Source organism: Pteropus medius, unplaced genomic scaffold, assembly GCF_902729225.1.
Source record: "Pteropus medius unplaced genomic scaffold, Ma_sr-lr_union100, whole genome shotgun sequence".
Lineage (NCBI taxonomy): Eukaryota > Metazoa > Chordata > Mammalia > Chiroptera > Pteropodidae > Pteropus > Pteropus medius.
In genome coordinates this window covers 21,909,898-21,981,756 of record NW_024342471.1, presented here as the reverse complement: position 1 = coordinate 21,981,756, position 71,859 = coordinate 21,909,898, and the positions used below count along the sequence as shown (strand labels likewise).

General features: G+C 44.1%; 2 protein-coding genes across 3 annotated transcripts; one reads left to right on the top strand and one right to left on the bottom strand.

Annotated features, from left to right (window-relative positions):
- Positions 1-23,667: 23,667 nt before the first annotated feature.
- PFDN4 (prefoldin subunit 4) lies at positions 23,668-31,414 on the bottom strand. 2 transcript variants are annotated; one of them, XM_039864659.1, is made up of 5 exons: positions 30,802-31,143; positions 30,345-30,398; positions 26,804-26,911; positions 25,887-26,027; positions 23,668-24,067 (listed from the first exon to the last, which is right to left on the bottom strand). In XM_039864659.1, exons 1-5 carry the CDS (start codon positions 31,126-31,128, stop codon positions 23,936-23,938), a joined length of 762 nt encoding a protein of 253 aa, XP_039720593.1. In that variant the 5' UTR covers positions 31,129-31,143; the 3' UTR covers positions 23,668-23,935. The 2 variants fall into 2 exon arrangements, with proteins under 2 accessions (XP_039720593.1, XP_039720594.1); XM_039864660.1 differs by lacking the exons at positions 30,345-30,398; positions 30,802-31,143 and adding an exon at positions 31,195-31,414.
- A 14,999-nt stretch (positions 31,415-46,413) lies between these two features.
- CYP24A1 (cytochrome P450 family 24 subfamily A member 1) lies at positions 46,414-63,164 on the top strand. The gene is made up of 12 exons (XM_039864657.1): positions 46,414-47,106; positions 47,313-47,503; positions 48,672-48,765; positions 50,625-50,721; positions 52,841-52,932; positions 53,572-53,683; positions 55,071-55,216; positions 58,196-58,362; positions 59,173-59,251; positions 59,680-59,874; positions 59,977-60,129; positions 61,726-63,164. Exons 1-11 carry the CDS (start codon positions 46,849-46,851, stop codon positions 60,085-60,087), a joined length of 1,542 nt encoding a protein of 513 aa, XP_039720591.1. The 5' UTR covers positions 46,414-46,848; the 3' UTR covers positions 60,088-60,129; positions 61,726-63,164.
- The last annotated feature ends 8,695 nt before the right edge of the window (positions 63,165-71,859 follow it).

Sequence of the window (71,859 nt, the reverse complement as noted above, 5' to 3'; positions counted from 1 at the left end):
TAAAAGGATGAATTCATCAATAGGACATAACAATCCTAAACATTTATATATCTAATAACAGAGTTTCTAAATACATAAATCAATGACTGATAGAATTGCCAGAAGTATAAATCCACAATTATAGCCAAAGACATCAATACCCTTCTCTTAATAACTGATAGAACAAGTAGACAGAAAATCAGTAAGGATATAGAAGATTTGAACACTATGAATCAACTTGATCTGATTGTTTATGAAATACTCTATCCAACAGAGAACATACTGAACATTTACTAAGACAGACCATATTCCAAGCTACAAAACGAACTTAAATTTAAAAGGGTTTAATTCATATAAATTATTTTTCTAACCATAATAGAATTAAAATAGAAATCAATATCAGAAAGATTTCTGGAAAAATCACGTAGTTAAAAACATACCCCCAATATAGCCCAACAGCGAAAGAAAAAAAAAAATCAAAAGGCCAATTAGAAAGTATTTGGAACTAAACAAAAATAAAACAAAAAGTAACATACAAAAAATACTTGTGAGATGCTGCCAGAGGAAAATGGATAACACTAAATACCTATATTTTGAAAAGAAGAAAAGTCTCAAATCAATAACAACGACATGGATGGGTCTCAAAGTAATGACGCCAAGTGAAAGAAGCCTGACGAAAAAGACTATACGCCGTATGATTCAACTTTTAGAAAATTCTAGAAAATACAAACTATAGTGACAGAAAGCAGATGAGTGGTTGCTGGGGGCCTGTGAGGAAGGCAACAGGCATGTCACAAAGGAGATAAAACTTTTGGGAGTGATAGGTCAGTGATCTTAACTGTGGCGAGAGCTTTCAATTAACCGCGCTACAATTGACCAAATTCTAAATTTTATGTATGTGCAAGTGTATTCCATGTGAATTATACTTAAGATATTTTTTAAAAACATACGAATTAGATTAATACCCTAGGGTGGTATCGATAGGTAGAGATAGAGGACCCAAGCAACAAAGGGAAAGAAAAAGATTAAAGTAACATAAAAAGATATGTAGGAAATGTTCACATGCATGAATTTATACGAAATGGTAAATACATAGCTATTAACGAAGAGAAACATTTTTAAATCCATTGTGTTCTAAAAGTGTCCAACCACGTTTCCAGCATCCCATACTCTCCTGAATGCTTGACAGCATAAGGGAAGTCAGCAAACCTCCAGTGCCTTTTATGAAGCAGGTGCCGTCACGTGCTTTGCACACACAGTTCTCCATTTTATCTCACAATAATCTTACGAGGTGAGTATTAATATTATCCCCATTTTTTTCAGATGAAGGCAGCTACTAACCTGTCCAGATTGTTCTCAGTCACCAACTTCCTACCTCCTTCTGCCATCTGTTCCATACTTACAGAGCATTGTCTATGTTTACAGATGCTAATCCCTAAAGGAGTTATACTGTAGGCCAAGATATAACAGGACCACCCCCGCCCCCAAGTAAACAGAACTCCATTTCTAGCAAAAAGAGTTAAAAAGTAATTTTTTTTTGGAAAAAAAAAAGTATTGGGGCCAAGATTAAAACAAGTATATAGCTGAATGGTCTATTCATTCACTGTGTTAACTATGAATCCGTTTTAAATCATGTATATAAAATAAAAGAGTCAATTTGAAATATTTCTTACTCTCTAACTGCAGAAAACAATGCATTCCAACTCTTCTCACATGAGAGCCATATTTTAAGTGATCCGACACCTTGCTACTCGAAATGTCACCCCAAGACCAATTTCAGAACCCCCCAGGAGCCCGTTAGAAATGCCGGCTCTAGGACCCGCTGAATCAGGTCTGTACTTTAATAAAATCCCCAGACGCTGTCTGTGCACATTTAAGTTTGCAAAACAGATCGAACAGAGTGACCCAGAGCAAATGATCTGTGTTTTGACCCAAATGAGTGATGCTCTCCCTGGAGGCGGGCTCTCAAGGCCCGAGTAACCAATCATACACTGTGAGTGAGATGACTTTTTTCTCCTTGATGCGGCAGGTAGATATTCATGTCCCCTCCAGAGTCACTACTCACTGTTCTGTGATATTGAGATGGCGTGTTTACAGTATCTACTAATTACAACTGTGAGCTCTTACTGAGAATCATGACTAAGGCTGGTTCGACGTCTCGTCTGCTTTCACACCGACTGTCAGGTGCCCTCTACCCCACCAGCACTGATTGCAAAAGCTCCAGACAGCAGTGAGGTTCCACCCTGTACCTGGGGAGCATTAAAACAATATCATTTTCCAGACCCCGTCCCAAAACAATCAATCAGACTCTCCAAGGGTAGGACCTAAACAGCTGTAGATGAAAGAAATGAAGTAATTCTGCTATGACCAGGCATGAAAGCCAGTTGTACTTAACATTGGCTGCACAAAAGAATCATGGGGGCAGGGAACACCCCAATGTCCAGGCCACACCCCACACTAAATCCATCAGATTCTCTGGAGGTGGGGCCTGAGTGTTTACCATTAAAAACCGGAATGAAACTCCCCAGAGGATTCTGATCGACTGCTAAAGTGAACAACAAAAGCTGTTTGTTGTTCAAAATGAAATATGAGAATGAGCTCTCTGAAATATGGAAGACTTGGGAAGGACTTAAAAGTAAGATGACACCCTTAGGTGAGGGGGATACAAAAAAAATTGCCTGATCTTTGGAAATATAAGACAGTTGTATGTGACCAGAAAAACCTCTGGAATCAACAAAGATTTTAATTCTTCTTGGGGCATCAGGAGAGTGTGGGTGATTTTGACCTTTTAATTTCCACCCTCCTTTTCCACTGACAATTTTAACCGTGAGCATGTACTACTGTGCTTTAATCATAAAAAAAAAAAAAAAAAAAAAGAAAGGTCGCCTTGAGCCGACTGGATTTTCTGGTTTTCTCTCCACACCCACCTGTCACCCAGGCTGAATCTTCCATGCCAAGTCCTGGGCTTCAGTTCTGCCTCCAAACAAAATCGATGTGATCCTCATAATTCTGCCACCTCCTCCTGTTCCTGCCTTGACATCTTCGGACACTTGGCAATTAACCTCACACCACCACCCCTTAATTCCCACACGAAATATTGGCAATCATCACCTCCCTGGTTGAGACCTCCAGCGTGGCCTCTGAGGTTGGGATGTTCCATAAACAGCCTCAGACCAGCGTCTAAGAGTTGACCTTTTGAAATCTGGACCATATGTGCCAGTGAGGAATATTTTTACCCACGATGTTTTCTCTGTTTTCAATGGCAACAGTCAGTGGGTTTGCTTTGACCTAGCTTTCTGACTGGGTTATTAGCAGTCTTTTCTCCGGGGGGGGGATGATGCCAGTAGCACCTAAGAGTACGATCTTCAAAGCACCTACGTGTTGTACACTTAGTGCATTTGTTCATTCATTCATTCACTCACTTATTTCTACACCTTCATGGAACATATTCTCTGGAGCTAGCATTTGCTAAGTGCACCAAATTAAGAAATATGATATCTGTTTTCAAAGAGTTTACCAACGAATAAAGAATTCAGACAACCAAACCAATGATTATACTAAAGGGTGATTCACAATGAGAGGAGAAAATGTAAGATAAGCTCCATCAATTACTGGCTATGTGGCTCTGGGAAGTCTACTTTATGTGCCTTGGTTTTTGGGGGGTTTTTTGTTTGTTTGTTTGTTTGTTTGTTTTTGTCAATAGAACTATTAAAAAGCACCTGCCATTAATGAGAACTGAAAGAGTTATCATTTGTAAAGTGCTGTGAATGGTGTTTGGTATATACGTTTGCTCAAGAAAGTAAATAAATATAAAAACTGCTATGAACAGAACAGGAAATACAGAAATAAATCCACATAATTTTTGACAATGGTGAAAAGGTAATTCAATGAAAAAAATCATCTTTTTAACTCATGCTGTTGGAACTGTTAGTCGCTTGACACACAAGGAGGACCTTGACTTCTACTTCACTTTGTATACAAAACTTACCTCAAAGTTCATCGTAGATCTAAATGTAAAATCTAAAATTACAAAACTTCTAGAGGAGAACTTAGGAAAAAAATCTTTATGACCTTGTTACAGGCCATCGTTTCTTCTAGAAGACACAAAAATACAAATCATAAGAGAAAAAACTGACAAACCAGACTTCATCGAAAGTAAACGTTCTTGCCTTTGAAAGATTATTAAGAGAAGGAAAGAAGAGCCACAGCTGGGAGAAAACGTCTGCAACACACACGGAGAACAGGGAGAGACTTCAGACAGACGCAGACCACGCCGGGCCGGTAGGTGGCAGTTTGAACAAGCAAGGGACTTACAAGCAAGGGACGTCTGCCTTGGGCGCCTCGGGAGAGTCTGCATCTGCCGCCAAAATCTTACAAGTTTACGCAGAGACCTTAACGGGATTCAGCCACGTAGTCTACAAGTCTTCGAGAACATTTTCCCTCAAGGTCACATCCGTGAAAATGGCTCTGGGCTCAGGAACAGTGGGCGGGGCGTACATTCCAAGGACGGGGGGAGGGGCGGAGCCTCCCATTGCCCAGGCCCGCTTGCGAGTCAAGTGGCGGTCACCTTCTGTGGACCGAGGACCTCCTCCTGCAACGTGAGCAGATATAGATGGCAAATAAGCACATCAAAAATGCTCAATATCGTTAGTCATCAGGGAAACTCGAATTAAACCTATCTTGCCATCCCATATGTGCCTATTAAAATGGCTTTAAAAAAACAACAACAACAACAACAACACGGCAGTCTACGGCCATGCCACCCTGAACGAGCCCGATCCCGTCTGATCTCGGAAGCTAAGCGGGGTCGGGCCTGGTTAATACTTGGATGGGATAGAAGGCTTGCATTTCATTAAAAACTAGATCACCAGGTGCTCTAGGCGTAAAATATAAAAATAAGGGATTGTAAGCTGACAAGGTCCTTGTAATCTGTGAGGTCAACCAAGGGTTGCCTCACCCTTAAAACAAAACAAACCAAACAAAACCTCCCCGCCCCGCTCCCCCAGGCAGTGACGATTTAATGGTCAAGGATGGGAAGCCAGTGGAAGTCACGCATCGCATCGCTAGTGAGAAGGCAAAATAGAATAGCACGAGCTGTTTTAGAAAACAGTTTGAAGAACTTATGAAGTTAAATATCACGTGACCCAGCAACCTTACTCCTAGTATTTACTCAAGAAAAATGAAAATTTATGTCTGCACGAAACCCTGCATGCGTTTTAGAGCAACTTTACTCCTAATTTCCAAAAGCTGTAAGCAGCCCAAAGATGCAGGAGTTGGTGGATGGATAACGAAGCTGTGGACCTTCCGTATAATGGAATAAAAAGAGAGAGAGAGAGAAAAAAAAGACCAAGAAGACCAAGAACAACAAAGGAAAACATCTAATATTGAACAACGTGGATAAATCTCAAAAGCGTTATGCTGAATGAAAGAAGCTAGTCACAAAACGCCACCTACTACTTACTATATGATTTCATTTATATGACACTCTGGAAAAAGCAAAAGTCCAGGGACAGAAGCCACATCAGAAGCTGGCGGCATCGGGAGAGCAAACGGCCGGCTGCAAATGGCACAGGGGATCTTTAGAGGTGATGCATTCTTTATTGCGATTGTGACTAAGCAACTGTATACACTTGTCAAAACTCTTAGAACTTACTGTATGTAAATTACACCTCAGTAGACCAGAAGGAAAATACTTATAAAAACAATAATATGTGCGTCTTGTAAAAAATTAAAACACATGGTTAATAGTAAAACATTCACTGGTAACAGTATGTGTGTTTAGTTTGGTTTTACAATGATTATGCCACTGTATACATTTGTCGAAATAAACGGAATTACGTTTAAAAGGGTGAATTTTGCTGTATGTAATTATACCGCAATAAACTTGACTTTAAAAAAATAAAAGAAGGCCCTACTGAGAACTTAAAAAAAAAAAAAAAAACCACCTCTGGAGATTTAGCAAGTGGATAGAAAACTTGCATTTCATTAAAAACTAGATAACAGCTTATGGTCAAAAACTTACAGTTTAAACCCTATCTGGCTATCCACGGAGCCACAGAAAATTTATATATATATTTTTTTTTTACTTTGAAATGTATCATACAGCTTTTTAAGAAACATAGTTTGGCCTAATTGTGTCATCCCTATGCCAGTATCAGCATTCACTGAGCAAGGCTGAATAGCCAAGTATGAAAGAGAAAGTTAGTAAAATCAGCCAATATTTTACCAGGATTAAAAAAAGGAAAAACAAAGCTACCTAAGGGTGTCAGAGAGCCTTCCAGAAGAGATTGTGCTTGAGCTGGGTTTTGAAAGATAAGTAGAAGTTTATCTTTTATGTATTTTTATTAGGTGGAAATTCTTGGCATATGATTTGCAGTTCACAAAACAAAAGACATATTGAGTGCCCACTCTGGGCACAGTTTCTCAGCCTCACTGCAGACATCTGGGGCTGGGTAATTCTCCATTGGGGGCCGGGGACACATCCTGTGCATCATAAGATGTTTAGCAGCATCCCTGGCCTCTACCCACTAGATGCCAGTAGCAACCCACTCCCAAGTTATGACAACCAAAATGTCTCCAGATATTGTCACATGTTCCCTTGGGACCAAAATCAACACTATCACGCCCTGAATCACTGCACTAGGACACTGGGGACAAAATGATGAGTGAGACTCCCTGACTAAAGAAACTGACATTCTCACTGAAGGAAGGGGAAAAAAGGTGAATAGGAATTACTGTGAGCTGGTTAGTATCAGTTTGAGTGTGTGTACATTCTACATAAGGCCTGCATGGCATGGCGGTAAGGTATGCAAGATTGAAAGATCTAAAAGCGGGCTTCCGGGGTTCAAATCTGAGGTCTACCACTTAGAAAATATGTGATTTGGGGGAGCATGTCACTTAATCTACGTATGCTCCAGTTTCCCTGTTTGTAGAATATGGGCAGAAAACAGAACTTACGTCAGAGGTTTGTGAAAGCATTAAATAATTAAAGATTGAAAAGCACAGTGTCTGAGACATGCTAAACACCCAATAAATAAACTCAATGAACATTAATCATTGTTAATTTCTCCCAAGTTAAGGTTTAAAGCTCCTTGAAAGTCTGTAACAAGTTGTTTAATGTGCCTTAAGTATAGTAGATGCTTCATAAATATTTGAGGGACAAAGATAGAGACTACATAAATAAAAAAATAATTAGCTGGTTATAAGTCCCTCTCATCTCTAAAATAAGCCTATGAGAGCTGCCTAACAGAAGGATGGTGAGAATGAAATCTTTGAAAATTACTCAGCACAGTGCCTCATACTAATAAGTGCACAATACATCTTAGTTGTTGTTGTTGTTATTTTTGTTATTACTGGTATTTTACAATCAGTCCTCAAAGAGATCTTAACCAAGTAAGTTTCTTCTGGAACAGATTTGTAGATTCTGAAATTTTCTTCGTAGACCTTATCTTTCAAAAATGTACCAGAAAGATCCTCCTATGGTTCCTGGGGAGCTGGGGAGCTTGTGACATAATTAATTTAAGCTGAGAGGGAAGAAAAAGAGGTGACACCGATGGCGACTGTTTTGGTGTGGAGCTAAAACACTCAGCCACTTGGACCATCGGTTTGTTTATGTCCTGGCTTCATTGGACACCATGGAGATGAAGATGGGGAAAAAATATCTGGCCACAAACATGTGGAACTGTGGACTCCGTGTGGAGAGCTGTCACTCAACCCAAGCATACTCCTGACATGTCCAAAGGTCCTGGGTTCCCTTATCTGAGGGTGGGGATGGAGGCAGGTGCACAGGGAAGAAGAGAAGAAGGAACCATCCACAGTGGAGGGTAACAGTGAGGGAAGCCAGCATCTTCGTATGTTGTAATTTTGGGGTTTGAGTTGGAGATGTGAAAGTCTCAGGAAAAGTTAGAGAAAACTTCCTTCTGGGAAAACTCTCCCTTCGGTCTTTCCCTTCAGTTGCATTCACACTTCCTGTTATAGACCGGATGTTTGCATCTTCCCAGAATTCATGTGGTGGAGCCCTAACCTGCAGTGTGATGGTAGGTAGAGATGCGACCTTGGGGAAGTAATTCAGGTTAGACGAGGTCCTTAGTGCCCTTCCAAGGAGAGTCACAGCAAGAAGGGAGCCATGTGCAAGCCAGGAAGAGAGCTGTCATCCAAAACCAACCATGCTGGCATAGTGATCTGGGACAGCCAACCTCCAGAATTGTGAGGAGATAAATTTTTTGTTATTTAAGCCACTCTATCTATAGTATTTTATTATGGCAGCCCTAGCCATCTGAGAACACTATTCTCTAGATCTCAGCCCAAAGGGCTAATTCTTAAAGATTCTTTTCTTAACCCAACAGATTAGAAAAGGGTCTTCAGCCATATGCTCTTGTTGAAGTCTGACCTTTTCCTTCACAGTTATACATGATTTGTGGAAATGTTCCATGAATATCTATTCCCCACCCCCATCCCCGCCTCCACTGATCTGAAAGCTCCATGAGGATGGGACCTGGACTGTTTAGGATCAATCCTTTAAACCTAGCACCAGCGCAATAGAGTAATATGGCATATATTTGGTTGGGAGACATGACAGGGAAAAAGACTAAATACATTATACCACTAGATGTCCAGCCTTACTCGTCCCTTTTCAACTGCTGTATCGGATGCTATTTCCACATTAAATATCATGCTCTGGGTCATATCCACAATCCTCTGTCTTATTTCTATAGCCTTTGCCTCGACCCGTTTCATCCTTTTTTGCACTTTCCATGTCACCGATGACATTAGAATTCAAACTCCCACTTCGGTCCTCACGTCAGTCTTTATATCTGATTCACGCAATTGTCTTCCTCAGTACTACTCAGAATTGGGCTCTGCATGGCGAACTGTGCTTCAACCCAAGCATCCTAAGGTTTATGCTTCTAGGAACAGGGCTTCGAAACACATTAAGCAAGTTGAAAGGAGAAACAGACAAAGCCACAATTACAGTCGGAGATTACAACACCCCTCCCACAACAACTGATAGAATAAGTAGGCCGAAAATCAGTAAAGAGATAGATGATTTGAGTCCATTATCAACCAACTTGCCCCAGTTGACAATATAGAACCCTCCACCCAAGAATAGCAGGATACACATTCTTTTCAAGGGCACGTGGAAGTCAAGAGTAAAAGAAAAACATCAAGAGGTCCAAGCTTGAGCCAGCCACCTGCATTTGTGGTTTTTACAGTCCAAATAAACTCACTTCGAATCCCTCTGTGGTTAGTCAAGCAGTGATTAATTAAGCAGTGATTAACTTTAGTAAAATAAATAGCAGATAATGAAGGCGATAATGAAGATTTTAAAAAGAGATAAAGATACTGATGATGAGGAACTGAGCCAGCAAGTTCATTATCAATTCCAAAGGAGGCAGAGAAACCCACTAATTATAATTACAAATAACTTTTTCATTTTCTCCGAATTAATGTATTCTTTAAGAAGTCATTGCATTCCTACCTACCCAGTTAGACAAATGACACTGTGAAACACCTTATACCCCTTTCAAGGTTTCGAATGCTTAAGAAAACTCGATGTAAACAACTAAAAAGAAGATGGTACATGTGTGCCTGTAATTCTTGGCTCATCTTATTTATTCACAGCTCTGTGTTTCTTGTTTATTTTACAGATGGGCTCAGCCAAATGGCACGCATGCAGACTCTGCGTGTGTATGTGTTTATCTGAATTTGAATGAATTCTGTTCCTTAAATGGTGATAACCATTAGGGGCAAATAACACATAGAGATAATTAATTAAATCTCAGAAATAGACATTTGGGTGCAGATTGCTTTTCATATATCTTTTCCTCTCTCTCCTTTTCAATTTCCTCTCGTCAGCTCACCTTTGCCCTCTAAAGATACCATCAATTATTGTCTTTTGCCTTAAATCAATGTCTCACAAAAAAAGGAAAATTGGTTTCTTTTATGGACACCAAATCAATTACATTAGGCTGTAAAATACAAAGTGTTCACATTCTGTTTAAATGTGTTGTTTAAGTGATTCTGTTATAGTTGAATGTTGAACGGCTAGAAAATATAATAAAACACGAATGTATTTTGTGAGTGAGCTTGAGTCAATGACTTCTCGATGTACAACTAAAAACATTGGATTTTTTTCCTTCCTCGTGGTCAGCTCTCTTTCTTAGACAATATTCTTCCTAACGTCAGAGACATCTTAAAGAAAGTGGAGGTTTAAACACTTTAAGAGCGTCGCGATTTCTGTCACCTCCTGAGCTTTCTGTTCATTTCCTTGATTGTTTTTGAATGTGCCTGATGAACACTGATGATATAAAAACCATAAATACTCAACTTTGGCTTATTTTTCCCCCTCTTTCTACTTCTGTATATGCCTCGTTATATCCACATTTTCCAGCATAGTCTGCTACCGCCTTCTTTTTTTTTTTAATTCATATTTTAGTTAGAAATGACTTTTCACTTCCTAAGCTCTTTTTGACATTTTAAGCTCTGTTAAGGGTTCTCCTTCAACTTTAATGCATTTCATTAGGAGTATAAAATAAAGCAATCTCTCCATCCTTTATGAATAATTAGTGACTTAGAAATAAGCCTTGAGGTTAGTGAAAAACTCACCGTAAAGTAGAAATCATCAAAATACACCAATGCATATACTTTGATGCACTTTAAAGAAAGCATCATAGACTAATAATATGGTATCTCAAAGGAACAGCTCAGACTAACAGGAAAATTACTTTTCAGGAAACAACGTAGTTATGATATTTATAGCAACCTTTATAAAGGTTTGTAGCATCATAAGAAATAGAGGAAATTTAATTTCATTATTTCTATGTGCCTTATAAGTAACCTCAGTCAAAAGGATAGAGCAGAAATGCACACGCGTGCGCGCACGCACACACACACACACATACGCACGCACATACACAATCTTTAGAAAGAGGAACACATTTTCCTCTTATTCCTAAGCGTAAAGACAAATGAATGACTTTCTAGCTGCTCTTACTCCTTTTCCAAGAAAAGTCAGACTTTGAATAGAATCAAAACCACGTTAACATGCCAGGTAAAAAAAAAAAAAAATAGAGTCACCAGGTATCAGTGTATAGACATAGCATTTTTCTTCTCTATGTCTATAAAACCAAATAGTGTTTTCTTAACTACAGCCTTTGTAAATTCATTCGGATGTTTCCAAGTGGCTTCTTTTCTATTTTTCTTCAAGATGCTCTATTTGTACAAAGCTAGGAAGTAGATCCTGTGAAAACGAAAGTAGATGAATCCAGTTTTGTGTTTCTCTTTTCTACTCGCAACGTATAACCAGAAGTCACCAAATATTTGCAAAAGTAGTCAATTCCTGTTTTATAGGTATATAAAGAAGCACTTGCTAGAATAACATGTTGTAAATGTAAAATTGTATAAGTATGCTGGCCGTTGAAAATAATGATCGGAAGAAAATACACAGGACAAAAGTATCAAAATGATGCAAGGTTCATTTATTTCCTCCTCTCTCTCGCATGGATTGACTGTTGAATGTGTACACATTTCAAGGTTTCATCATTCTCTCGTGAGCATTCACCATGTGCTCCCTGACACCAATCCCCAATTCTTTGGAGTCCCCCCAATCCCTGCTCTCAGTTCCTGGGTCTCCACCTACGACTTGAGATTAGGGCACATGACCCAGATCTAACCAATCAAACCACAGTATCTCCCGGATATGGGTCAGGGTGGGCACGTGACCCAAGCCAGGCTTCTCAGAATGAATCTCATTTTTTTATGAGTGCTGTCAAAAAGGTTTTCATTCTCTCGTGCAGCTTAAACCTGGAAAGCTATGAAGGGGAAGCCACCAAATTCGTTTCTCCATGAGGACAGGGAGCATGGATTGGAGATGCTGCCTGTAGTCTCAGAATAAAACCAGCCCAGAAAGTGGCATCAGGAATAAATCCACGTGACACTCTGAGAGCCCCGAACCCAGACTGCCTGAAGCCAATTCTGCCTCTGAATACTCAGTTATTATGCACCAATAAGTTTCCTTTTTGGCTTAAATCAGAGGAGAAATTTTTGGCTGGTCATTTGTTTGGGTTTTTGTTTTGTTTTCTTTTTTTTTTTTTTTAAGAGCACATTCACTAGAAAGTATCTAAATACCTTCAGGTCCAAACAATTTTTTTTTTAATATTAGCTTATTTTTACTTGAATGATATGCTAAAACATTTTAGTGCTTTGGGTCAGCTTTCATCAAAACCTCATAAAATCTTTGTTATATACAGGTCAGCTGCTGCCAGCCGATGCAACAGTGAAAATTTATCTTTTGTAATCATTATCATCATCCTCATCATAGCAACCACATGTTGAGCACTCACTACATATCAGGTACTGTGCTAAGCACTTTATATATGTTATCCCATCATCCTTCATTTTTCTAGAAACAGGAGAACAAAATTGTTAAAATACAGACTTTATGGCCCAGACAGCCCAGATTTCAGGTTGCCATTTTTGTCTGTCAATTTCTACCAGAGTGACCTTGTTTAAAATCTCTGTGCTTCAGTTTCCATGTCTGTAAAAATGAGAGTGATGCTACCGCCTTCACGATAAAGTTGTGAAGATTAAGCGAGCGAATATCCACAAAGTGCTCACAGCACGGTGCTTGGCACACAACAGGCACTACTTCGGTTAACTCTTCTCATTTCTTACAATCGTCCAATCGTGTTATGTTCATTTTTCTGGCAAAGAAATTGGTCTTTCTTGGTCTTTACAGAAATCTTGTTGTATCCCACCAAGATGGCCATTCTAAAATTTGGTCCCATTACTGAAGCACAATTCTCACAATTCTGTGAGAATAAGGACTTTGCCACTCCCATCTTTGTACCCTGGACACTGCCTGAAACAGTGTCCTCACAGTAATTATCAATAAAATGTGGACACAGTAACTGAAAACATATACACACAAAGGATATAAGGGCAGCCGACTAGACAAAGAACAGTGGCCTGAGTCGAGACATTGTAATAGGGATCTACTGCTGTATAACGAACTCCCCCAAAACTCGGCAGCTATGAAGAGCACCCAGAGATGACCTCCCAGGTCCTGCAGGTCTGGGACAGTTTACAGCACTGGATGCCTCTGGCTCACAAACTCTCACAAGGCTGCAACCAAGGTGCCGACAAGGGACCTTGTCTCATCTGAAGGATGCGATTCTAGGCCCACTTGTGTTAGCAGGAGTCTGTCCCTCCAGGGCTGTTGGACTGAGGGCCTCAGTTTCTGAGTGGTTGTTGGTGGGTGGCCTCCCTCTGTTCTTTGTCACAGGCCCCCTCCACCTGGCTTTGCCAGAACAACTGTGTGAGAAGAGCCAGAGATAGAGATAGAGAGATAGAGACAGAGACAGAGACAGAGACAGAGAATCAACGAGGAAGAAGGCGAGCGAGATAATACTCAGTCTTCTGTAACCTGCACAGAAGTGACACCTCATCACTTCAGCTGTACTCTATCATGAGAAGCATCTTGCTGGGTCCAATCCACATTTAAAGGCGGAGGATCACACAAGGGCATAAAGAGCAGGAGGCGGGGTCACGGGGAGTCGGTTTAGAAGGCTGCCTACCACAGACGTGGAATTGAAGTTGACGTTGCTTTGCTCTTTGACCCTGACTGAGCCAGCCATTCTGTACCTCAATACTCCCATCCATAAAGTCTGTGTTGCAACTCCCCAAGACCCCTTTCAGCTCCAACCCAAGGTTCTAGGAGGTCCCGAAAATGAACAGAAAGCACACTTTAAAGTCACATTTAATTTCACTCTGGCTCTGCTCTAGAAGGTCACCTGCAGAAATGAAAAGAGCTTTAAACTGTCTCTCTTTTGTTAGCATCTCGTAGATTTCTGAGTCCAGGGCTGTCATGAGGAAAACACTAGAAGGTGCCTCTTGCTCCACTTGTGAAGCCAAGAGAAGATTTAAGGGGAAATGGGGCACTGCTATGGTTATACGCCCATTCGCAGCATTCCAGAAAGATGGAACATGAGTTTCCAACATTGAAATGGAGTGTTTTTGTTTATCCTGAAGTATCAATAAAAAACGGTGCATGGCAGATGGTTTTCCTGTGACCCCAGTAGCAATCTTGTCTTGAGGTTAATAACCCCTTTTGCTTTACCAACTTATTGGCAAACTCTCTCTGGTGATATTTAGGTTTGTTTATATGTTTTCTTGACCATTATTTAAAAAAAATGTTCTGTCCACGACTGTTTTTTATCTACTGAAGAATCTCCATACCTCTTTTCATCTGAGCAATGTATTAAAATCTCCTTTAACCCATCACAGCAGCCGAGTAAGACATAAATTCAAACCACATTTAAACAATTCACTGAAGCTGTAAAAAATATCCCTGCCATATATTTGTTGGGGTTTTTTCCTTATCTTTTTTTTTTTCCCTTTGGGTCAAAGATAGGAAACATTGTTGAAGAGTGTCGTTCGGTTAAAACGCCAAAGCAAAGATGTGACTTTCCTTTTTTAGTATTAATTAAAAGGCTTTTGTCAGCCCTCGCCGATCTCTACTGATGTTTTTATTTCCCTGTGAACTGGCCAGGAGTTGGTAGTCTGTGAATGCGTTTTGCAGACGTTTGTCGTCTGCGCCTTGTTGTTCTGTGCTTCTTAACGTCTTTTAAACCTCTCGATGATTTGGCAACATTTAAAAATCTGGAGATTTCGCCCTGAAGGAAATTCAGATCGCCGGCTTTCCCTCGACAATCGAAGCGTCAGCCACTCTCGCCTACTGGACGAGACAGCTGGGTGAAGCCAATGTGCTCTTCTCTCCCATTTGATGGGCACATCCTTGCCCGTCAACGCCATCTCCCCAACTCCCAAGTGTTCTAACAGCTATGACATTAGCCTAAAACGAAAGACCACTAGGAATCCCTTTTCCATAAAAGCTGCAGTGACTTTATAGTTAAGAAGACAATAGGGCGGGTGTACACTGTGGCATAGTAGAGAAGTCCGCCACCTCTGCACGGGGCAGCTACTACTCACTCGGCCGGCTTCCTTCAGTTACGTGAACTGCAGGGTCATGGGAGGGAGACATCTGGGTTAGACCCAGGCGGAGCGTTTCTGGTCTGAACATACTTTGGTTAGGGGTAAGATTATCTCATCCATCAGATGATTGTGTGGTGGCTTAACTCATTTTCTCTGCATCCACACTGGCTTTCCTGTCAGTTTCACATTCATCTGCTCTCACATTACTTGGTCTTTCCAGCAATACACCCGCCACTCCCGACAGAATAGGAAGGTATGTGATCGTCTTGGTTTTGTGTCAATAGCAGCCATAAGGATGAAATGCATGCATATTTTGTACTTACCCATTGTCCTGCGTGGCTCACGGCTGTCGCTACGTGAACAGAATGAAGACATGCGAGCATCCTGTGGGGTCCTATATGAAACTTAGAACTTGTTCAGTGCCCTGCTTCCGTTCCCCAGTTCCTGTGTGTTTGTTTGCTTTCAAAGACCTTCATAAAAGGTTACAGACACCAGCTACTAGCTCAGAGCTACTCAAATCCCATACACAAATAGCATCTCAGTTGCTGAAGGGATTTTTTTCTTTCCTTCAGTCTGTTTTCAAAGACCTTCTGGAATGGTTCAAACTCCAGGCAAATGGGTAATTTAAAACTTTCAGGGAGTCTTGCATTCTCTGTGGTACTCATTGCGATCAGCCTCTGCATATTCAGATTGGCTCCAACAGGATGCTATTTAACCTGAGACCGGAATCCTGTATTTTGAAAGCCCGAAAGCACAATTCACTATTTATATCAAGGTCTATTTGAACTCCAGCATTTTGTAGCATTTCATTAATTCCTTCCCCCACCCCACTCCAAACCAGATCAAATGACACAAAACACCATTTCCATCAAGCGTAGGCTCTTTTTCTGGATTGTTTTCTGCTTTTTCATTAAGTCAGAAAGTCTTCACTATCGTTTGAACTCCAACGTCATTTTACGCTGAGGGCTGAATCTTTTACGGTAACTATGGCAATTTAAAAATTACAAGAGAAGTAGAATCTTATTCCATGAAAACATAATTCTGTCTTCAGTTGTGTTTTTCAACCACAGGTTATCCTACTCCCAAAAAAAACCCGCCATCTTCATCACTGGCACCTGACAATTCATCTACATTCACCAGGTCCCATTTCCTCACTGGGCCCAGCAAGCATAGTGCCCATGGTTTCTTAGGAGCCCATGAAAATGTTTTTGTGTTTTTTTTTAGTCAGAAAAAATAATGAATATAATCCAAGCCAGATTACACATGCCTTTATGCCAAGGCAGTCGTGAAATATACTTCTTAATATTTGACTTTGGGAGGAAGAGGCTCAGAAAGGCGGAAGTGCTCACGAAAGTCACAATACGGTGTCCCATTCAGAGTAAGCGTGAAAAGTCACTTATAATCAATCCGCACAATAGAATTCATGGTCAGAACTGTACACATGCGACCTCAGTTACATGGCCTTGGGCGACCTCTGGGAGCCTCTGTTTTTTCACAGGACTAATCCCGACAGACGATACTTGGAGTTCTTACTGCGACCCAGGCCCGTGGGGCATGCTTGATGTCCCCTAGCAGCCCCAGGCGATGGTTTGTGCAGCTGCGTGACATAACCCGTCAGGACACAATGAGATCACGCTGCACTCACCAGCAGCGTGGCCATTCCATTTCATATCCTTAGTTTCCTCAGCTGACAAATCAACCCCATCGGGTTTGGGGAGGGCCTGTTCATTAAGACACATTCAAGGGTTTGATAAAGTGCCTGGGGTTTAGTAAATGCTCCGTAAGTGGTACTTATTACTGTCCTTCCCTAAAAGGTGACCTTCTCCTGCCTGCCACTGTTCCTATACTTTATATAAATGGAATTGTACTCTTTCTCTCAGTTAACATTATATAAGTCTCTGAGATTCAATGACCTTGTTTTTGCATGTCATTGTACTTTGTTCTTTTTAATGGCTGTGTAGTATTCCATTGTATGACTAGACCACAATGTATTTATCTATTATTCTCCTGTTGACGGAAATTGGGTGTTTTGGCTATTTAAGAATAAAGCTCCTATGAGCATTCTTGAATATATCTTTTGATGGACACGAACTCCCTTATCTATTGGATACTTATGGGCGGGGAGGGGGGCTTGCGGAACTACTGGGTCATGATAAATATCGAGTACTATGACGTACTAGATTTCATGGTAGGTGGGGGCTGGGAGTATGAGAGAAAGGAAAACATCAACACAGCCTCTGACTTCTGTCTAATGAGGAAGACATACCAATCATTTGCACAGATGAATATAAATGTAATTGAAGCTCATGCTACAAAGTACCCGGGGGGATTTGATCTGGCGAGGGCACAGGCCCGACGACAAGGGAGCAGGACACACTTCAGAGAATGGAACGAAGTCAGTACGATTAGCGCAGAGAAGAAAGGGCAAATGGGAGGGTGGCAGGGTTAGAATCCCGCGGGCCACATGATGTGTTTGCTTTTCCACTGCTCTCGTCAAGAGGAGGACATTAGTTTTTTGAGAGGGAGGGAAAGTATTGGGGAGAGAGTAAGCTAATCAGATTTGTGGTCTAAAAAAATGTATCTGGCTACTGGGTAAAAATGGATTGAAGCAAGTGTGTATGAGCAGAACTGGAGACGAGAGACTCACTGAGAGACAGACGCAATCACGGCCATTGGGCCAAGGCCATAGGGACGAAGGTGGAGACGTGTGGGCCGAGGGAAGCGTCGTCTTAGACACAAGTTTCATCCTAGTTCTGCACTAGTTTAACTTAATCATAGTCCTTCGCCTTTGCCAGCTACCGTAATTCGGACTCAGTGAGTTTTACCTGAATGATTTAAAACAATAATGAATAGATCATTCATTAAATCCAAGTCCTCCTCAGGCCAATTGTTTCCCACTGCAATCACATCCTGAGGAAGATTTCATCCATTTCCTAAGACATTGGCTCAACTACATCTGTGTTATCGAGGGTTTTATTGACATCTATCAGACAAAATCTACCAATAACGCCAGTGCTACTCCAAATGGCAGCGTGACCTCGGATGTCAGAGATATTATTATAAAATAAATCAGAAACCACAACTAGTGTTTCTGACAGAAATGACCCTTCCCCTTCTATCCAATATTACTGTGCACAGTGCTGTCCAAAGCCAAGTTCAGGATTCCAGATGTGCTGTTGGTATAACCAGATACCTTCTCTCATCTCACAGGATTGAACTGAAATGGGTCTCTGGTGAGAAGGGTTTTAAGACGGCTCATGGACCAAGGCCATCACTACTCTGCCTTCTAATTCGCACCCATTTCTAAGGGACATTCTGAACTTGAAGTTACTACGGGCTTGAGGGATTTCTAGAAGGTTCTACACTTGGGTACCAGTATTGCTATGGAGTGGTTGGGTGCACAGATTTTGTGAGGCCCCACTGCTTGGGTTTGAGTCTCGAGTTTTCTACTTAAGAATCATGGCAACTTGAGCAGGTCCCTTAATTTCTCTGGGCTTCCACTTCCTCAAATGCAGGCAGTGATGATAGCATGTACCTCACAGGATTCTGGGGATGAGGCGAATATACGTAAAGGATTCAGACAGCACCTGGCTGTGTGGATGCTGGCTCGTTATTGTCAGCCTCTCTCTGATTTCTTTCCATCGGATTGAGGTGATCTGTTAAACTGCTAAAGAATTGGCCACGTGAATTCTGCTCCTTCGTTTGCTCTGAAGCAGGCATTGAAGTCAACATCTATTACCTTGTACGAAGTCAATGCCCAATGGAGGAAATTTTTTTTCAGGGTTTAATCCTCCGAAACACACTTTTCCTCCTAAGATACTGGTACAGACCACTCTTTCTAATGTGGTATCACTCACCGTTTTCCCTCACCTTAGCTAACCAGGAGCTCAGAGCATGCGAGTCAAACACATGGACTCTGTGGCCAGTTCATTTCCTTGTCCCTTTTTTACTCATTGTTTCCTTTTCCCTGTTCTGTTAATGTCATATTTATATTTCATGCAGATACACATATGCGTTTACATGTATATTTGAGAAGCTACCTGAAATTCTTTTTGATAAAATCACCAAACGAAATAATTTCAGAAGTGCAGTTTGTGCGTTAAGAGCTCGCGAAGACCTGGGGTAAGTTGTCTTGCCTCCCAGAACCTTCTCCACATCTGTACAATGAGAGGCGATAACAGAATCTACTTTGATGAAAGGTCATTGTGAGAAAGGGAGGAATAAGTAAAAAGCATTCGGAAGAGTAAACATTAAAATTATCCCTACGTATCAGAATGGAGGCTCTAGCAGAGAACTAGTTACTGAAAAATACACACACGCGCACGCACACACACATGCACGCACACACACACACACACACACACTCTAATTACTGTTCTCTAAATTTTTTACACCGCATCTTTAAGCCAACCTTTAAATTCTGCCCCATACATAAAGGTGGTATGTATATGTCATCTTTAATTAAGAATTCTGCTTTGGAGGCTGCTCTTTTTCTACTTTTAAAAATAGGGAGATACAACGCTCCATTTTATGTCAAATGACACACAAAAATGTCGCAGCGATGCAGTAAAATACCAGTAACGACCTCGCAAGATGCATTATTTTTCCCGGTTTATATTCGTGCCATAACTAACAGCATTTCATAAGAACTCGTTATCGTGAGTGACATCAATGCACATACAAGGGTCCACGCTGAATGTAATATATTAAACGTAGATAGCTCTGTACCCACGACCCAGCCTCCTGACTTCGCTTCTTCAATCCTATTTTCTTCCCCCGCCAGAGGTAATCGCGATTCTGAATTTTTGTTGTTACCATTTACTCCTCGAGGAAGAGCTGGTCTTAGGTGTACCTCTAATTTTGTTTTCGGGGCGTCCTGCCATCCTCCCTTGCCGAGCTCCGCCACCTCCAGTGCTTAGACTTCTTCGTCACCTTCCTGCCCGGATTGCATCCCGTCTGCTCCCGCCTGCACTCATACATCCCCGATCTCGAAAACGAAAAAAGAAAAGCCCTTCCATCTACAGGGCAGTCGCATCGAATGGCTGTCTTACCCCCTTCGCTCCACGGTGAACTTTCTTGTAAAAACACTTTTGCGTCTGCCTCCAAATCTCACATCACCCGTTGCTCAATGTTTTATAGTCTGTTTACGACCCTAACCCCAGGTTCCACCAGGACACCCCTAAGCCGGCCGGCTGAGGCTTCTTCCGTGCCACCGTTTCCTGTTACTTTTCATCATCAGACGTAATTACGTGCTAAGGATTATCAGATGGTGTTTCGTCTCCTCCCCTGAGCCCCTGAACAGACCGAATTATTAGAGCCAGGCTAGTGCTTTAGCTGAATCAGAATCACCTGGAGGACGTGTTAAAAAAACGAGGTTTCATCCGATTTCTACGAGATAGTTGTCCAAGGCGACATCCGTTTTATATTTTTTTTTTTCAGGATTTAGTGCTGTGGAAAACATCGCGTTTCTGACGTTCTCCACAGTGCTCCCATCGTCATGTGGCCTGTCTCTTCCGCTGGCTCTTTCCTCCCAGCTGCATTTTTTCCTAAGTCCTCCTCTCTTTCGTGACCAGCTGCCTCAGCCACCCAATGCATGGCCCACCAGTAACAGCAGAATCTGGAAGCATGTTACAGATGCAGACGCTCAGGCCCCAGCCCAAGACCACTGACCTAGAACCTGCATTTTAACCAAATCCCCAAGTGGTGTGCATGCACTTTAAATGTTAAGAAGCACTTCTCTAGGATGAAAACGGTCCCGCACGGAGTGGGGGACAGTCCCGGGCTCACGGGGAATCCCAGGAGCAGTGACTCTAGTGCAGATACCCGCCTCTGTAAACCTGGCCCCTTCTCAGCCGCCCTGGGGTGTTCCTGGGGGCCCAGGCCCCATCTCATTGCCAGTAGACCTCCGAGCTTACTCTGGCTCCTTGGGCCTTGACCTCTGCTACCTTCCTCTTCTTAGCCTTTTTTTGCCGGAGTGCTAGAAGGTAACCTTGTTGCCCGTTTCCTTGCCCCTCACGTCCCGGAAAAAAAAAGGAAAAGCTTCAACCCACCTTTCCCATGTCCGATCGCACATCTTCACACGGTGGGCGTCCTAGCCGTGCCATGTGTCCGAAGCCAAACCCCTGCTCTCCTCCCATGCCAGACACTTCCGCCCTTGCTGCTGTCCGGAGGTCAAAGCCAGTGAGGCCAGGTGCCAGGCATGTGATGTGAGAGAGTGGCGAGGGGCGGGGTGAGCTGCAGAGAGCCTGCTGTCTCATGGGTGAGCAGCTGAAGATCATCACTGAGAAATATGGTCCCAATGTTGCCAAGCTGAAATTTTATGTGAGATCTCCTGATTTTACTGTGGCAAGAAATTTTTTTTTTTTTAATTTTTAACTACGAGAGCCAAAGAAAACCTGTTTTGCAGGCTGTATGGGGCCAGTGCTCAAAACCAAGTTGTCTTTGGCTTCCTCCTCCTCCTCCCTCGTCTCTCTGGTACTGTCAAGACCTATACAGCTCACCTTCTCTCTTAAGTCCTAGTTTGCTTTTCTTTCTTCATCTGCCAACTGACTCGATGCACCAGGGGAAGTGCAGGAACATCCGCTACCCCTACCTCCATCTCTTTGTACTAAAACCCATCTACCAACTGCCAAATTATTTTCAAATAGCGCTCCATCGTGTGGATAGCCTTTCTATTCGAAGCCCTTTAGAGCCACCCCTGGCCTCCAGCTGTCAAAACTTTACCCCAAATGGCATTTCCCACCTCCCTCCCCTAATTAGCCAAGCTTTCGACTAGAGCTCCCAAGGCTTGGACAAGATAGTGGTGGTTATCGAGATGACAAGAAGTCAACGGCACAGAACAGCAGCTCACAAGGCCCTAAGTTCAGAGCAAACTATCTACCACCAACTTTCTACTAAAAGCCTGGATAAGACGCAGTACGCTGTGCACCTGGGTTTGCAAACTGGCAGCCTGATGGTCAAGTTTTACAACTATCTTTTGTTCAGCTTGCAATGCTTTAAAAATAGTTGCGCTGAAAATAGTGACTGTACACAAAAATCAGTATTCCTGTCAAGAAATAAAAAAATTTGTGGCAACTACTGGCTAGAGTAGAGTTTTAGTTACTTCTTCAGATGCTGCTTCCTGGGCTTCATCTAGCCCCAAATACTCGCTACTAACAGAAATGGGAAAAGGCTTGGGGACACTTTAGAAAAGTGGGAATTATATTTCTGATATCCTAGAACTTCACAGGTAAACTAAGAAAAACGAGGTATAAAGTTAGCGACAATGTATAGTGTTATCGCCACCCCCAATTTCGTCTTATTTTAGGCTTACTTGCTAATATACTGATAATATTTTAAAGCCCAGGCAGTTATATGATCCAGTTTCTGACACATAAGTCGGATGAGTCTTTGTTGTGAAAATTTCTGAACGATTCAATGTTAGCCACCTTCCTGCGTCAGCTCCCCCCCCCGGATCCATCCATTCACCACCCATCCGGGGTCCTGGCACAGACTGATTTTGATGGACTCCCTCTGGACTCGGGTTGGGTTTGGCCAGTGGTGGGCACCAGATGGATTTTGGAGGGAGAGAGAATGAGGTCAGGGTGTCAGGTCTCTCGGCTGTGTCGCTGCAGGGGTGTCACAGGCTGGCTGTGTCACCCCCACAAATGAAGGTGGCCCCGGATTACAGAGTGAGGGGGGTGGCTGCCGTCGCCCCTGGCCTCTGAGGGTACAAAACCCTCCACCTTCGTAATCTTGGCTAAAGTTTTCTGAAATTATTGTAATTTGAGTGTGTTATCTATTTCCAGCTATAACCTGACTGATACATCTCCCAGCCCCACACCTCTACCTGAACACTAACCAAATGGATGCAGGAAAAAAATATCCTTTTAAGAGTCATTTTCTAGAATTTGAATATTACTACGTGGGAAAATTTTGCAGCAAAAAGTTGCCTTGACGTCAAGATGAATTTTATATATTCTAGCTTTAAGCCTGCATTGTTTCTAAACAATATAGAAAGTTTAGCCTTGAAGGTTAAAAAAATGACATTTCCTCTTAAAATTATGTATATTTAATCCCAGAATTACCCTCATTTTTGTACTATGATCCTCCCACTGGCATTCTGGAGCAGCGGTGCCATCTGCTGGGAATTTCATACTATTAGGTCTCCCAAATCCCAAAATATATGTCTTTTGGGGGCTTGAAGGGATAAATGTTCTCTTTATTTAAGGAAAAAAAGCCTTATTGTTAAAGACACAGCTGCTTAACGTCTACAGCGTTATCAATATAACCCTAGTTAATTACAGAGCACTCACATAAAATCTAAAGCATCGTTTTTAAAAAACACTGAACTGTTCTTCCTATTGATACATCTCTTGGTTTCTGAAACATTCTTCTATCGTTGCACTGTGTTTGTATGAAGCTCAACCAGTCGTTTGCCGGAACTTTCTCCAAGATTTATGATTTGTATAGATACGTAAGAGACGTGTGAAATACGTAGGTTCTGATAGAATATATACCGCATATTTTAAAATAAAATATCTACATATTTCTTAGTATATGACCAAGTTTCAGCTGTGAAATGAGTGAAGTCAGGTTAGTTCTCTGTTATCCTTTCACCATGTAAATAGCAACGGAAATCAGCATAAACAACGTGACACAACTGTGAGATTCCCTACAAAAACTGCAAGATATTCTAAATGATAATATAGAAGCATAAACGATTGCTTAACTGTCTTTAATAACATGACATCAATCCCTACATTTGATATAATCGTTATGCAAAATACATAGATGAATACTGTCTTCTTTAAAAATATAAAATAAATAAGCAAGACATGTGAAAATAGGCAAGTTTCCATTAAATAAAAGAAAATTTTTTTTAAAAAAAGAAAGTTTTGCTCTCCATATCATTTGAAGAAAGGAAATTATCATTTAAACAATATTCAAGTTTATTAAACAAATTTTAAAAAGTATTATAAAACGTTTAACTTTCATCGGCTTCAAGGTTTATGTTGCTCCCAAATTTTGCATATAACTGAACTTTCAAGTCTGCTAACACCCGCTGAATTGCTTCCACTCTGGATTCTAAGGCGTCAATTTCTTCTTGCAAATTTTTCTGGAAAAAAATTGCTCAAATTAATTCTACTCGACCAGATGTTGCTGAGGATCCGTGTCTGACAAAACGTCTGGGAAGAGTTTTAGGTCAAGAATTTCCTAAACTGGGACAGGCAACTAAATCAATAATGCTGATAACTAGATCATAGCCAAAAGTCTGAACACGGGCATTTTTAATTCCTGGTCTATATCTGCTTATTGTAAGATAAATCAAGCTTGCTTTCTCAGTTTTTGCTGATTTAAAACACGTAATAGATATAAGAAAATTAATTTCTAAATTATCCTACCCTAATAAAGGAAGAGCCATCCAGAACACCGTGGCACTTCCGGTAAACAGCTGGTCACAAGCACGGGTTCCGACACAGCCTCTTCCAACTTCCCACAGAAAAGGCTATGAAACGGGGGGAAATGCTAAAAATTCATACTGTCGCCGATCATTAAGAACAGCAACTTATAGTCAAAATCTGGCAGAACTTTTCCCTAACTACGAGGACTTTCCAGCTAGATGACACACTCCGTGTGGGCAGGGACCAGATGTGATTTCTTGTCCCGTGTCCCTACCACATGGTAGATTCTGGTACAGAATAAGCACTTAACAAATACTTTCGGAATAAATGAATGAATGAATGAATGAATGAGTAGCAAAATAAAGGTTTACTATCTGGGGGGAGGAAGGAGGAAGGATTGCACAATAGTGACAAAAACTTATCTTGAAATACTTCCAAGAAGAGTATTTTAAGATTTTTTTTAAAAAAGCTCAAATTACAAAATTTTACTACGAAAGAGAAGATTTAAATGTTAAGAGGTTGCCATATGATGTTTATGCACGGGAAGATTCAGGAGTAAAAGTGTTAGTTCTTCCCAAGGTTTCATAATGTGGGTTTAATTCATGAAAAGTTTTGCTTTCTAAGACATTTAAAGAAAGTAGACTAACATTTTCAATAACAGTCAAGTTAATGAAGCAAATTTTAAAAGAATCAGAAAATATTTAACTGCCGTTAGCTTCTCATACACAAACACTGTGACCTGCCTGTACCTCAAAATTCGTCAACAAACCCGCACTCTGACCCAGTAATTACGCTTCTCAGGTTATTTAGTTAAAAGAACTTCCTGCACGTGAATGAAGATTTAGGTATAAAAATGCTCACTACAGAATTACTGGAGGGAAATGTTTGAAACGAATGATGATATTAGAGGAGAGTGAGCTGAATCCACGTCCACGAACATAGCAAGAAACGGTCATCAAAAATGATGCTGTTAGAGTCTGTGTGCCTGGCTCAGAGCAGGCTCCCAGTGAAGACCAGCTGGGTAAACGAGCATCGAACAGAACGAGAAAATACTCTTACTAGGATGTTAACTGACCAAAATGCGAAGCAAAAATATTCAAAGAAAGAGGGGAGGACGTGGAAGAAATCCAGGAAAACATGCACTGTGGACAGTGATTATCTTTGGGTAATGGAATTATGAGCGATTCTTCTCTTCTAATACAATATTCTGTGTTTCTAAACACTTTTTATTTCCAGCGCAGGTTCTGAAGCCACAGGACTATTCCCTGTCACCTTCAGGAAGTCCCATAGCCCCTCTAAGCCTCTACAAGTCTAATTGGGGTTAACAGCACCTATCTCATAGAGTCACTGTTAGGATTAAATAAAATCACACTTGCAAAGCATTCAGAGCACCTGTGGGACATTGTAAGAATCCGTGAGATATTAACTACCATCTGTTATTTTCCCTACACCTATAGTCACGTGTTCTTTATAATGACACAAATCCCAGTTTAAGAGTTAGAAGTCATCACCCGGGGTCACACTTCACTATACCTTTGCTTCTTCTAACATTTCTTGCGTTTCCTCTTGAGAATGGCTAATGAAAACATCACCGATCTGATAAGGCATCATTAAGCAGTCATCGTCTGCAAGCATGATGTCCTCACAGGCATCTTCCAAATTTTGGAGTTGTTTCTATAAACGCAAAAGTAAACGGCAATGAAAACTGGGTTCAAAAGTCCCTGTTAAAAACTAAAAGCCAATTTTGATTTGGGGACACCAACTCCCTGAGGGAGCCTTTCACAAATGCATTATCACACTGAAATAAGGCTTTCTTACAAATTTAGATGGCATTTCATAAGGAAGGACTGAAGAGCGAGCTAACACATTGTCCTCGGGATAGTTCCAGGTCGCTACCAGCACCCTGTGGGGGACAGCGGTGTCCGTGGCCACTCGAAATGTCTCCTACTGTAACAGTTTCTCACTTTTGTGAATTCTGCTTTCTTAGGGGAGAATTAAAAACAAAAAACAAACCTACAGTTCTCCGCTGTGCTTGATGATAGGATGAAAGCAAATAATAACTAAATTCCATCAATCAAATGCACTTGAACTGGACCTTGGCCCATGGGCATGAGGGCTTGGGGTGACAGGGGTGGCGGTGGCAGCAAGCCACATCTGACGAGGCAGCTTCCTCAATGGGATCAGTGGGGACAAGAGCGTTCCACCCCCAGCCAAGTCCTCTGATATGTGGTTCTGGGACCTGCTCCTTGAACCTCAGCCTTGAGTCACACCCCAATCCACCTCTACGTCATCTCACGTCCCTTAAACAACGTCTTTCTTCTTAAACTGAGAGGATCGTGTCATCTGCGACAGCATCCAGAGATAAAATTACAAATTATAGAATTCAGTTTTAAAAAGCGATAGTATGAAAAACGTTTATTTTTCTTAAATTAGAAATATATTTTCAATACCTTTTTTACATCTATTTCTTCCTTCAGCTCTGTGATTCTACTTGTATTCCGTGCAAATTTGTTGATCTTCTGCTGATCTTCAAAGGTAACGTTGACGTCTTCTGCAGCCTGAAATACAGTTAAACACCAGATGCTCCTCAGTTTCCCCTCATTCATAAAATAGGAAGAGCAGTCGGTTATAACTTAGAGGAGGAAAGAAATACACATGTAGTTTTAACAAGGGCCATTTTTGGCCCTTTTGCTAATAACAGTAGTGGTGCACATAACCACCCCCCGCACCTTCACCTGCTCTCTCGTGACCAATGACGTAAGACACGCAGCTTTGACTCCTCCAGACGTTGGCGCTCAGGGGTTGGAATACAAAGGCAGACGCCTGGAATCCCACCTACCCCGACCCAGGCTCTCATCATCCAATAAACAGTAGTGCATGTACCTGGCCCGTCGTCAAAGACCCGGTGGGCATCTTAAAAACAATCCTTTACACGTGACACATATAGCTTTGAGTGTTCAACCATGTGCATGACGTTTACGGGTATAGAAGTCGGGAAACAAAGAACTGCATAGAGATACCAAAGTCCATATACAGATACGCTGGCACTCAAGTCATTTTGCGACACGAGGACTACCCATTCCCTAAGCAAACAGGGCACAGGGAACACCAGAGTTGGCATCGTGAGGCTTTATGGGGTAATCCACGTGCAGGCACCTAGCACGAGGCTTCCAGACACACAACTGAGCCTGAATGCCCGGCTTCTGAACGTGAACCTGAATCACGCCCGGTCAGACTCACATGCATATGGTTTCTGAAAAGCTGTAGAGCGAACTCGGCCCCTGCTTCCTCTCTATCAGAGACGGCGTTTCCTATTGCAGCCCCACCAAACACGGGAGTGCATTTTCTCGATGGTGGTTTTCTCACCGGGGTTCAAGGCTAAACGTTGGTGGGTGGCACGCACCGGTGGGGTGCTTGCTGCTCACAGCAGGAAGGGAGGGGTCTGCACCTTCCCGACTAGCAGCGGCGGTGGCTTCCATTTCCATCCCACTGATCTAGAACACTCCCACAGTGCCTGCAGCTTCGTTTGGGCAGGGAGGGGTAATTCCTAACTGGGGGTCTGTGGACACTGAGACATCCGTTTACCCCCTGAAATTACATGCGAAATGGCAGGTATGTACGTGCATTCTTCTGGAAGGGTCTTCATAGCTCTCATCGAGCTTCTTAAAAGGATGAGCACCCCCAAAGCTCAGGAATGCCTCCTTTAAAGGAAGTCAGATGTCGTTCTGACCATAAGAATTTAAGGAAGAAGGAGCTGCTCTGTATTCGAGGCAGCACAGAGTGCTGGGGATCCTAAAAGTGGATTCAAATCCGGGCGAGCAGGAACCATGGCCAATCATGCAAGATCCTCTGGAGCCGCCTCGGGTTTGTCACCTGTAAAATGGGGAACCTAGCCCTATCTCGCAGGGCTGATACACTGAGCACCTAGCACAGCCTGAGGATGGAGTCGCTTTTCACTATAAGTGCTTTACTTCCGAGTAACGTTTACCAAAAATCATCATGAAGGAAGAAAAGCTCCAGATCTAGAAGAAAAATAGCTAGGCCTAAGGGAAACATAACTGCTCAAGATTCAAGATAAAAATGAAAATCCACTGGAGCCCGACCGGGGTATCTCCCAAGTCTCTATGATATAGAATCTATTCACCTTTCACGCACGTGTTCATTTAGTAAGAATTCAGTGTCTCCTGTGTGGCAGGCACCGTGAAGAGAGCCATGGTCCCACCCTCGTGAATGCTGGCGAGCTTATATTCTGGTGGAGGAGATGGGTGAAGACAAAGCTTTTTCCTAGATGGTGATCCACGGGACGGTGACAGTAAAATGGGGTGGAAAGTGTTGGGGGATGGGGAGTGAAAGGGGCTCCTTCAGGTAGGAAGGTCAAAGACGGCTCCCCTGAGGAGGGCCCATGGACAGACAGCAGGCTGTGGTCCCCTCGTGGCCAAGCGCCAGGCCTTAGACAGCAGAACTGCAGATGGGAGGATAAATCGTCTTGCTAAACATTGTCACCAGCACAGTCATGACCCGGTGGACGGAATGTGTTATAAATGTGAAGGACGCCAGATTGCAAACGATTTTTGTTACACTCCAAGGGCACCCTGTGACATTTCGCTCTCGCGCCTGGCGTGCCTGCCTGTTTTCTCCTGAGGGGCAGCGGGAAATGTGTTGTATGACTGACCTGTCAGGTGTTCACAGCTCTGGACACATCTACGAGATGTCGCGCCTATCACGCCAGCCTTACTGACATAAAGAAAATCCTTCATGCTTTGGCCACCGCCTACCCGTCTCAATGTTCTACCATCAAGGTTCGACTCTCCTCCCCAGATTCTTACCGTTCTGGCCTTCCTTTTGTTAAATGCACTCAGCTCTTTGCGGGAGAAACTCTCTCTAGAACATCTCGCTTCCTCTCTTCCCCTCCCTACGGGACCCGACAGACCAAATCTTCTCTGATCATGTAACAGACCTTAGTCCAGACTTCATTTCTCAAAGACTTTTTTTTCCCACACTTCTTATCGGAGTTGGAAATTTTACAGTTTTTTGTGTGACTATTCGATTGATGCCCGCCTCTCCCCCAGAGCCAATGTCCTACTAGGGTATGATGATAGGGGAGGAAAACATCATTGTTCCTGACTACTGTCACCTCCATCATGGAAAATTGAGACCGTGCCGTAGTCTGTGCTCAAAAGGCTTGCTGAATGAATGAAAGGAAACAATGTCAGTAATCAAAATTGTTGCAAAGTCCCCGGACTGCCATTCCTCTAAGTCTGCTTCATCTCTGAACTTCGGTTTCCGCACCTGTCAAACGGGGTGAAACGCGACGAGTATCCTTAACTCCACAGAGTTAAAGGTCGTACCTAACAACAGAGGGTTTGATTTCAATGCAAAAGAGAGGTAAAGCGAATCACCCAAAGTGTCAGGCCTGTCTGAATCGCCATGGCCCTGGGCCCACTCTGGTACTCCATAAGAATTTAATGCAGGGCAGACCAATGGAGAGAGCTGCTCTCCTGGTTTGCCTGGGGCTTTCCCAGTTTTAGCAACCCCTCGATCTCGGATGCACAGGGACGGGTGGTCACCTTGCACCAGATACAGGTGGCTCAGACTACAGGGCGCTGCAGAGTAGAAGAGCTACGGAAGCCGGTTCCCATGTGGTCCTTGAAATGGAATGAGAACATGCACGAAACCTGGAAAGCAAATCCCTTCAGCCAGAGGACTCTCATCAGACATCATGGAAGTAAAATTACAGACTCCAGAGTCCCCCATACCTGTGTTTACTTAAATCCTAACTTTGCCTCTGTGCTCCTCAGATCTAAAGGAAGGATAAAAACAGTATCTCCCCTGAAAGGGCTGTAAGATTAAAATGAATAATGTGTGCAACACCCTCAGAACTATGACTGGCACACAGTAAAGTCTCAGTAATTACCAGATATTATTTCCCTGCCCCCTGCCCATTTTACTTTTCTACTCTCTAGATATCTTTAAGCATCTGGGTAGACTTACTGGATTATAAACCCGAAACGGGAGTTTATCTTGCTTCGTAGGTGAAAAAGTGTGCTTTGGGGAAAAAAAACAAAAACCGGAGTTTGAATTCCAGTTCTACTTCCTATTAGCTTAGTCACTTCCAAGCCACCAACCGCTCTAAGTTTCTCCATCTGTAAAGTCGGGGAAAATCCGTATCCCTGGCTAAATTCCTGGGAGGATCAGGGAGACTAAACGCAGGGCTTCCGGGCTCTGGCCCATCGTCATCCTCAGCATACACGGTTTGGGCCTGGGGAACGCAGGGACAGCGAGTGTGGCAATGGGCGGCTCTGGCCGGGCACAGGGGCTCTGGGGCCAGACCATCCAGGAATGCAGGGTCCTGCTCCGCTCCTTGCAGGTGCGTAACCTTGGCCAGGTGACTCCGCCTCCCTGGGCCTCAGCTTCCGTACCTGCACTGGGCCGTACTGGCACTACCTATCCCGGTGAACCTGGGAGGGTCAGATGCGACAACCCAGGTAAAGCGCCCAGCGGTATGGCCAGCTGCAGTCAATGGGACCTGCGGCTTCCTACACCCCAGTGACAAGGCCTGGGCCGCGGGGCCCTCGCACTCTCCAGGGCCATCCTCAGCACCGCGAGGGGCGGCCCAGAGCCCTCCGAGGGTCCCGGGGCGGCGCCCCGCCTTGGCCGGCCGGGGGCCTAAGACGACGCGCGGGGCGCGGGCAGGCCTCGCCGCGGGGCCGCCCGCAGGGCTGGGGGCCTCGGCCCTGGGCCCCACGCCGGGTTTCCGCGCTGAGCACCCCGGCATCCTTCTCCTGGCCCCTCCGCGGCCGCCCGCCGCCCCAGCATCCCGCACCGCGAGCGCCCCACTCACCGCCTTCTTCATGGTGGCCGCCATCTTGGGACTGGACTATGGCGCAAGGCGGGGAGGGCCGCGGCCGCGCGCTTCTCCCCCTGCCCTCCCTCACTCCCTGTTGGCCCGGGACGCCCGCAAAATACAACGCCGTCTCCCCCTTCCCTCCTGTGGGGTGTCAGACCAAGGATTTCTCACGTTTAGGACTCAGGGAGGAAACGTCACTTGGAAGGACTTGGTACATTCCAATTAAAGGGACAGGGAACGCCCCGTGGGCCGACAGAAACCGGGAGGCGTGGCGAACGGCCGCACGCTCCGGCCGCGGGCAGCAGGGGGCGCCCACGCGGCGGGGCTGGGGCGGGGCCTCGAGGGGGCCGAAGGGAAATTATTTCCCATCAATCCCACAAAAGTATGTGGATAAACAGATGTACCTTAAAAAGGGCTAAGAACGAATGACCTTGGCAATAGGATGTGGATTAATATGCCCTGATAATCCAGATGATATAAAGGAGGAATCACTCCTATTCATTTATTGACCGATTCCTCTGACACTTGTGCCTCTTAATTATTATTATTACTACTTTGACCCACACAGTATTTTTATTTAATTGAACCAATGTGTGTAAATTAAGAGATTTCACTCCACAATATCAGATTCTTTTGTTTTGTGTTGCTTGAGCTTGTAAAAGCAGAGCCCTGGTGACATTTTTGCACAACAGCAGCTTCTGGTGGTGAGTAGGCATGGCCCACGTAGCTATGGTGATGAGAGACAGACCAAAGTCAAAAAGCAGAAGTAAATTACACAGTATGTTAGCAGGTGGGTGTTATCAATATATGTTATTTATAGCTGCAACGAGAACACCTACGATAATAAAAGATTGTGTGTCACTACTGGCATGAAAACCCTGCAAAGAACACAACGAATCACATGGCAAAGATGTTGACTGGAAAATCGAGGGGGAACAAAAACCCTACTCGAATTGACATGGAAGCTACAAAATTGTCCAGACATGTTGCAGCTTAATATAGACTCTGTCGCCAAGCAATAGTGAGCCCGCCACATTATTTCGTAGCGGCGCCTGCATGAGCTCCCTCCAAAACCTGCAACATCTGAGCCAGGCTCCTGTTTCTTAGGCTTTGAAAGGGAAATCGTGATGGGATGACCCTTCCACTCTGGCGCTGAGGCTTGAGAAAGGGGGAGGAGGCGCCAACCCCCAATATCATGTGGTAATTTGTTCAGTGCCTGCAGGGGGCGCCCAAGGACCGCGGCAGTATTCCCCAGGCCCTCAGCCTCTGAGGTCCCCCTAGAGGGTATTTTGCCAAAATATCACCAGGACGATTATTTCCTTTCCTTTTTTTTTTTTTATCTGTCTTTAAAACGTAGAATACACATATTTTTAAAGGACATTTAAAATCTCAGATTTAAAGAGGAAACTAGTCCCATTTGCTACAGGAGCAGACCTTAAGGGGTTTCAGGAGGTCTCCACTCTCCCAGCAGAAACTGGGTTTCAGCTGAGATTTGGTCAGAGGATGGAAGGTAGCAGGCAACGGAAGGAGAGCAGGACCAGGCGGCGCACCTGACCGTGCGTGCTTCCTGTGCTTGACCCTCATCTCAGTCCCAGCGCCGGGAAGGCAGTGCAGGGGGCCTTCAATGTCAAATAAAGGTAGGTGATCACATGCACTCAAAGAAATGCAGGCAAAGGGCTGAAAGAGACAGAGAAAGGCACGAGATGAAACTGTAGAGGAGACACAGTCTCCCTCCCTTGCCTCTCACTGCTGAGGTGGAGGGTGGGGTGGGGACGGGGTGGGGAGCAGATTCCGAGGCCTCCCGAAAGTATTAATGATTGATGGCAGTCAGGGAGGGACTTGCTCCATCCAGCTGACCACATCCAGCTGGCGCAGCTCATCACCTGCAGCCGATTATTGACGTGGGAGATGCCTTTTTCCTAGGAGCCAGTCATCCTCAATTTTTTTAATGTGAAGCCTCAAGATGTCGAAACCACTCAAATTTATTTTCTAATAAATTCTAAACCTACTATGTATACCAGCTGGATGGAGCGTTCAAGCCACGCACCAATCTGTGACCTCTGGTAAACACCCCAGGTGCACATCTTCTGAAAGGTTCTTATGACCAAGTTTCTCATTCCCAAATGAAATGGGGAAGGAAAAAATCTCTTAGGTTTTCTGAAACCAGGGACTCTTACTGAAAAATGTCCTCCCTAGGCTGATTACTCCCTCCTGTCCTCACCTCCTTCCTGCTTTTCCGTGATCACCAGAACTTCCTGTGTCCCTTCATGACTCAAGATTTAATCCGTCCTCCGAAGCCTTCCTTGGTTATCATTAACCCCTTTCATCTTTAAATTCTTCACTTGTTACACAGGCGAGTACTTTTCTAAGCTACCACTGAATATGCCTCAGCTTCGCTCTCTTGCAGTTCTTTTGAATCTTCTTATCGTGCCGGGTAATAGAAAATAACGTCATATTGTATTTGGCTCGACGGTGTTGTACATGGTTTTCTCATGGCCCTGTTTGGAATTCCTCACCGTCTTCCCATTGCACGCGGGTACAATGTCGATTCTTTACCAAGCTCTAGCCTCCCTCTCTGGATACCTCCCTTACTGTGTACCATCCTTCCCCTCACTCACTGTGCTCTAGCCTCTTGGACCTCCAATCCGTGAATGCCGGCTCCTCCCTCCTGCCTCAGGGCCTTTGCACTCACTCATCCTGCAATCCTCGATGCCCCTTCTCCTGTTCACCCGGCTAAATTCTACTGCTCCTCAACAGTGAGCCTTTTTGTCCATCAAGAAAGCTTTCCTTAAACACATTGACCTCCCAGAGAGCCCACCCACCCCATTAACAACCGTATTCCTTTTGAATTCTGCCTCGCCTATCGTCCTGGGAACACGGAGAGGAATATGGCTGTTTCATCATCCCTGTAATCACAGCACCAACAGGGAGGTAGATGCTTGACAAATATTAGCTAACGAATGAATACATGTATTAATGAATGAGAGACTGTGTATTTAGGGATGAACACAGTAATACATAACACGATATAGCTGTTGATGAATTCACTCAGTAACAAGTACAAGAGTCGGTAGCTGCATTTCTATCTTTTTTTTCCCCTAGCTCTAGTCCTAGGCGCCTCACACAAATTCGAATCGCGTGGACTCATCGCCCGAGCGGAGCTCCCTTTTACTCACCAGGGGGCGCTGTGACTCCAGAAGCTGGCATTTGATTGTCACCGCCCCCCCCCGCTCCGCCCCCCTTTGCAACCCTTCCGGAACTGTTCACATTTTTGTGTAAGTTCTGCAAAGCGAGATCGCACAAAATCAGGGAAACCTCTCTGTCTTTGGGCCAAAATATCATCAGCTTTTGCTGGATTGAATTCTTGCCTTCATTTTTACTTGGCGAAAGGCAAAGCATTTTCCCACGCCCTCAATGCATGCATCGATGTCAGGCCTTTATAAATCCTGCTGACTTTAAGGTACAGACGTGTAGCGATTCCGGTATGGAGAAGGAGTCAGAACTCGTGGTAAGGAGCAGTCGCAGCATATCTTCGAATTAAAATATGAACTCGTCAGTATGATTCATCCGACCAGGATTTACCGGGAATCTCGCGTGCAGCCAGCACTGAGCCAGGCGCCTCTTCTTCACACAGACGCCGCTCACAAAAGGACCGGTTCTGCCGTGAAGTGGGCATCCTGTGCCTCCGTGCCCGCCTACCATCTCTCGAATATTTTTTTCTCTATACTTGGGGGGAACTTCCAGGTCGTGAGTGTCGACCGTTCCATTCTAGAAGTCAGAACGCAGTTTCCTGGCATCCTTTCGCTAGGATGCGGGCCTGTGGGAATAGGTCCAGCCAATCAGATTCACCAGTGGGAGACTTTGATCCAAGAGAACAAGGAGGGGAGGTGCTGGGTGGTCTGGGGGATCCACCCCTGGGAGGAGGGCAGCCTGAGGGGAAGCTGGAGTTATGGAAGCAGGAGGAAGAGAGGTCCTAGCGAGAGCCGGTGGCCCAGAGGTGCTGAGATCATAGGAATGAGCAGGCCCGCGAGGTCATTTCAATGTCGTCCCTCAATGTTCACCTCTTCCGCAGATTCTTCGGACCTCACACAGGCTCTGTGCACATTCCAGCCCCCTTTTCCAAACTCGGCTGCTGCTGAATCTAGCTCCAGGGAGTTAAGTTCTTTGACACAAAGAGCCCTCGAGAGATGTCATTTTTAGAGAAAAGTTATTTCTCTGTCATAAATTCAGCCAAGAAGGGATGGAAAGGCAGAATGCTGCTGCACAGAGCTGTGGAGGTGAATTCTATCTAAGAAAAATGGCATCCTGACTATGTTGCCATAGCATACGCCAGTTACAACCATGGACGCTGAGCTGATTTCAGTCCTTTTTATTTCATAAATCACATGCTCGAGGTGTAGGTTGCATCTGTGGCAAATTGACATGGACTTTCATGAAGACACATAGGCTGAGGGTGTAACAAAGCCAATGACACCCCCAACACCAGCAAAACGACTACCACCAGGTAATAATCAGCTAGTAGGGATAACACCTGTGAATGGAAAAAGAGAGAGGGAGAGGGAGGGAGTGAGAAGAGAGAGAGAGAGAGACAAGGAACAGAGACAGGGAACAGAGACAGAGACAGAGACAGAGAGACAGAGAGACAGAGAGACAGAGAGAGAGGCTTTGGTAACTCAGCCACTAATTGATGCTTCTAAAGCCTCAAAAGGCATCGTAATTAGTCTTTTTGGAGAAACCTGGCTCCTTTTTTTTCTTTTTTTAGAAATAAGAAAAGGATGAGATCAAAGACCCCAAGGGAACCATTGTGTCGATGGTTAATGTTTCTCTAATCTTTCTGAGCAGAACACCTTGCAGGCCCCGAGGCTAAAGAGGGGAATAATGCCCTGCCACCCGAGAGAGATGAATGCTTGGAAAGGTTTACAAAGCAGCCTAGTAAAATGAATAAACAAACATTCGTATTGTTTTAAGACTCATTCTCTTTCTGGCCACCTAGTCTAAGAAAATAGGTCTAAAACCAGAAGTAGGCTATTTATCTACGCGGGCTCATTAAAGCAGTGTTGATCAAAATGAAGCTGAGGATTCAGCATAAGAGACAGGTGAAGTGGCCCAGAGATACTCACAGCAATAAGCACTTAGCACGACGCCCGTTTCAAAAAGTAGCAGCTTGGGAAAACATGCTGGAAAAAATTATGATGTCAATTTTATTTTTTAAAAATGTATCTGTATAGATATCGATTGAGCTACTTGGAAAAATATAGGAATGAAATATATTAAAATGTTAATATGGAACAGCGATTTTATATCTAGATGTCAGGAATTAAAGGTGACTTTTTTCTTCCATCGTTATAATTTTCAATCTTTTCTAAGTTTTTGTAAGTAAACATGAATTATTATTTATGCAGGTAGAAATTAATGTTAACCGGTATGTGATAATGCAAGATGTAATGGTAAGTGATAAAGCAAGACAGGAAGTGGACACGTTGTGATTGATTCTAAATAGAACTCTAAATAAAACTATTCTTAGTGGTTGTCACAGGGTGGTGACATGAAATTCAATTTTTTCTTATTTGAACGTTCTCAATTTCCCTTTCATGATTATATGTTACTTTACTCATACTTGGGAAACGTCTTTTTCAAGGTAGGACTATGCTATTACCCTTCTCAACAACGTTAGAGAATTCTCACATTCTAACAGTCACAGGAGTTCAATCAACAGAAGCAAAAGATTTAAATCTAAATAGTTTTTCAACATCAATGTCCTAAGTTTCCGAGAAGAGATGAGAAGTTCCTTGAGATATTACACAGTTAACTACAATTTTTTAAAACTTCTATAAATTTAATCTTTCACGAGATAAGCATGAGTCTCACAAAACATGACAGCTATAAGAAATCACATGGATTTACGTAATCTGTAAATGTTTGTTATTATAATACACACTTCACCTGTAACTAAACATAGGTTACTTTTTGATAATTAACACAATATTCCATGGAGAGATGGAGCGATATAGATACAGGTAGAGATCGATAGATAGTCTCCTGTTTTCTGCTCAGGATAAAGGGCATCTCTAGCAGATTCAAACCCCAGCACAGGACAAAGCTTTCTTTCTCCATAATACCGAAGTCAAGGATGAGCTGCTTTTGTGAGTGTGCATGAAAATTAAAGCGGGTCCATTCAAGTGGGTTTTTTTATACATATTTCTAAGTTGAAAGAGAAGATGAGAGGAAGTAACAATAGTACGTTTGGAATAGGATATTCTGTGTTGAGAAAAAAAGTTGAGACTATAATGTGAGAACCAGGTAAGGAAATGATGGGATCATGTAGGCGGAGTCAGATTGCTGAGGGCTGGACAGACACCGGGACCAATTTGTACTTTATTATTCAAACAAAAGGGATAAATTGAAGCTTTGAGGAAGGAAGTGACCCTGGAACATTGGGAAAGATCAAGCACCAGCCCCAGCTAGTTCTCTTGAATTGGAGGATGAAGGGCAGGTGTCACTTGGGAGGTGTGAGGGGGTCTCAGGTTCAGCCAGGATGTGCCATTCGTGACTCAGGTGACCTTAGTCACCCTGTACCACCCTGCCGTGGATAACACTGTCTAAATGGCAAGAATTTGAACTTCCAATCTCTGGATTATATGATTTACTCTTATCATATTCTTATCTGTAAGTACTTTCACTTTAGCTTATGTTGTGATGGGTTCAGGTTAATGATTAAAATCACAGAAATCTTTCTCTGAAGATCTCAATTCTAAAGGAGTCATCTTTATCTGCTGGAAATGCTACAAAGCAATTCTGTTTAAAAAGTAAGAAAAGAAAAAAATTGGAATCCTAAGGTACATTTCAATGAAAAAATCTCTAATACCTAAAAGAATAATCATTTATGTTCAAATTGATAGCTTGGAAGACAATCCACGATTAAGTAATAGATATATGTAATTTCAAAAGTGACTCTTTTTTTTTTTGTATTATATTATACTTCAATGAAAGTTTCCTTTTTAAAACAATTCTACTGTTGTTGTTTTTTTTTCCTGGGTGGTATGGTTGCCAATTATTTTTATTGGCTTATTTTAAATTTTGTTGCATTTCCTAACTGCCAGGGATGAGCTGCTAAAGCGTTCATTCTTTTTCTGAATACCGTGTAAAGCTTTCTCCAAAATCAATGATTACAGAATGAATATTTTATGATACTAATGTTATACGCCTGGCATTCTAGGCCAACTGCTGCTCTTGAGATCAGAAAGGGGCTGCTCACCTTGACCCCAACATTATTCTCTTGAGCAAAATAAATCGCAGTTCAAAAACTTGCAAGCTAATTAAAACAAAACACGAAGCAGCTTAGCGGAGATCATTTTTTTAAAAAATGCTTATGCATTACAAACCTACCTCCGTTTAGTTATTTCTTCTGTCTTGGTTCCTGAAGAAGTTCAGAGTAGATTCACAGGAGGTGAAATCTGGGGGTCACTGGGATGCACCTGCAGAACGCCATTGATTCTGAATGAGAGCCACGATTACTTTCGTAACCAATCTTGGGTCTTAAATTCAGACGGCCAAGAGAGACACCAAAAGGTTAAGTTCACGCAGCTGTTTGAGAAATGCAAATGCCTGAGCAATTTGAGTCTTAAGAACTTGGAAGCAAGAATGCTATTCAAAATCCTGCTGGCGTTCAAACGGCACCAGCCCAGCGTCACTCTGCGTGACGATGCGTTAGCGGTGGCTTTCTGTTGTGAGATCTTCCCATATCCTAAGCTTGGTCATCCAGCCACACTTTTGCAAGCCTCTGTCATACGCCACGTGTACCCCTCGTTGATTAGGATAGCCAGGGCCAGTTTCTCTTGCTTACAAACAAAAGCTTCTCAATTGCCACCAGATCCAGAGGTTCACTCTCCACCAGGCCTCGGGGAGAGCCTGCAAATGGGAACTGTTAGGTCACCAGGATCCTCGTGTCATTCCTCCTCTCTGCTCTCTGCTCAGCTGCTTCAACCCTCTTTATCTCTGAGAACTTCCTTCCTCTACTGCTTCAGTCATGTGGGGGGCAAAAGACGGTCTCCCTGTAATTTCTGATCAAGAGACCCACTTACACTGATGAGTGAGCTAATACCCAAATCCTAAATCCATGCTTCTAGGTAAGAATCCGATGGCCCACTTGGGCCAATCGTCCACCCCTCCTGATGAATCTGTGGCCAGAAGTCACTGTCATGTTGTGCCATTATGCCCGCCAAGGGCCCAGGCCCCGGGGTGGTGAGGGAGCAAAGCCATTTCCACACGACGGGGCAGAGATGTGCTTGGCATCTCTGCCAAAGAAGTCTGCTTCATCCACGCTTACCTTCGTAATGACCGTTTTCTGTGATCTTCCTGCTCACCTCTACCGTCAGTCTATCCGTGTTCTTCCTAATCCTCTGACATCTCATCAATGCATGTTTAATCCCTTCCTGCCTTTCCAGAGCTTGCGTAAGTGACACGTTCCCCTTGAAGCATTTCTGTTGCCTTTAACATCTGGTTTTTAACACTCACTCACTGTTTTGTCTTTCAACACGGGCTTCCTTGAGCCTTGATTCTGGCAAGTTCTGCACTGGGACCTGTGATCAGTGTCTGGTACCTGGCACACACCTCTCTGTGTGTTTCATAAAATCGGCCGTCAGCAGAGCCCCTGAAGTTCATTGCTAAATAAAATGGTGAGGGATAGTCACATTCGAAACTGGGTTTCATCCTTTGTGCCTTCATTTCATTTCCCTAATTAAAATGTCCTGGTTCATTTTATCGATATGGGGAGGTGGTCTATTTATATCTCCTTGACCATGGGCATTAAAAAAGCAGAGGAACATTAAAGAATATTACAGTTGGGGATGAAAGAGAGAATTGTTTAATACTGATACACCTAGTTCTCGAACATTTGAATTTCACATCCTAGTGAATATTTAAAAATATGGTATCATCAGAGAGATGCTAACTTATTTTGCTAAGGAAAGATATGAAATGAAAGCCTAACTGTAAAAAATCAACAACATAAAAACAAGGACTTTACCAAAAAAAAAAAAAAAAAGAAAGAAAGAACAAAAGAAAAGAAAGTAAAGAGGGCAGGAATAGAATTTTTTAAAAATCCTGCCCAATATAATAGTGCCAATAAACTTCTCCCACTAAAGCAGTGGACCTCCCATCAGCTCTTTCTGGCAAACCTGCATTTGGAAGCCTTGCAGCAGTTTACCTTAACCAGAGTAGAGAGTTTAACACGGAACCGAAGATAATTCGTTAGAATTCTTCTTTCCTGCAACCTGGGTTTTCTACAGAAGTGATGGCATGTTCTTTCATCTGAGCCTGGTGTCCTTCGCTGCCACCAAGTTTGAGCCAGAAGCAAAACAAAGCCTCATGCTGCCTGCTTGCCATGTGCCAGACCCTCTGCTCAGTGGTACTTATCCAACCACCCATGAGCTTGTTAGTAGCCTCCTCTTCACCCACGTGGAAGCGAAGGCCCAGAGAGGTAATGTTACTTGCCTACAGTCACAGAGGCTGACAAATTCTGGAGCAGGGCTTTGAACCCAAGGACATCTGATGCTCAAGTTCACCTTCTAAACCATTAGTTCTCTCTTTGGATTCAAACAATGATCTTTAACAACCAAGAGACACACATGTCTTCATCTTAGAAAAGAGTTATTTTATGAAACTGCTCATTTTATTTTTGACTCCAGACTTGAGACGTCAGCAAATGTTAACGTCCCTACAGTCACTTTGTCAAAGAACAAAACATCTGAGTCACTTGGACCCTCGTGTAGAACAAAATATGAGTTTCATTTGGGATTGAGCAGTTTTGAAATCAGGTCACATGCTCGGGCATGAGGATAACACATTTATTTATGTGGCAAAATAAACGGATCGTGTTATATAAGGAAAAGTGAGTGGGTTGACACTGCCGGGGACGCTGTTCATGAAGGAAACATTATGGACTCATTGATCACAAGCCTCAGAACAGGGGAGCCTGTTTGCTGCAGGCCACAAAACAGCTATGTATCTCAAAGACAAAATAAATAAATCTCTCCATCCTCAACTCTTCAGTTACCTCTCGAAGTCTGAATTTAATTCCTCCACATTCGCGTGCGGCCTTGGCCTTGTGTAGGTGGGGTTCTCATTGAGATCAAGGAGTCGAGAATTTTCTGCCATGGAAAATACCCACCGACCTTCTACAAATGCCTCAAATTCCCTTGCCAAAGATGAAAGGAGTCTTCCAGAATGTTCTTGTCTTAGAATTGTTCCCTTGGCCCATTTCGTGAATACCGACCAAACATCTGAACATCCTCCTCCTGGGTTTTACTCACCCTGCCTGTGGACGTACTTTTCACCAGCTCCCTGTGGGAGTGTGTGTTTCGTCCAAGGCAACAGCCATAATAAGATATGTCAAGGCAGGTTCTCGACTTACAGGAGAAAAACAGGATGTACTTTGGGTCCCATATAATTAGCAGTAATAATCCTGTCATGGAATTTCCCTCATTTTCACCCTGATGAATTAGCCAAGTTATATCATGCAAGAAAGATTAGAATAGGTATCTATGTGATGATGTAATTTTAAAACTTAATTATGAAACATATGTGGTACCAAAGGAATTTTTCCAAATCAGTGAATTTTTTTGTTAACCAGCTTAACTTGACTCTATACCTTCTAAAAATATTATTAATAATAATAACAGCTAATGCTTACTGAGCATTTACCATGCAACAAATACTACTCAAATCATTAACTCATTTAATTGATTCCCTCGCTTTTTATAGGAAGAGACTCTGTTACTTTAAAGAGGGGACATCTTCCTCTTACCAATCTCCACCTTCCCAGAGGTTTTGGGGAAAAAAAAAGAAGACAAACCAAAATAAAATGTTTCTTTACATATAAGGTTTGTAATTAAACACATCTTTTACCAGGAACTGTTTTTAACTAGAACCGGAAACTTGATCAAATTGAACAAGTACAGCCTAGATCAAGTCTGGCGTTTAATCTCTGTAATTTTGCAATACATGATTTACAAATATTTATTGATCACCTAAACTGGTGCAAGCATAGTGAGAGGTGCTAAGAACATAACAGAGAACGAGACAGGTGACGTTCGGGGTTGCTGGCATCCTGGAGCAAGCTAGAATTCAAGTTACAAGATCATAACCACAAATATTATTATAACTATAATGTTGTAATAGAAAAGAGCGACTATTATTATTCCCATTTCATAGACGAGGACAAGGTGAACTGACTTGGTTAGGATGGAAATAGGTAACAGGGTAGCTGCAAAGTCAGGTCTGACTGAAACACTGTAAGATACAGTTTTTCTCATATAAAATGGAAACCAATACTTACCTTCCGGCATTATCGTGTGGGTAGAGATGGTAAAACCCCTGGCACACACACAGTAGCTCCTCAATAAATGACGATTTATCCTAATAGTAAAATGACTCAAACTTGAGTGTTCGCACTATATTTTTCATCTCCTTAGAAGTGGAACGCCTCTTTTAATAGTGAACCTTTCCAATCTTCTTCACCTGTAACTGCATTTTGGAGGATTCAAGACACTTTTTTCCGTAATGGAAACTTAACTTACCAACGTGACAGAATTCTGCTCAGAAATCATCAAGCAAGTACAGGAGCCAAACGGATGTTTGTGAAGACAGAGGTTAATTGTGTTTCACCTGACATTTCAGGTTTTCATCTTAACCTTTCTGACATAGGTATAGTGACCCCCAATTTTAAGAATAAGGAAACTAGGCTCAGAGAGGTTAAATAACTTGCCTGAGGCCATACAGCTTCGACTCAAGCTGTTGGGACCAAAACTGTCATTTTTCTTACATAGAATTGCTTCCTATGTGACATATAAATAAAACCCTCCACTATTTACCAACAACTTCTTCCTCAGAAAACAAAGAATGTATCGATCCTGATCTTTCTCTTTTCATTTGAGAATAAAGAAATAATCAATAATCAATTGCCAATTATTTGCTCTTTTGGGTGCTGGCCAAGGTAAACAGCGCTGTGTCACATGCTCTAGGAGAGACAAAAACAAGGAGGTCTCCTCCAGAAGGTCAAGGTTTTTGTCTAATTTGGCAGAGAACCCCAAGACACGTGTAATAGAGATGCTGATTTTAATTCTTTAAGGGCTCAATTCCTGTACTTCTTTATAACATTCATAATAACATTTGAGAGCCTTTGCTACATGCCAGGGAATTTCGATGCTTTGTCAACCACAGAAAAACCCTGCTGGGTGGGCATACTCATTGTCACCACTTCCAGATGAGGTACACGAAGCTTACAGAGATCAGTCAGTAAGTTACCCTGGGTTTGTCTGGCTACTAATCGTTTTTATTTATTTATTTTTTTACTAATCTGCCTTTGGCTTTATCTAATTACACAGTTCCCTGAGTCGAAATTACACTATTGGGTTGAACACAAGTATAACAATTGCGACATCTAAGTGGCCTGTCTCATATATAGTTTGCAAAAACCAAGGCGTGCAATACAGTCGCGCTACGAGGTGGGGTTTACCGAGCCCATTACCGCATTAAGAACTGTGTGCGCCTTATTCCCACAGCCACCGCACGCATCGGCTGTGGTTATCGCCCCCATTTCCATGAATCTTCAGCTTCACTGGGAGGCCCATCCTGACACCGTCGCTTCGACAGATGTGGGAAGTAGGTCTACGAGTTTCCACAATCAAGAGCTAGCGTCTAGGGCTCACTCCCAGGTTTGGCTGAAGCTTTGAAGCACACAACGATATGACTCTTGGATACATTTGACAGAGTTTTGCATTTTTCAGTACAGAGAAACCAGCCAAGGCCTTTCTGAGGGCTCCACCACCCCACCCTCATCACACACGTAAATGTGCACGTGGCTTGCCACCTGTGGTCGCTTGGTGTGAGGGCTGAAGCATTAACTTGGCGTGATGTCCCAGCACCCGCGGAGGGACTGGCCTGTCTCAGTCATGACCGTGGGCGCTTAGCAGGCAGTTCACGATCTCTCATTAGTAATTCCAGGCAGGATCCTGGCAGGATGATTCACAGAGACTAAGCGATGAGCGAGGGAAGCGGCCGTCTGAGGAAGAACAAGTTCTGAAACTGTGTCCCAAACGTCCTTTTGAGTTGAGCTGCACCTCATAGGATGGTGGGCTGGACAGCACCGAAGTCTTGCTTTTTCTCTGCAGTCCAGGATAAAAATTAGTGGGGGCTTTCTCCACCGGACATGGGACACCAACTTCCCTGAAATAGGAATTTTCTTGCTGGCTCCTACAGACTACTGATTGCCTGTCCCCTCCTGTTACCTACTTGGCATTTATAAAGCGACATAGTACAAACCCATGTGAAAACCCAGCAAATCTGAAATGCTTTCCCTTTCTCTCTGAGCACACCTGCAGAGAGAGAAAGAAAAAAATTAACAAAGGAGGAGGGCGATAACTCAATAGCTGGGTTAACAATAGGAGTTATGACTTATCGAGCATTTATTATGTGCCAAACCCCGTGTCAGAAGCAAGGTACATAGTGGCGAACTAAGTGGATCTTCTGTTTGGAGCTATGTCACCACCATGAACACACAAAGCAACAATTCTATCACACGGCCCTGCACATACGGGTCCTGCCCACCATCCTTTTGGCAATATTCCCATTTAAGGAATATTTCCAATCTTCTGAGATAATCCTGGTTTAAGGAAAGGTGATGAACTACAGCATGCTAAATGTCGATGTATATATTAAGGGCCCAGGTGAGGATCTGAAAATCTGGGTCTGAATCTCACATTAGCCAATGGTAAGGTTTGTGGAGTTGAGCAAATTACTTAACTCTCTAAGCTTCAGTTTTATTCATTCTTTTTTTTTTTTGTCATTGGGCTAAACTGGATAGGAAATTTTATATAAAATGTCTAGCTCAGTAGCTGGTTTATCACAAGCCCTAGAAAGCTTCCGTTTGTGTACTACATAACATATGTTATAGAAGTTATAGTCTATAGTCTATAGTATATGCTTTATAACATGCACTATCTAGTGTGTGTGTATATATATATATATAAATGGATGTCTACATAAGTAGGTATAGTACATTTCCTACAAACTGTATTGATATATAATATACAGCTATTATTTTTTCTAACAGTAACGGTCATTAACCTCTCAGGACCAATCTGAAATGACACGGTTCAAGTTCAAGTTGGAACTGCAAACGGTTTTCAAGAAACAGACTGAAAGCTTACAGTAAACTTACCGGGGCCGGATTCGCCAACGCCAGCGTTGGAAAGACCTGGCTAAGAGACAGAAGAGGCGGGAGAGGAAACAGAATGTCCCTCAGCTCTTCCGTGGCTGGAGGCCGTTCTTGTGTTGGATCAGAACCGGAAAAGATGAAAATAATAAAATAGTGTGTGCGCGTGTGCCCCCACGCTTGCCTAGCATGCACTTTGCAAGGGTGGCCGGGGACGGCGGGGGCCGTGGCGCTGCACCTGCCTATCCTTTGCACAGCGTGTCCCAAATGAGGGAGGAGTGGGCCGGCCTCGGTGCAAGCCACGCTCTCACGGTGCATTTCACAACCGCCTAAGAGGGAGCGACCACGTGTAGTGCTGACTATGGATTACGTCGTAGACGCTTTACCAGCATCGATTCATTAAATCTTCATAACGACCAGAATGGAGCGGCCCGGGAGGGAATTCTGCAAACTCCACTGGCCCTCCATGCATTTCAGTACCTCAACTCCTCACTTTGGGGGCTGGGGGGGGGCGGTGCAGAAAGCTACCTTCCTCCGAAAAGAGTTCGGTCCAGGCTGGCATAACTGGCTGCGGGAGGCGCGCGGGCTCTGGGGCCCACAGGCAGCCTCCCCGGGCCGCGCTCGGAGACCTCGGCCGCCCCGCAGCGCGATTGTGCAAGCGCCGGGCTGCAGCCGGGCGCCACTGGCCGCTCTGCCCTCGGGCGGGCAGGGCGAGGACGCGCACACCCGCTGACCTCCCGGCTCGGCGCGCCTCCCTGGCAGTCATCTCCTGGGTGGAGTCCGCCGCGCTCCCGCCCGCGGAGCAGCGCGCCAGTCACCCCGAGGCCCTGACGCCCTCGCTCACCTCGCTGACTCCATCCCATTTCCAGTACCAACCGCCCGCCACTCCCCACCCCCCACCCAGGGTCCCGCGTCCCTCCGGGCCAGGCCAGCCAGGGCCCACTCCGCCCCACTCGGCGTGCTCATTGGCCGCCCGGGGCCTGCCCGCTCCATAAATACTTGGTCCTGGGGCAGGGAGCATGGACAGCGCCGGGAGGAAACCGCAGCGCCCGCAGCATCTCTTCTCCCGCCCTCGACAGCTCCACCTCGCGGCTCCAGACCTGGAAGTCGGACTTGCAGACCCACAGGCGGACCCACATCCCTTCCCTTCTTCTTTCAAAAAGACACCCGCCCTCGGCTGCCCAGCTCCAGACCCCGCGGCCAGCCCTCGGCCGGCACCCGCGCCCTGGGGCTCCTGGACCGTGCGGCGTCGAGCATCCTCGCCGAGGTCCTTTCTGGCCTCTGTCCCTCTTCCGCCCCTCCCCCATCACACCTGCTGGTCCTCTTTGCCTCTCTTTCCCGGAATCGTTAAGCCCCCAACCCGGCCGGCGCCACTGTAGCAACTCGCCCTTGCGGGTCCCCGTGCGTCCCCACGCGTCAGGTCTCCCCCCGCGGCCATGAGCTCGCCCATCAGCTCAAGCCGCTCCCTGGCCGCCTTCCTACAGCAGCTGTGCCGCCTCGGGCAGCCCCCCAGATCCGTGACATCCACGGGGTGCGCGCCCCCTCGGCCACGGGAGGTGCCCCTGTGCGCGCCAGCGGAACGTGGCGAGGCGCAGCACGCGACCTCCCTGCCAGGTCCCACCAACTGGCCACTGCTGGGCAGCCTGCTGGAAATTCTCTGGAAAGGGGGGCTCAAGAAGCAGCACGACACGCTGGTAAATGCCTCGTCGTGCCCCAGTTCCCCTTTCCCTCCCTGCCTTTCTCTCCAAACCACCTCCCTCAGGCGCGGGGCCAGGGCGCACTGGGCGTGCTCGGCTGTCCGAGCAGCGGCGGTCCCCGGGAGCGAGGAGGGACGAGGGAGAAGCGCAACCGGACCGCAAGGGATGCGCGCTGACTCCCCGCCGCGCCCGGCCCGCTGCAGGCGGAGTACCACAAAAAGTACGGCAAGATTTTCCGCCTGAAGTTGGGTGCCTTTGACTCGGTGCACCTGGGCTCGCCGTGCCTGCTGGAAGCGCTGCACCGCACCGAGGGCGCGTACCCCCAGCGGCTGGAGATCAAACCCTGGAAGGCCTACCGCGACTACCGCCAGGAGGGCTACGGGCTGCTGATCCTGTGAGTCCCGGCGGCAGGATGGGGGCCGGCGGCTGGGCCTGATGGGTTTAGAAAGAGGCCCCCTGGGGTTTGGCTGTCAACGCGAAAGCTCTACCCAGTGCAGTCTCAAACTCTTGCACAAAGAGTGGTTTGAGCGACAGCTGTGCTGCGCCCCCAACACCTGCGTTCTCTCCCGCAACGGGGCGGGACCATGCCCTTCCCGTCCGAAAAATGCCGAAAAGAGCCTTAGACAAATCGTGGGGTTCAGATAATTGGGCAGGAAGAGGTTCTGAAGTCATCGTGTCAGACAAACGAGTTCTACAAACAAAATTATCCCTTAAAATTCCCTGGAACCTTCCCCCCTCCCCCACTTAGAAGCTCAAAAGCCAGAAATGAACTTCCTTTGCTTCTGACCGTGACCTCTCCTTCTGGAGAAGAGTGGAAAGTTAAGACCTAGTGCACTTGAAAGGTGGGATGAGGAGCAGTGTCAAGGCTGCACTTCAGATAAATGCTATGAACAGATGTGATTCCTCTGCTTTGTAATTGTCAGCATTTCACAAGTTAGCATTTTTACCCCCAATTTGGAATGCCTAATAGTTGTATTTGTCAGGATATAATTATTGGAATTAAAAGCCATAGTAACAACACGTGGTGCATCACAGGCTGTGGGGTCAGCTACGTGGCAAGTGCAAAGGGCATCTGACCGCAAAAGGGTTTTTACCACTCCAGGGGATCTCTGGACTGTGGTTTTATTTGGAGGCAATGGCAAAACTCTAAAACTGAGGTGTTTTGTGAATGTGACTTTCAACCCAAACCAGTGGATTGAAAGAAGATGAGATTTTTCCCCATGCAGATCTGGGTTTCTGGTGAGGGAGGTGCTCACGTGCCCACTCTCACTGCTGGGGATGGAGCCATGTGGCCTGCCAGCTCGAACCCAGCACCAACACTTCAACGGCCCTGAACTCAAATGATCTGGACGTCACCTTTCTGGTGCTTTCTCTGGCTGGGAGGAAAGGTGCCGTCTCATCCTAGGGACACACCAGCCCCAGATATTCCAATGCTAATTGTCTCTGGAAATTTCTTGGCACGCTTCTCAGTGTTTATTTGATGACATCATTCATGCCGTTAAAGAGCTGAAGGTATCTTTTCTTTTCGGTTTGTTCTAAATATCTTTCTGCTTCTCTCCCAGGGAAGGGAAAGACTGGCAGAGGGTCCGAAGTGCCTTTCAAAAAAAACTAATGAAACCAGTCGAAATCATGAAGCTGGACAACAAAATCAATGAGGTCTGCCGGCCAGGGCCAGCTCTCCCGGGTCGGCTGGGGGTGGGGTGGGGGTGCTCCTAGATATGGCTACGAAGCGCAGAGGGCAAAGCGGGCACTTCAGGTGATGCAGGGCGCTTCGCTTTGTCCTCATTCTTCTCCATGCCCTCCTCCCCCCAACCCCTCCCTCTTCCCTCCTTCACCCTCTTTTAAAGCAATATCACAATCAGGGAGCTGTTACCAGCAAACGTTTGCTATTCTACAGTCTTGGATTTGAATATCATTAGCTACCCCCACCCCCCAGCTGTGTAACCTGACGATCCCCATTAACTTCCCTGAGCCTCAGTTTCCCAATCGATAAAAGAGGAGTGAAAATTCCCACTCTATGGGTTTACTGTGAGGATTGAACGAGATGATGAGCGTGACCTTCCCGAGCAGTGACATGTGAGCTGGGTTGTGTGGGATGAGTAGCAATCTGCAAGCCAGAGAAGGTGGAGAAAGGCATCCAGCCTGCAGAGACTATGAAGGCATGACATGGCACAGCATGAAGAGGGAACAGTACACTCAAAAGTGGGCTTTCTCTGAAATGATGCTGGACGGAAAGCAGGTCTTGACAAATGCTTTTCATGCATTTGCTAAGGTATTTAGACATTATCCTTTAGCCGACAGGGGGCCAAAGGGAAAGAGGTTTAACATATTGTAAACTCTTTTTACTCCTATTCACTCTGGATGCTTATTTTGAACTGAACGTGGAGCCACATAAGATTGTACAGGTGAAAGATTGTAAACTCAGAAGCTTCCAAGGCCCAGGTAATTAATAAAGATGTATAATAAGGCAGGCCTGGTAGGGGTTTCAGCAAACAGCGCACGCCCTTTCTAGAAGAAACAGCTGCCCCAGCTCCAGCAGTGTCTCCAGACCCTATTATTATTATTATTATTATTATTATTATTATTATTATTATTATTATTATCGAAAGGAGTGGAAAATCCATACGCTCACAAATCTCTAAAACTCCCAAATTCAGAAATCTCTGAATTTTTTGATGGTAGCTAATTCAAAGTACTTTTAAATGCACTGTGTGGCAAATTAAACGTGCCCATTGGTTACACGGGTGGGCTTCGTAGTCACAGAGACTTTGTTCCAGGCCCCAGCACGGCCACTTCTCGGCTCTGTGTCCACGGCAAGTGCCTTAGCCTCTCTCTAAGCCTCAGCTTTCTCATCTGTCACCTGAGACATGGGAGTCACGGCAGCACTTTCTACCTCACAAGGCTGTCGTGAGGACCAGCTAAAATGACACACTTTGTGCAGAGCTCGATACTAGACAAGCCTCGTCCAATGCGAGGCATTAGTCATTTAAAACTCTGATTTTAGAAACTGGCATCTAAAGACTAGTCCAATGTCACAGAGCTATTTAGTGAGGGAGCCGCATCCAGGATTTGCAGATTTCCTGGCTTCGAGTTCCGCACGCTTCACACACCACCGGTCAGTAAGGCGATATTTACTTGCCCAGATATGGACGCGGCAAACCTCAGGAGAGTTCTGGTGTCACAGTCCTTGAGACATCGTGCCAACAAGGGACGCTTGACTGACTTCTCCTTTGTGGTTTCGTCCCCATTCCGATCGGAAGAAATGTTTGCCTTTCTTTAAATTTAGATCAAAAGCTGAAACTGAAGCATTTGGGTGGCTACAGGAAAAGCTGAGGAAACCCCCCAGGACAAGGTTGTTGGGGTGTCAGGTGACCTCCCAGAGAAAATATATAATTAACGTTGCTTCAGTGAACACACAAGGCAGAGAAACCTGCGAGTAGCTTACTGAGCTTTAAATTTTCGTTTTCCCTCAATGACTGGACCATGTCTTTTGTGGTTTCTTCCTTTTCTTTAAGGTCTTGGCAGATTTTACAGGTAGAATAGATGAACTCTGTGATGAGAGAGGCCACATCGAAGACTTATACAGCGAACTGAACAAATGGTCATTTGAAAGTAAGTCGTTTTTACAGTCTTGTTCATTTGATATGGCAGGTGATTTTTTTGAGGATAAAACGTGGCTCTGTGGACAGCTTCTCCATAACCATAGACCGTTGCTGATGTGGAGGGGCCATAGCAGCCTTTCTAACGCCTTTGGGCACGGAAGTTACACTTTGCACGATGGGTGGTTTGTGTGGTCAATCAACAAACACTTAGCGACTACCTGCCGCGTGCCAGGCACCACACTGGGGACTAGGGACACAGCAGTGAACACAACAGGCCACATCCGTGCTCACATGGAGCTTAGGTACTAATAGGGGTGATAAATGACAAGGCATTAAACACAGTTTAGTATATACCCTGCCAACGGCTAAGGGAATCAAGGAAGAACATGATGCCTAGCAAGATGGGGCAAGCCTGCTGTGGTAAGGAGACGTTTGAGGGGAGACCTAAAGGAAGGGCAGGAGCAAGCCGCGAGAGTATCTGTGGGGAGATTGTTCCCGACAGTGCAGACAGGAAGTGCAAAGGCCCTGGGGCAGAAGCATGATGGAAGCCTCTGAGGAACTTCGAGGGAGGGGAAAGAGGAGCTGAGAAAGACCAAGCCAGGGCCCAGTCAGCGTAAGAACTTTTAATTGACGTCAGATCGGAGACGTGGACAGTTTCAAACAGAAGGGGGCGTGATCTTTCTTCAAGGATCACTCTGGGAATAAGGAGCAGAACCCTGCCTTGATGAGCTCCCTGCCTAGTTGGGGACTCAGGCAGGGGAGCCAGGGCAGTTTCAACAGCGTGTGTGAGTGCCTGACTACGGGGCTTCAGGGCTGTGGGAGAATCGAGAGGGTGGGCTTGGCTGGGCTTGATGGAGGCGCTTGGCGGAGGTGATGCCATCTCAGCTGAGGCCTCGGGCATGAGCAAGAGCTCTCCAAATGAAAGTGAGGGAAAGAGGAATGTTCCAGGCAGAGGAACAGAAGTTGTGGTGAAGGAACAGAAGGGCATGCATAATGACCGGAGCATCTCTTGCAAGGGAGGGGCCTGGCGAGGGCAGAGGATGGTACGAGAGCAGAAGCCAGCCCTGTAAACCAGGATGAAACCAGGGAGCGGAGCTTGGCTTTGAGCCCCAGAGTACCTGGGAGACCAGAGTGCTTTTAACAGGACAAGGTGCAGGATTCGATCTGGTGCAAGGGCCACTCTGGCTGCTGATGCGAGGGTTTGGGGGGCGCACCCCACGGCGGAGGCTTTTGTCCTGCCCAGTCATCTTAGCACACTAGAAAGCTCCATGCTAATAAGAAATCCGCAGAATGTAGGAAGGGGACAAGGAACAAAGAGAAGGAATGATTGTGGAAGAGTGTGTTTTGGAAACTGTCCACTGTTCACATACCCCAGTTAAGGAGTATCGAATGCATTTCTCTGCAAGCCAATGAAAACCTGACTGCGGTGGTTTAAAAATCATTGTAGAGCATTATGAGAAGTCTCGGGGACCGCAGTCCACAGCTGGCACTCACCGATGTCACCGGGGAGCCACACTCATTCTGTCTTCCTGCTCATCTATCCTTAGCTTGTTGGCTTGCTGCAAAATGGTGACCTGGCCTCGCCTGTGCATTTTAGACAAAAACAAGAAGGGAAGAGGGTACTGGTCGCCCTGTATCAAGAAAGCAAAAGTAGTACTTCCTCTTGGTCGCACTGTCCAGAGCTGGGTCATGCAGCTACTGTGGCTGCTCCAAAAAGCCCAGGAAACCGGGGAACAGGGCTGTCATCGGTCTTAGATCACTCCTGATTTATTGCTCGAGGACTGATACGGGTTCTCTTACGGAGGACATGGGGGAGAAAGAAGATTGGGTGAATGGCTGCTCCCCGTGACAGCAGTGATTAACTTGGGCAACAGCAAGACATTACGGGAGCGACTCGTTCATGTACCACATTTGCACAGGGCATTTCTCCCCAGGAGGTCCTGCAGGGGATGATGGGGCATTGCACCTGGCGACGATTTCTAGAAAGAGTCATCAGACTCTGAGACTCTTCGCCTCTGCTCTTAGAAGAGATCTCTCTTCTAGGAGAGAGAGAATCCAGGCTTTAGTAGCCAGCTAATTAATCGCAGAGTCCAGATTGTGGAACAGTGTTGATTATTTTTAAATAACAGGCATCTGCCTTGTGCTCTATGAGAAGAGATTTGGGCTCCTTCAGAAGAACACAGGAGACGAAGCTTTGAACTTCATCATGGCCATCAAAACAGTAAGCACCCCCTAGGAAGAGAGTCGTTTTCCTGACTGAGTATTCCCAGGATGTAAGAAATCTGTCTCAGTCTTCCTCCGAGAGTCGCATGCACCCATATTTTATTCTGATAGTTAAGTATTCATTTTAATGTGCGGTACACATATTTTCATGCAGAAGCACATGAAATCATTGTTTAGGCAAAGTTGAAATAGGTATTTCAGTTAAAGTTCAGTTGATTAAAATGATATTTTAAAGAGTCTGAAAATTTTCAGATTTAAAATTTTTGAATTAAACGCTATGACACTGGTCTAGAAATGGCTGAGGCTTAGAAATGATTGGAAATTGAAGTGAATAGGACAGTTACAGTTTTCCGTTTTGCTTTTTTTTTTAACATTTAGGTTGTAAGAGTGAATTATTTTTTAAACATTTCCAGCAGAAAATCATCCTCCTCAAGATGATTTTTATGATGTCACTGGAGGATGGGGTGGGGCCTGCTTTCAGGACTCCTGTGGAGAGGCCTGGGGGTGCGGGGGTCCTTTGAATTCTGGCCTTTGGGGAGGCACAGGGTGCTGCGTTTAGAACACCTGTATTCCAGAGTGAAAGTTGTCATGGAGAGGAAGAGAAACCTGGATGAAAGGGCATGTGTGTCCCTCACAGATGATGAGCACGTTTGGGAGGATGATGGTCACGCCTGTCGAGCTGCACCGGAGCCTCAACACCAAGGTCTGGCAGGCCCACACGCTGGCCTGGGACACCATTTTCAAGTCAGGTACCATGGCCACCCACGCCCGGCCACTCTGTCTCTGAAGCTGCTGCCCGGAGGTCTGGGACGGTCCGCTTGGTCTGGCCTCCCTGATCCTTTGATGGAGTCACTTCTGATTCTTTTGGGCTTTGCAAGCACAAGCTTGGGGGTCGCCACGGTGTAGACGAAATCTAAGGAAGAGGCGGGAGGTGGTTTTCTGTTGTCTTGGGAGCTGGCAGTGGTTAGAAGCAAGAGCTTCGGAGTCACAGATTCAAGTCCCAGCACTGTCCCTGGTGGGGTGGCCAAACGTGCTCTCTCCTTTTCATCTTCGGCTGTCTTATCTCTGAGATAAGGACAATAAAACTAGTTACCTAACTCAATGCGACTGTTTCTAGGTCTAAAACAGATAACGTAAAAACCTGGCATATGACAACATCTCAGTGTATCGGACCTATTTCTGCTCCATTATGGAGGGAATATTTGGTGCTAGGTTATTGTTCTATGACATAATAATACATATATTTTATACATACAGACTCATATAATTACCATCAAAAATACTCTAAGGTAGGTCCTTCTTTTAGTCCCAAATGACGGAACTGAGGCACAAAGCAGTTAAATAACTCTCTCGAGATTAAACACTAGGTGATGGCATAGCCAGGGTTTGAAGTCAGGCAGAAGGGCCCCCAAAGCTCATACTCTAACCACTGTTGTCATTATTATTGCCAACATCGCTGTTATTATTATTCTGGTCGAGGCTCGCATCATGGATTGAAGTGAGGGAGACAAATGCCTACAATGTACTTTACAAACATTAAACATTCATGGGCAGCATTCATGGGCATCGTGTGTGTGTGCACGCGCGTGAGTGTGTGTGTGTGTTTATGTTTGATAACATTGGGGGAGGGCTTCTCCCCTCGTCCATTGCCAAGATTGGGGAGCCGAATCCTATATTAGTATATTTGCCTGTATCGGCGACCGGATCAACCAGACACCTGGATCTCGGTCCAAGCTGTGATTCCGAACCCCACCTCTGTCTCATGGCGATGTCCTCCAAGCTCTAAGCTTTTACTAGTCAAGAGGTGACCTGCAGACCAGCAGCGTCGGCCTGACCTGGGAGCCTGTTAGAAATGCAGACTTCCAGGCCCACCCTCAACCCTCGGTTCAGAATCTGCGTGTTAAGAGGAAGCCCAGGTGACCGTTATGCACGTTAACGTTTGAGAAGCCCCGCTCACGTGGGCATCCATCGATGCTTGCTGACTCAACAACAAGCTGATATGAGCCAACCGGACAGTGTCACTGTCCTTGAAAAGACCCTTCTGAGGTTGCCAAGGTTTCCTCTTGTGCTCCCTTTCGTTCTTTTCTGCATCCTAACATCCAGCTAACGTCCTCTGCCTCTTCTCTTCTCCAATAGTCAAATCTTGTGTCGACCAGCGGTTAGACAAATACTCTGGGCAGCCCGGCCCAGATTTCCTTTGTGATATTTATCACAACAATCAGCTTTCAAAGAAAGAATTGTACGCGGCTGTCACGGAGCTCCAGCTGGCTGCGGTAGAAACGGTAAGTGTGGGCCTGGTTTTAGTTTGCCAAGTAAACGGCCTGCAAAATCCTTTTCATGATACGTTTTAAATAGTCATTCAACTCACATATTCCACAGAGATTAACTGAGCTGAAGCTCGGTACGGATGAAAAGTCTCATCCTAGGTGCTGTGGGAGACCCAAGGCACTGCCTTTGTACTTAAGCGTATGACAGGAGGAAAATTCTAGAGCTAGAACTTGGTCTGTGACAAAAATCCAGTGCAAGATGTAAGTGCTGAGATCAGCATGCAAAATGCCGCAGGAATTCAGAAGCGGTAAGATTCCACACCACAGCAGGACAGATGATCTAAATTTTTAACAATGGGATATATTTTTGGTGGCTCTGTATGTTACCTAACTGTGGCTGTTATGTACTGTAAAAATATTGGAATACTCTCTGCCAGCCCAATAATATTTTTACACTTAAAATAGGAACATAGTGCATTTGGGGATATTGATTTCTGTTTAAACAAAATGGCTAATTGTCAGAATTCTGTCCCCGATGTGGTAGGCACTCGTAGGAGGTACACAGTACCCACTCCACACACAAATACTGACAAGCGTTCAGGTGGGTTTAATTGTCTCGATTCATTTTTTGAGCTACCGTTGGAATGAGCATATTAAGATTTCTCAGAGGCCCAATATTTCATACACCAGTAGCTTCTATGAAGAATGTAAACTAGTTCATTTCTCGTCCACATTTTCCCCCCTTTCCATAGAGTTTCTTGTCTGAAGGAAAAATAGCACTTTCTACATCAGGGAATAGCAAGGTTCTGATTTCTCATGTTCCAGAAGCTTCTCGAAAGTAGGAATCCATTTCAACTCACTTGCCCAAAGAGGCTCCATAGAGAGATGAAAGTAAAGCTTCACCCATTTCTTTCCCAACTGGAATATGAGCTCTGTGAGGGCGATGACTGGGTTTTTGTCCCCTGCTGTATTCCTCAGATGTAGAATAGCACTTGGCATATAGTAGGTGCTCAATAAGTACTTGTTCGATAAATTAAAAAATTCAGAAACTGTTGTGTGCCTGTAGGTGCCAGATACTTGAGAGACCACCGTGAACCAGTTCCCCTCATGGAACTTACCGTGCAAACGTAGACATGCAAACAAACAAATAAACATGATCATTCTGGATAGTGGTGCGGGACATGGAGGAAGCCATCAGGGTGATGTAACAGAGAGATGGGCGTGGGGTCCCTCTCTGTGTCTGCTGGAGCTGACACTGGAGTGATAAGAAGGGACCAACCATAGAAAGTTCCGGTGGGAGATCACTTCAGGCGGAGGAAACAGCCCACGCAAAGGCCCCAGAGTAGGAGGAGGGAGGGAGCCGGGGAGCTAGCGAACGCCATCAGAGTTGAGATGGGAGAAGCCTACGGGCCATGTTAACCGGGAGCCTTATAAGGCATTTGGATTCCATCTCACCTGTGATGGAAAGCTTTCGGAGCTCTAGCAGGTGGGTGGGGAGTGGAAGCAGGAAGGCCAGCTATGAGGTCGGTTTCCTCCGTGGAGGTCAAGCCAGGACGGCTTGTGCCCGTGAGGTTTCCCAGGCCACTTGCCCTTGACTTAGCCCCTGCAGTTACCCTAACAGGCCCTGGGCCATCTTACAGGACTTTGGTGAAAGCTACAGTAATCTGCCTTTTGGAAACTCGAGGGACCCGCCGATATGATACGATCGGATCTGTTTTGTTTTGTTTTGTTTTTGTCCTGGTAATTCTGAAAATCATAGAAATTCGAAAGTGTATCTTATTTGGCGCCTATGCCTTCTCCCTGTTTTGTAAATTGGACTCGTGTGATAATGCCGTCTACAGCTTATTTGCAGCTGAGGCGGCCAGCCCTCTGACATGAAGAAGCCTGTCTTGGAGACATCTTCTTCCAAAAATAATAAATGCCATTGGCTCTAAATCGTCTTGCACTTTGCTCATCCGTGTGAGTCGTGCATGGCATTTAGCAAAAGCGTCTTCACGTCTACAGAGGGAGGACACAATGACCATTTTTACAGGAATATTTGGTTTAAATTAACTGAAAAACGGCCTAAAGAACAAATACTTATGACTACCAGTGGTGACTATTATAAAGTTGAAAGCTACCTGGGCTGTTTCCGCCAATATTTTTTTTCCTCTCGTTGCCTTTGGAAAGGAAATCAAGGGTGTCACTTAAAAGGCCACGAGCCGTTGTCAGAAACTGTGGCTGGTTCCTTGAAATACTCAGCCCAATGCTAGAATTTCTTATTTTGGTGTTGGTACCTCCTGCGAGGGCTCTTTATATGTGGCTGAAACCCTGAGCACAGATGATGCCTTTATATTTTTGTGGTAACTTTTTAGCGTGTGGCAAAAAAACAAAAAAAAAACAAAAAAAACTTTTTTTAAAATTCCAAAAGTAAAGTTTCTTGTACATTTGCATGTAAAATTTTGTTAAAGACCCACTTATTAACAACACTCCTAGAATCTGTCCTTCTCTCCTCATTCGATTTTTAAGATATTTTTGTTTTGAGATAGAGTTTCGTACGCAGCTTTAAGAATATTTGAGAGCGTTCCCTGTGTTCGTCTGGTTTCCCCAATGGTAAATCTTGCATAGCAATCAAACCGTATCAGAACCCGAAATTGACCTTGACACGATCCACGCAACTTGTTCTCTTTTCCCCAGTGTTATGTGTACTCATTTGTGTTTAAATCGTTTTTGTATCAAACTATATCTTAAGTGTCCTAATGCAGCACATTATGCACAGGATTCTATTTTGATTCCCTCAGTAAATTAACTGTCTTTAATCGTTATGTTTAAGTAAAATAAATGTGACTTTTCATGTTTTGTATTGGTTTAAGGCACAGCAAAGAAGGACATGTGATAAAGCCTCACTAACCTATTTGCAGAACAGAGTGGTGGGCATCACCTTTGGCTTGGCTCGTACTGGTTTTAAGGCAATTAGTTTGCAGAAACTCAAGTTTGTGTCCATTTGTTTTTCAGACAGCCAACAGCTTAATGTGGCTTCTTTACAATTTATCCCGTAATCCCCATGTGCAACGGAAGCTTCTTAAGGAAATTCAGAGTGTACTGCCTGAGAATCGGATGCCACGGGCAGAGGATTTGAGGAATATGCCATATCTAAAAGCCTGTCTAAAAGAATCCATGAGGTAAGAACGCATGCCTAAGCGTGTATGTTAGACAGCTGTTCTCTTGAATATGTAATAAGGGGTCTCTCCCACAGACAATCCCACAGTTAATTCATAAACACTTACCAACTGCAAAAAAAAAAAAAAAAAAAAGCCTCAGAACTATATTCCTTTTCTATTTCTCATTCTCGAAATCACTTGGCCAAATTCTATCACATCTTGCGAAGTCAGTATCCTCCCCTTTAAATCAGTAATACTAATACTCTAATGAATGCCGTATGCAATAACCAAGATTCGGGCCATCATCAAAAGATCTGAGATGACAGCCCAGCAAGGGCACCATATGATTATATAAGACATGGAGACATCTCTGTTTTAGAGCCACTGGTATAAAATGTCCTTTGAAAATTCCCTTTACACTCTTTCCGGAAAACAAAACTCACGCCATCTTCAGATAACATGGACATGCCTTTACCTTCACGAAGGGTAGATGGAAGAAACCCAGAACGAACATCGAGCTTTAGGGTGAAAAACGCGTGAAAAACGCGTACGTTTGAAATCTGGAATGAAACGGAGCAAAACCACTACTAATAGCTACAAAGCAGGCCTGTCCTGGGGGTTTAGCCACCTGCGAAGATAAAGTATAGAAACACGAGGTATAAATATTGGGAAGAAAATGACGAGACTTCTTTACGAAGAAATGTGATCAGGTTTCCTTCTGGAGTATAAGCATAAGCGACAGTCTATTTAACCAGCATCTGCCTTCCCACAGACACTTGCGCTAGAACTTGGTCTGTGCCACCTTTACGCCTCCGGTTTTGTTTATTTCAGGCTCACCCCGAGTGTGCCATTTACAACTAGGACTCTTGACAAGGCCATGGTTCTGGGCGAATATGCTTTACCCAAAGGAGTAAGTAGAATTTAAACCTTAAAGAGTTTTGAAAGACGCGCTTTCCAAATATTCATCTGCGTCCCCTAAAAAATTTTGACAAAGAAAGCATTCGTTTTTTTCAGATATGTAGATTGTAGTGCATAGTTGACATGTTGTGTAGTATAGAGTCAGGAATGATGGCTGTGGGCACAGAGAACTGGATTCGAGTATGGCCTTGAGTGAGTTACGTGATCTCTGCGAGCCTCACCTTTCTCATCTGTAAAATGGGGATAATAACAAAATCCACCACATGCGATCATCGTGAGTACGCCACACATTTGCAAATCTTCGCCATTATAAATGTGTGGTTGCTTTTCCATTGGGAAGGTGATTGCCTTCGTAAATTTCGCGATTCAGACATCTTCTTCTGGTTATTTTAAATGCTACGTGTTTCTGTGTGTTTTTAGACAGTGCTGATGCTCAACACCCAGGTGTTGGGGTCTGACGAAGAAAACTTTGAAGATTCGAGTCAGTTTAGACCGGAACGATGGCTTCAAGAGAAAAAGATCAACCCTTTCGCGCACCTTCCCTTCGGCGCTGGGAAGAGGATGTGCATCGGCCGCCGGTTAGCTGAGCTGCAGCTCCACTTGGCGCTCTGCTGGGTAAAACCCCCGCCCCGTTTCCTGGGCTGCGATCCGTGCTACCCACAGGACAGGGGCGGGGGGTAGCGGGGAATCCTGCTGTTTCATGCACGTGTGTTCTAGATCGTCCGCAAATATGACCTCGTGGCCACGGACAGCGAGCCTGTGACGATGCTGCACTTAGGCATCCTGGTGCCCAGCCGGGAGCTCCCTGTCGCTTTCCGCCGGCGCTAAGCGGCCTCACGTGAGCAGCCGGGATGCTGCACGTGACCGAGGGTGAGGCGAGCTCACAAGTCAGCCTGGCCAGGGCTTGAACCCCTTGCTCACCACGGATGCTCGGGATGACCTGGAGCAGTTACTTAACCATTCTGCTCCCTTTTATTTTATTATTATTTTTTTAATTTGTAAAATAGGGACCAAAGTAGTATCTATCCAGGTAGTTGATGTGAATACTAAACACTTAGCCTAGAGCCTGGCATCAACTAAGTGCTCAATAAATGCCAGCTGCTGTTACGGCTTTTGCGTAGAAGTATCAAGGATGGACAGACCTTGGCTGCAAAGGGCCAGCCGGCAAATATTTTAGGCTTTGCAGCCCATAAGGCCAATCTCACACCCACTTAACTCTGCTTTGTAGCTTGAAAGCAGCCTCAGCCAGTTCGTCAGTGAATAGATGTGGGTGTCGTATTCGTTTTCCGTAACAAATCGCTAAAAACAAACTACTAAAAGTTGGTTAAACAACACAAATTTATTATGTTACAGTTCTCTGAGTCAGGAAACCCGCATGGCTCTAACCAGCCAACATCAAGGTGTCTGGCCCAGCTGCCTTCCTTTCTGAAGGCTCCTGGGGTGAATCAGTTTCCTTGCTAATCTGGGTTGTTGGCAGAACTGAGTTTGTTAAGGTAGTAGGATTTAGGTCCCCATTCTCGCACTGTCCACTGAGAGCTGTTCCCAGCTTCCAGAGCTGCCCGCGTCCCTCGTCCCTCGGTTCATGACCTCTTCCCCCACCTTCGAAGCCAGTCAGAGCGAATCTCTCCTCCTCCTTTTGCATCTCTCTGACTGGCTGTTAGTCAGGAGGTCCATAATCTTTATAATCACTGCAAAGTTCTTTCTGCCATGGTAAGTTACATATTCACAGGTTCTGGGAATTAGAGCCCTGACATTTTTTTGAGGGCTGTTATTCTGCCTTCCAAGGCTGGGATCCAATAAAACTTATAAAAACAGGTGGTGGGCCTTCTTTGACCATAGGGCTTTAGTTGACAGCCCTGGCATATAAGTGTATATATTTAATATATATAATACAAGCCTGTATTAAATACAATCTAATACTTTTTCTGTCGTATACCTCCCTATTAATTATTGATGTGATAAAAAGTTAGCCTGAGAAGTCTTTAATATCTTATGTGGAAATGTGACATTTCCAACGTAAGGCTTTATAGAATTACATGTCAGTATCCGAACTCAGTTGCAATCATTCTGTGCTTTCAACAGCATCCCTAGAATTTGCCTGGAACTAGTTGTTACTTGCTAATGGCAAGTTAAGGGGCATTTGCTGATAGGTGGTAACGTAAAGGAACGTGCAGTTATAGATGAAATTTTTGAATGAGACCTAAATGAATTTCTCCCCAAGTGTCTGGTACCACCAGGCAATTTGTCCTATTCTGAGCATTAAATCGAGTAGGATAAGGAAAGAATTCTAGCTTAATTTTGAAAACGCCAGTCTTTAGCCAAAACAGCACAGGCTTATCGTGGCAAATCACACCTTTAGCAAGTGCCCAAGGCAAATTTCGCTTTTAGCATTTCTTTCTTGCTAATAATTCCTCTCATTTAACTATACCTCTTTGATATATAATCGAGATATACTTTATTTTCCAGATTTTTTTCTACCAAGACCCGGAGCAACGGTTTTTGATTCCCCTTGCAAGAACGGTGCCTATGGCTTCTGCATCAGTCAAAAACAAACCTCAAAAGCCGGAGCATGAAATAGCATGTAAAGAACATTTAGGCTCAGGTGTTTATGTCCTGGTTTCTGAACAGCTGTTCCAGAAGCTGTACCGTCTACGCAGATAAGGGCATTTATTAAGACCGCATCTGACTCCAGGAAGTGGGAGGAGTGTTGGAATGAATATCAGGCACTGCGCAGGGTGTGCTGCTGGCTTACAACGGATGTCAGCACTCGACTGACACAGAGTTGCTCATGCTCTTGTTTCTTCTTGCATTTTCCATGACACGGTGGGGAGGCCGGGCCCATGTCAGCCAGTCAGGTAAACGTCCCTAGATGTTCCTGTCCCTGCCCTACCAAATTCGCCACGTGAATCTTCTCAAGATTAAGTGTACATGTTACAGTGAAAGACCTACTATAGCTAAATCATCTGAGGGTCACAGTAATTTTGACAATCCACTTATCCTAACTCCATTTAATGTAATATTTGGAAATATACTTGCTTAATAATGTAAGCAAAGCTAAATGTTGGCTGAAGTTATCAAGTCCCTATGACACTGCATTTTTTTTCTGTTTTGAAATAGAAATGTTATTGGGAAATTAGAGAAAATCTCTATTTTAAGAAATACTTTCACGAAGTCAAAAACCTCTTATCTAAAAATACCTTAAGATTTACTGGGGCATCATTTTTTTAAAGAATCCTGAAATTCTTTATTTAGTTAATATTTCTCCTCTATGACATTAAGAAGTAGATCAACAGTTTTTCAATTGTATGTCTATGTGTGTGTATTCTAATGGCAACTTTCTTAAGTCATTTTTTAAAATATATATGGTATTTGATTTAGGATCTGTGGTTTAAGGCAATGTTCTAAAGTTCAGTTGCAGCTTAAAAATATTCAGTGACTTCCCATGCCTTAATTTTCCCATCTATAGAATGGGATAATAGTAGAATGTGCGTGTATCATAGATTAACTATATAACCTATGCATGTGATTTGAATTCCCTGGGAAGGTTTGATAACACAAATGGAAATGCATAGAGATTTATACAATATTTACAAAACTCTCTTTAAAAATTGTGTTTACATATGGTTTATTAACATATATTTTTACTACTATTTTTCCTAAGAGGTAACTACATATTCCTGTATATTTGATCAAGATTTTCCTTTTTAGGTTATATTTTTAGAATATTTCAGAAGTATACATTTATACCTTTATATTTGAATAAGTGTGTACATATTGCTAACATAAATGTATGCTTTCTCAATGCTATGGAATTATATTTAGAATTATAAATCCATATGTTGTCAGATTTTATCTGTATATCTTTTGTGAATTCTCTGTAAGAATAAAGGCTTTAAAATATGTGAGAGATGTTTCCTCTTCATTGCATTTGTTACAACAAAATTGAAAACTTCAGATTTTGTCTTACTAGAAAAATTTCTCACATGGCCATTTTTTGAGCTCTGTATCATGAAATCTACCATTACGAAAATCGGTTTTACAGAAAGAGGATCGTTTGAATGGCAAAATGATTTTCCTTTTTCGTTGTCGTTGCCGCTTAAACGTTTTTCAAGTGCACGTACTTCCGTCTCCAAGACCTGGACCACAGCTCCGACTCCCAGCCCACCTCCGCCTTGTCTCCCTCCAGGCTGTACTTCGTACACTCGATGTAAGGGTCTTTTCAAAGCCCAGACCTGAGGGGGTCTCATTCCTGCTTCTGTGGCTTCCTATTGCTCTTACAGAAAGAGCCTACTCCTTAAGGTGGACCTTGGTGTCCTGCAAGGCATGGCCCCCACTGACCCACAGGCCCTTGATGCCTGCAGACTCTGGCTAACCTGGCTTCTGCCAGTTTCTTCTTTCCCTTAAACGCTATCCGTCCACGAGTTTTGATGCTGCCATCCTTCCTTCCGCCGTCCTTCCTCCTGGCACACTCTTTACCTCTCCTCCTCCTCCTCCTCCTCCGCACTCAGAGCCCAGCTCAGGCTTCCTGGAGGAAGTCTTCCTGGATGGCAGAGACCCCCAGAGGCTGCCTCTGGGACCAGCATCTACTGAGGAAGTGATTCCTCGGGAGACCTATGAGGGAGTGCGGGCAGCAGGAGAGAGAAGGAAAAGGAGCCACAGGAGATGCAACTGGGGGTGAGGTCCAGACTCAGCCCGACCCCGGGGAGCCCTGGAGTGCACGTGACAGCACGGCGTGGTCTCCTCGGGGCAAGGCCCCCGGGCTGCACTGTCGGACATCGACGCCCAGGTGCCTCTCGCTCTTAGTGTGCTCATACGAAGTGGCTCCAGCGACCCAAGGGGATAGGTGCTGGCCAGGAGGAGCAAAGAAGCAGGATCTGCAGGCAGGGCATCTGGGCAGAGCGACAACTATGTCAGCTACCACTCACTTCCCGGGGCAGGTCGCCTGGGGTGGACGCTGGCCGACAGAGTGGTAGTCATGATGATGATGATAACTCATGTTCATTGACTGCTCTGCCCCTGACATGCCCGAATCCACAAACCCTCACCGCCCCCGTCCAGCGGGTATTATCATCCTCACCATTTCACATCTGAGGAAACGGAGAGGGTCTGTCATCAGTCCAGAATGACCGGATGGCACATAGGAGCGCCAGGATTCTGGTACAAGGAGTTGGCTCCCGGCTCATGCCCTGCCTCCCACAACGTGTCCCTCTCCCTCATACTCCCCATGATGGCACGTTGATGTGATTTGTGTGATTATGTGGCTGCGATTTGCCACCTACACACACACACACACACACACACACACTCTAGAATGTAGGTTCAATGAGGATGGTTTGCCACCATACCTAGGACACCTGGCTTAGAGCTCATGAGAAGCTCTCAGTAAATATTTTTCTTCATCTAATGGCCCGTCTTGGTAATGTTTGCAACAGCCCCCAGCACTGGCCGTTGCCTCTCACAGTCTACTCTCTTTCAAGAGTTCAACTTTTCCTCTGCTGGCTCCGTCACCAGAGACAGGAGGACATACCTCTTTACAGGGTAGAGGACATCACGCAGGCATCTGGGGATGGAAGGGTATAGATGAAGTGATATGTAACGGAAATATGTTATAAAAATTAGAAACTGTAATATGAGTCTACAACATAAATATAAAATGTAACGATACAAGGCGTAAGGAAGCATATCTGATCAACGTAGTTCCTCCCGCCCTGAGTTCTCCCACGAGTCAGGCCAGCCTTCAGGTGCCTGAGCTGATTCGCTCCTCGTGACAACTGCGACGGTTCATTTTACGCATGGACGTGACTAAGCCGTGGGGCCAGCTGTTTGGTCCTTTCCTGTACCTTGACTCAACCCCTCCTCGCAGAGCCTTGCAGCGACCTGGGAATCTTTCCATTTCTCCACTTTTCCATAGGTTTGGAGAAGTCAAAGATCTCACTCGGGGAGACACGTAAGCAAAAACTTAGACTCAGACCCTGATCTCCTTGACTCAGCCCTCGCTCATTTCCCGTCCCTCCGTGGCCAGTCTACCCACGAGTATTTAGCATAAGCCTGTTGAACATCTCTGGTTGAAAGCTAACGCTCCATTTATGATTCGGCCTAATCTGTTGAGCGTTCTCTAATCCCCAGGATTGGACACCGATCCGAATGACTCAGTCGCTTGTTGCTGTCCATGACTGTTCCGCCCTGCAAATCTTTATCTATCAGCAAAAAAGTATTTGCAGAACTGTCGATCATCAGATGCCTTGCAGTGGGCCTTCTGAGCAGCATCAATGACCAGGCACTGATGATTTAGAATAAATTAAAAGATTCGCACCATTGGGAGGGAATTAGTTTTCCTTTAGTGGAGTGTGAGCTGCTTTCTGCACATGTAAGAGCAGCGAGGTGAGGTGATGGGCAGAAAGTGGTCTGGAAGTCAAAGTTAATATTAAGAGTTCACTGCTCGTATTTGAATGATAAATGCTTTTTAATTGTTTTTCCATTTGCATTTGGTTTCTTTTTAATAAGTGATTTCCTCCTTCGGTTCATTTATCATTAATTCTTCGGTTATAATTTGCTTTGCCCTGATCCTCTTACACCGAGTGACATCTATCAAAGGCCAATCGAGTCCTCTGGTGTGTGTCAACACCCCTTGATTGGCGATGCCTGCCTGAAACACAATACTGAGAAGGATTTTTAAGTTGAGTCCAGACACGGCAGAAAGAGAATCATGATTAACCAGCAGTGTCTGCCGACAGCCTGTTCTATTTTTGCCTATCCCATATACAATATATTCTGAATATCAAACTTATAGATATGTAATGAGCACAGCTTATAGATATGTAATAAGCACTAACCATATGCTTGGCACTGTATTACATATATTACATTGATTTTTTTTTCAGTGTTTTTATTAAAGGTGCATGGATACACCCCTCACAATACATGTGCGAAATAAATTTTGCAAACAAATAATTTTCATTACTGACAACGTGTGTGTTTACCATTATCTTCTGACACTACCCGTTCTTTTTAATTTGTAGTGGTCTTATTAAATTTGCTTTTTAAGTAAGTTATTTAGATTTCAAAGGAGAGATTTATAGTAAGTGAACGATATTTCATGAGACATACAAATTAGGCAACGATCATGAACATGGCACAAGAATGGCTAGAAGTTAGGAATGGCTGAAATGTAATAACCCTATGATGCAAGTGTGAGCAGATTTTTCATTTTACAGTTGGGGAAACTGAGGCTTGGAGATTCATAAGATGCCTAAGTTTCATGGAACTAGTATGAGATGGGACAGGGTTTGAACCCAGGAAGGGTGACTATAGAAGTCAAACACTCAGTTGGTTCCCATGTCCCCCACCTTCTGGTAGTCACATCTTTGCCCCCTTGGGTATTGGTAAAACCTGTCACTTGCTTCTAACCAATAGAATATGTCAGAGTTGAGGGGATGTCACTCCCCAGATGATGTTAAAGAAGACTGTAGTATCTGCTCTCCCAGGAGACTCTCTCCTTTGCTGGTTTTGATCAGTAAGCAGCTATGTTGGGGAGAACCACATGGCAAGAACCGAAGACAGACTCCTATCAAAAAGGCAAGTCCAGAAAGAAACCTAATAAGTCTTGAATTCACCATCAAAACCAGCATCGCACAATGATTTATCCAATGTCTATTGAGTCCTTAAAGCACATACTTGTTAAGGTCAAAGGAATTCTGTTCTCATATCACGAGAGTTGTTCCTTATTCCCACCTTGAAATTCTCTGTTCTCCAGAGTGTATTTCACTAGGCGGACAAGCTCATCTCATCTTTCAAGCTTGGATTTATTAGTTGTTTTTAAATATGTGAATTGTAAGAAATTATCTGAGATCAGTGTTCTCAAACACTTCCATGATGTTTAACTCCGGGTCCATTTTCACCGTAGGAAAACTCCACATATGAGTTATCTTACTTCTCATTGAAAATGAATAAATGAAAGCAAGGAGAAAAATATGCAAGTGAATAAAAAGAGGCACTGATGTTTTCAATGAAAAGGAAGAGACATCAATGAAGCGGATTCTGGTTTTCGTTAAATAACAGAAACAGATGGTTGATCAAAACGAGCAACTAAAAATCATAAGGCCACAAGATGAACTCACAATTGAGTTAATCGAGATCAGAACTATAGAAATAGCAGAATAAAACAAATATATCGCCATTGTATTCTTAATGAGATTCCTGAGACTAATTCCATCCTTTTTGTTTTTCTTACAGTTTCCGGAAAAAGGTGCTGAGTCTGACTTTGGACAACCATTAACTCAACTTGCCAAATCTTTACAAGGTTCACTAGTAAGTGACCAGGAAAAAAAATTCATATTAAGACTTTAAGAGTGTACAAGTGCCGGAAGAGCTTAAAATAGTTAACTCATCAACTAGCCCGGAACGAACTTAGGATAAGCTTGTATAGCATGTTCCTTGTTGGGGCCAGGGGGAGGGGGGGCAGAAAAACAACTTCGTTTGAAAAAAGGATGATTCAATTGTATAGGTCAATATCAAACTTTTTAGGTAATGAATGGCTATGATAATTTTTCGCGTTCTGGCAGATCTAATGAAATCACATTTTATCCCTAAATTTCTAAGTGACCTTGATCGAGAGAGCTTCATTCACCGCACCCTAGGCCCAGCTCCGTTGAGTGACAAAAGCTACATAGAAAGCACTGGGAGAAGTAAGCTGGGAAATCACCAACTAAGTGATATCTGCCCAATCCCACCACGTAAACTGTGGGATTCTAATTCCGACCTCAACAAAATGCTACAGGACCATGTATCATTTCCAAATTTGGGATTCATTTCCAAATCTTTGAAATCTTTGGTTAGACAAATAGAACTATTTGATTTGAAAAAACACTTGACCTATATGACATAACATCTATTTATTCAATAAGCATGTATAGGGCACTTATCCCAGCCGCTCATTGCACTAAGCATTTTACAGGTTTATGTCTTACAGTTCCCACAGCAACATTATCACACAGGTGCTATTGTCACCCTAAATTTAAAAACATGATGCTTAGAAATGTTACTTGGCTAGGAAGTAGCAGATCTAAGCTCAACTCCAAGTCTATCTTGGGCTAAAGATCCCAACTGCTACCCAATCAAACGGCTTGTAGCTGTATTAACTGGGTAAGATGTGTCATTCCCCAAATCTTCATTTCTTCACAAAATAAAACAGGAATATCCTTCGCCATTCCTCTTTTCCTCCTCAAAATCTGGGAAGACAACATGAGATCAGTGGGCAGAGAAATAACGTAAGGCACTTACATTAGTCATCTATTGCCGCGTAAGAAATTGCCGAAAAACATAATGGCTGAACAGAATTTATGTCATACAGTTTCTGTGGGGCAGGAACTTATGCCCATGAGGCTGGGGTCCAGGTGTTGGCTGGGGCTGCAGTCATCTGAAAGCTCGGCTGAGGCCGGGGAACCTGCCCCCGAGATGGCTCCCTGCGGGGGGCAGGCAAATCGCCGGGCTTTGGCAAGGGGACTCGGTCCCTCATTCCGTGGACAGCTCTGTAGGGCTGCTTGAGCGTACTCACAACACAGCTGACCTCCTCCCGTGAGAGCAATCCAAGAGAGAGCAAGGCAGAAGCTGCATTTTCTTTTAGGACACAAGCTCGCACGTCACACATGTCATTTCCACAGTATCTCATTCGGTTGTATAGGTCTGCCCCGCTCAGCACAGGAGGGGACACGGGAGGGTTGGAATGCCAGAAGGTGAGAATCACGGTGCGACCTTGGAGACTGCTATCATTGTACTCCACGTGGAGAAGCGAATAACGATAACCATCATTTACTAAAGTGCCTACTATGTGCCAAGAACGCGCCCAGCATTCTGCATATATTATCCATTTTAAATTCACAGCGACCTATTATTATTACTATTCTCAACCCCAGGATACAAATGAATAAACAGGTTTGGATAAACAAAGATACTTATCTGAAGTCATCTGCCTGGTAAGTATAAGCAAAGATATTTATCTGAAGCCTAGACACGGATGTAGGATTTGATTGTAAAGCCCAAGGCCTTAAAAACTGTATCTCTTCATTTTATATGAATTATTTAACGGAATTATCCAGACCAGCCCCAGGGACCAGGGTTTCTCAACCCCAGCATTAGCGATATTTAGGGCTAATTTTTTGTTGTGGGGGGCTGTCCTGTGCACTGTGGAATATTTAGTAGTTTCCCTGGTCTCTACCTGCTAGATGCCAATAGCACTCTCTCTTGGTTGTGACATCCAGAGATGTCACCAGACATTGCCAAATGTCTCGTCGGGGATGGGGGGTGGATGTGGGTGAAATCTCCCGAGGATGAGAACTATTGCTCTAAATATGTCCCTCACTAGAATTTTCCTCTTTCGAGATACCATGTAAGTATAGTGCAAAATTTCAAGCATTAGAGGCAAATTCCATTCGTTGAAATGAGAATTTTAAAAGGAGCATTCATTCATTCCACAAACATGTATTGTCTCCCTAGAGACCTGTACACGCGACTTTAAAGATGCCTACAACTGGCAGTCTTGAACTTTCCAAGATATGTAGGAATACATTATTAATTGTTGGAGATTAAAATCCACACTATGGATTAGCAATGAAACAAAGAGTTGGCCTGTCAAGATTCGCTGACCAAATTATAAACCGCAGAAGCACCCGAGTTCATTGCAACAAGAGTTACAGTTTATAGACCATTTCCATTTACCCAACTCAGAAGGAATTTCTTCTCTCTTTGAAGCAAAATTTAGGGAATGTGTACATTTTCATGCCAGTGTTGAAATCACGTTGGGACTCCATGGATTATTAATGTATTTACCTGGCAATATAAACAGTTGCCATGGATCTTGCATCAGTTGAGAAAAATGACTTGCGATCACGATATTACAGCTCAAACTGTGTTGTTGGTAATTCTAGACAACAGCTTTGGAAAACACACTAATCTCAACAAATTCATGCATTTTTCTCGACTATTGAATAATTAGATTAACTGGGTGCTGATTAACTGGGTATAAATTAGGTTAACTGGGTACTGATTAACTGGGTATAAATGTTATGGAGGGAAAAAAATCAAGATTTCCCCCCCTTCCTACCATTAATACTCATCATTTTGAATATATAGATGGAAACACCTCAAATTTCTAGCAATTTCTGGTAACTTGTAGAAAGTTAAGCCATCCAACAGAAGAATAAAGGCTACATGCTCAATCTGGCTGCTGACTTAAATCGTGAACAGCATGAGAACTGGTGTTCAGGCTGTCTTGTTCTCAGCTCCTTTGCTAGAACCCAGCCTAATAAGTGGTACATGGAAGATGCTCCAAACCCTACTTGAACAAAAGAATGATCTTGAAAGGTGCATTAGCTTCATTTCCTAGAAGACTCACAACAAATGTTATTCTGGAATGGATTTGAAATCCTGTGTCTTATCCTCTGCCATGTTACAAATAATTCTTTTTTATATATAAAAATTTATTTATTTAAATTAGTTTCAAGTATACAGTACATTGGTTAGACATCTGTAATGTTCATAAAACGATCTCCGCGCCCCCCCGCAATTATTCGCTCCCTCCCCTGACCCTCCACACAGCCATCATATTAATGCTAATTGCATTCCCTCTGCCATGCTCCCCATGCCCAACTAGCAAGTACTAATTTGTACTTCTTTAACCCTTCACCCCATTCTCCCAGCCTCCCAGCCTCCCAACCTCCCTTCCCTCGGTCCGTCACCAAATTGTCCACTATATTTGTGAGTTTGTTTTTGATTAGTTTGTTCTTTTTGTTCCTTAGATACCTCATCAAACTAAAATGTTTTTGTACAGCAAAGGAAACCATCCACAAAACAAAAAGATAACAGACCGTTTGGAAGAAGATATTCGCTAATGATACATCTGATAAGGGTTTAATATTCAAAATTTGTAAAAACATATACAACTCAACGACAATAAAACAAACAATACAATTAAAAAATGGGCTGAAGACCTGAACAGATACTTCTCCAAAGAAGAAATACAGATGGCTAACAGACATATGAAAATGTCACTAATCATCAGAGAAATGCAAATTAAAACCACAATGAGATATCACCTCACACCTGTCAAAATGGCTATCATCAATAAATCAAAAAACAGCAAATGTTGGCGAAGATGTGGAGAAAAGGGAACCCTCACACATTGTTGGTGGGATTGCAAATTTGGTACGGCCACTATGGAAAATAGTGTGGAGGTTCTTCAAAAAATTAAAAATGGATCTACCTTTTGACCTAGCAATTGCACTTCTGGGTATTTAGCCAAAGAAAACCAAAACAATAATTTGTAAAGATCTATGCACCCCTATGTTCATGGCAGCACAATTTACAATAGCCAAGATATGGAAGCAACTTAAATACCCATCAACAGACGATTGGCTAAAGAAATTATGGTTCACCTGATTGCGCACTTGACTTCCCCAAAAGCATTAGCGGATCTTCCGTACTCAGCCATTAAAGAAACAATGAAAGTCCTACCAATTTATCACAGTGATCATGGATGGACCATAGAGGTTGATGTATGCTGAGTAATATTTATGAAGTCACATGACAGAGAAAGATAAATCACAT

Excerpts from the sequence above, each read along its gene's own strand:
- PFDN4 (XM_039864659.1), bottom strand. The coding sequence starts at position 31,128 with ATGCCGGGGTGCTCAGCGCGGAAACCCGGCGTGGGGCCCAGGGCCGAG. Across the intron at positions 30,399-30,801 it reads ACCCTCCCAGGTTCACCGGG|CACACTTTTTCACCTACGAA; the intron begins ATAGGTAGTGCC and ends TTTTCCCCAAAG. Across the intron at positions 26,028-26,803 it reads AAGAAATAGATGTAAAAAAG|AAACAACTCCAAAATTTGGA; the intron begins GTATTGAAAATA and ends TTGCGTTTATAG.
- CYP24A1 (XM_039864657.1), top strand. The coding sequence starts at position 46,849 with ATGAGCTCGCCCATCAGCTCAAGCCGCTCCCTGGCCGCCTTCCTACAG. Across the intron at positions 48,766-50,624 it reads TGGACAACAAAATCAATGAG|GTCTTGGCAGATTTTACAGG; the intron begins GTCTGCCGGCCA and ends CTTTTCTTTAAG. Across the intron at positions 58,363-59,172 it reads TGTCTAAAAGAATCCATGAG|GCTCACCCCGAGTGTGCCAT; the intron begins GTAAGAACGCAT and ends TGTTTATTTCAG.